The 62,481-nt window shown below is 33.5% G+C and overlaps 2 protein-coding genes across 10 annotated transcripts; one reads left to right on the top strand and one right to left on the bottom strand.

Annotated features, from left to right (window-relative positions):
* Nucleotides 1-8,070: 8,070 nt before the first annotated feature.
* LOC115714812 (probable plastid-lipid-associated protein 10, chloroplastic) lies at nucleotides 8,071-14,913 on the bottom strand. Of its 9 annotated transcripts, none has more exons than XM_030643574.2 (13): nucleotides 14,743-14,909; nucleotides 13,880-14,037; nucleotides 13,698-13,811; nucleotides 13,421-13,555; nucleotides 12,911-13,006; nucleotides 12,626-12,706; nucleotides 11,587-11,673; nucleotides 11,144-11,220; nucleotides 10,855-11,053; nucleotides 10,663-10,756; nucleotides 9,136-9,193; nucleotides 8,819-8,916; nucleotides 8,071-8,427 (listed from the first exon to the last, which is right to left on the bottom strand). In XM_030643574.2, the coding sequence occupies exons 2-9, from the start codon at nucleotides 14,033-14,035 to the stop codon at nucleotides 10,939-10,941; spliced, it is 861 nt and encodes a 286-aa protein (XP_030499434.2). In that variant the 5' UTR covers nucleotides 14,036-14,037; nucleotides 14,743-14,909; the 3' UTR covers nucleotides 8,071-8,427; nucleotides 8,819-8,916; nucleotides 9,136-9,193; nucleotides 10,663-10,756; nucleotides 10,855-10,938. The 9 variants fall into 9 exon arrangements, with proteins under 9 accessions (XP_030499434.2, XP_060969297.1, XP_060969294.1 ...); XM_061113314.1 differs by having other exon boundaries at nucleotides 8,071-8,424; XM_061113311.1 differs by having other exon boundaries at nucleotides 8,819-9,193.
* Nucleotides 14,914-32,712: 17,799 nt separating this feature from the next.
* LOC115711985 (V-type proton ATPase catalytic subunit A) lies at nucleotides 32,713-38,883 on the top strand. Its single transcript, XM_030640189.2, has 20 exons — nucleotides 32,713-33,016; nucleotides 33,379-33,505; nucleotides 33,673-33,728; nucleotides 33,818-33,874; nucleotides 34,074-34,185; nucleotides 34,294-34,331; nucleotides 34,455-34,556; nucleotides 34,810-34,866; nucleotides 34,974-35,045; nucleotides 35,134-35,235; nucleotides 35,315-35,377; nucleotides 35,464-35,596; nucleotides 36,345-36,451; nucleotides 36,654-36,848; nucleotides 37,093-37,179; nucleotides 37,310-37,414; nucleotides 37,856-37,953; nucleotides 38,038-38,116; nucleotides 38,266-38,354; nucleotides 38,443-38,883. Exons 1-20 carry the CDS (start codon nucleotides 32,939-32,941, stop codon nucleotides 38,555-38,557), a joined length of 1,872 nt encoding a protein of 623 aa, XP_030496049.2. The 5' UTR covers nucleotides 32,713-32,938; the 3' UTR covers nucleotides 38,558-38,883.
* Nucleotides 38,884-62,481: the final 23,598 nt, after the last annotated feature.

Here is a 62,481-nt window from a genome sequence, read left to right as displayed (position 1 = left end):
AAGAAGGTGCACACCACACTAGCTCAGCTCGGTTGGACAACGGTGCACATGCTGTTCAGGTTAGTCTTTGTGTGACTCCTCCATCTTCGTCCTCAGGATAAACAAGCCCAGTCAAAATAACACTATATCGGAGCTCTACTGCACGATAAAGAACCATTGAAATACCACACTCAAACAAACACTACTCCTCAGAATACATATTTGTAATATAATCGTAAAAACTGTCTCTAATTTTTCTATGAGAAGAAGATGTATTTCTCCTGTTGGTTCTGATGCATTATATAGAGAATGCACAAAAGGTGGTAACAGGAAGAAATATGTTTCTAATCATGAGAACATTAAAATGTGAGATCGTGAGAACAATACTGAAAATCAAGACAAGAAAATATCTCTGTTTACCAATTAATTAAACACTTAAAAAAAATATTTTAATTAATTAAATAAAAAATAATAATTTAATAAATAAATTTTCTCCAAAAAATAAGGTGCACACCACACCAACTCAACTCGGTCAGACAACGACGCACGTGGTGTTCAGGGGAGCCTTTGTGTGACTCTTTCCTCTTCCATATAAGTGGGTACCCCTTGGGGTCAACCTAATTGCTCATATCTACATTATATATACACTTATAAATAAGTGTTCCCAAGCAATGTGGGACTAGTCTTCTAAGAACTTCAAAATCCAACTTTTCAATTTTTTAACAATTCACATTTATGTTCCAACAATCCCCTACTTGAATTTTTTTTAAAATATTTTCAATAAGATTGAGCATAGACAAAGGTATCTTTCGATTTGAATATTTGCGTAGTGAATACATCTTAAAATGTACTAGAGTGGCTTGTAGTCTTGAACTCTACCTCTAACGATGTATCACACACAACCTTTCTAGGGTTTAGTCCAAAAGCACATGCTTTAATGGCCATGCACGTCTATCCCACTTCAACATTCACATAGGTGAGTCTATCAAAATTACTCATGTAGCTCGGTACTCCACTCCACATAGAGTATAGATCTCATTAAGAGTTTCTATTATCTCAACCTTCTATCGCTTTAGGAATTCATGCTTCACATTTCTTATAACAATAGCATGATCTCATTTTTATCACATCATAACTTGTTATTACTTATAGAACTTATTTTTTGGGATCTCCAGTCTATAGGTCAGGTTACCATTATGAGAGACTCATCATTCTAAGGGAAATAATCTCATTCCTTTTGAGGTTTTAAGGACTTTCTCTCTAGCTAGTCTTTTCATTAAAGGATCGGCTAAGTTTTCATCAATGCGTACTTGATCCACTCTTACTGCTCCAATAGAGAGGAACTGTCTAACAGTATTATATTTACGACGAATGTCGTCTCTTACCGCTATAATAATGGATTTAAACTTTTGCAATAGTCGCGGTACTATTGCAGTGGATCAACATAGTTGGTATCGGTATTTCCCATTAAGGGATCTCAGCTAGCAGACTTCTCAACCAACCTACTTCTTCACTAGCAGTAGCTAGTGCTATCATTTCAGACTCCATGGTGGACTTTGCCAAAATAGTTTGTTCCTTTGATTTTCAAGAAACAACTCCACTAGCTATACTAAAAATATAGTCAATAGTTACTTTGGAGTCATTTAATAAAGTGTTCCAGTCAGCATCGATGTTCCTTCAAGGATAGTAGGAAACTTTTGATAATGTACTCTAAGGTTCATGGTTCTCTTTACGTATCTTATGACCCTCTCAATAGCATTTCAATGCTCTATACTAGGTCTACTGGTAAACCTGCACAATAATCCTAAGACATAGGCAATGTGAGGTCTAGTATAGTTAGTAGCATATCAGAGGATATCGATTATGTTAGCATAATCTGATTGTCTTACTCCATCTCCATTGTTCTTAAATAATTTTACACTTGGGTTATATGAGGTACAAGCAGGTTTATAGTAAAAATAATTATATTTCTTTAGAATCTTCTCAATATAGTGAGATTGATCTAGAGAAATTCCCTTATCAGACCTAGTAATCTTTATTCCAAGGACTACACTCGCTTCTCTGAGGTCTTTCATATTGTCATCTATGGCCTCTTGCCAAAGGTCCGCGTCTAAAGAAAAATATGCTTCTTAGAGGTTAGCAGGATCCTCCTCTAAGGTATAAGCATAGAAATCATGACCAAAGTCTTTAGCTACCTTCGCTCTCTTACTTTTTTTAGGTTTACTTCTAAATCCTCAGTATGTTCATCACTCCTAATCATTGAAATGTTGCTAGCTCATGTGCCCCTAATATTTCTCAATTTAAATGGAAATCTATCTTTAAAAAAAATCAGTGCCGTTAGATTCCACTATAACATGCGCATTTAGATCATAGAACCTATAGGCTTTGCTATTACCAACATACCTTAAAAATATACATTCATTGGCTCTACTTCCTAGCTTAATTCTCTTAAGATCAGGAATACGAACATAAGCTAAACAATCCCATGTTCTAAAATAAGATATGTTTAGTTGTTTATTTTCAATATCTCATAAGGAGAAATTTTGCTTTTTGGGTTAGGTACCCTATTAAGCAGATAGCAAATAGTTAAGATAATTTTTTCCCACCAATAAGATGCAGCACCATAATTAAGTAAAATGACAACAATAGATTCAATAAAATTTCTATTCTTTCTTTTAACTTTTCTATTCATTTTAGGTAAATACGGTGCAGTCTTATCATGTCTAATTTCATGTGAGTTATAAAAATCAACAAAAGCAGTGGAATCATATCCACTGCGTCTATCACTACGTAGCTTCTTGATCTTCCTACTAAGTTGATTTTCAATTTCAACCACAAATAACTTAAACATATCAAGAGCTTCACTTTTATTTTTCATTAAATGCACAAAGATAAACATTTTTAGTTTCTTGTTAAAACACCATTTAATTCACAAATATCATAATAAATTAATTTTAGAGGCTAATTTTCTCTAGTTAAAAATTTATGAGGTGTTTTTGTGATCTTAGCCAGAGTCACACTTTTTGTTGGAAAATTATTTTACCAGGATCTTAGATCTACTCACAAGTATGTTGATTAACACCCTAAATATGAACTTTCTAAAACGATGAAATAAACACATATAAAGTTTAGGAAACCTTACATTGGGTGCAGCGGAATATAATGACTCCTTCCGTTCAGATATCTAGCCCTTGATTCCTTTCTGTAGCAGAGCATTATCAATATCTGAACCTGGATCTCTTTCTCTGAATCTTTGATGCTGAAACTCCTTCTTGCTGAAAGTCTTTCTTCACGATCTTCCTCACTATGGTTGAGGTATCACTTGCTGTGTATGGGCACTACTCATACACTAAGAATTTCGAAATTTTAGAGGGAAGAAAGAGAGAGGGAGGGAGTGGTCGGCCAGATAGGGAGAGAGAAGGCTCAGGTTTTTCTGAATCAGAAGTGTAATTTTCCTGAAGCCTTCACTATCTATTTATAGCATTCCACTAGGGTTAGGTTTGAATTATTTAGCATTAAAATAATGAAAATATCAATTTAAATTGCCTACAAAAGTGGTCGGCCATGTATAGTGGATTTGGGCCTCACTTTTTGCAATTTTGCAGTTTTATCTTTTCTGCATCTGATTTTCTCAAAAACACCAATTTTCTAATTCAACCATTTAAATGCCAATTCTAACTATTTAATAACTATAAATAATTATTAAATAATATTGTCATCTATCATATTTATTAATTGAACCATACAAAGTATCATAATTAACAAATATGCCCATAATAACTCTTTCTTTACAATTTCACCCTTACTTAGTGAAAAAATCACAAATAGACATAGTCTAATTTGAGAATTATAATTGATTAATCAAAACCAATTACATGAGTCTTACAAGCAATATTATCTCAACTAGTGCGGGGACCATGGGTCTATATAACCGAGCTTCCAATAAGTAGATCAAGAATTTATAACCTAAATTCACTGACTTATTAATTCTTCGTTGAATCCACGCATAGAACTTAGAATTGCACTCTCAGTATATAGAATGCTCTATATGTTCCACCATATAGACGCGTCATTAGTTATCCATTGTTATAATCCTAATGTGATCAATGATCCTCTATATGAATGATCTACACTGTAAAGGGATTAGATTACCGTTACACCCTACAATGTATTTTATCCTTAAAACACTTGACCTCGTATAAATGATATTTCAGCTTATGTGAAATGAGTACTCCATCATTTATGTTCGTTTGGTCAAGCTCGAAGGAGATCATCATTTGCTTACTATTCGCCAGATAGAAGCTATAGATTCCATGTTTATGATAGCGCTCCCACTCAATTGCACTACCGTGTTCCCAAAATGTACGTATCACCCTGACCTAAAAGTAGGCTTAACTAACAAATCAAAAAACACGAATAGCCTCTCGAGATTGAGCCTAATCATATCAGGATTAAGATCATTTGATCTAGGATCAACTAGGCGATATTGACTTGAATAGATATTATGGTAAGTTTAATAAATCTAAGTCAAAGTTCAATATCGGTCCCTTCCGATGCATACTCCATGCATCCAACCTGAGCTTTACTTTAACCAATGCTCTGGAAAGAACATAGCATTTCTCCAAATGCAAGTAAACTCTGTTGTAGATTATCATATCAGTAAAACCCTATGTCTGATAAATCTAGGAAACTTTATTCACATAGTCATGTTTACTTTCCAATGTGTTGACGGCACAATAAATATGATCAAGTATGTGAAAAGGGTTTCAGATGAATTTATACATTATGTACATATAATCATGAAATAAATCATGTGAACCATGCAACATTAAATGTTATTTCTGATCTATATTAATAAGTAAATCTGATTATATTGAAATGAGTTTTATTTAGGGCATAAAACCCAACACTTTTTAAAATCATTTTAGGTATTAAGCCTAAACTACTCATATTTTTAAGGGATATTGGCGGCTAAACCACCTAAATTTTACGGTTTGTAACACTTAACCACAAAAACTGAAATTTTGGCGGCTAAACTACCTAAACTCCCATTCCGTTTTGCTCTGTACACCTCCGTCCAAAAATCACAGTTAAGTGCCACGGTGGACTATCCACGTGTACACACTTGTACACGTGGCAAAATTTTAGTGGTCCACGTAATATAAGTTTTAAAAAATAATTATAAATATTTAAAAAAAATTAAAAAATCAGAATTTTTTTTTTCTTTTTTTACTTTTTTTAATTTTAAAAAAAATAATTTTTCTTTTACTTTTTTTTTTCTTCTTCTTTCTTCTTTCTTTTTCTTTTTCTGCAGAAACCCTCCATCCCTGACCTCACAGCCTCAACCATAAACCCCCCCGTGACCACCGGCCTTGAACCCCAACCCCAGCGACCCCCTTTCTCTCTTTCTCTCTCTCGTCTCACCACGAGAGCCTTCAAACCTAACCGGCGGATCTCTTGGTTCCTCCGGTTCCTCTGGGAATGTAGCAAATTACATGGGTCAAATGGCTATGGCCATGGGTAAGCTAGGCACCCTTGAAGGCTTTATTTGTCAGGTAATTTCTTTTCAAATTTTTCTATGGTACAGAATAAGGCTTGATGGAGGTTAATGATCTCCAAATATAGGCTAAAACGAAAGAGAGAAGCTTTTGAGAGATTTAATCACCATTAAAAAGGAAAAAAATTAATCATATATGCCTCCAAAGTAAGCAAATAGATTCCATCTTATTACTTCAAAATGATAAATTAAAGACTCTCCAACATATATATGTAAGATTGTATGACTTTTTCATTCGTGTAAAAAAAAACATGGTACAATATTCATAACACAAAAATTGGGCTCAAGTCTCTGTATGATTGTAACTTTAATTTACATGACGGGGTTAGAAAGAAAGAAATAAAAAACCTCAAAGAAAAAAAAAAAACTTTGAGTTGAATAATTACCAAACTAATTTTATCCCTAAGTTAACTTTGAGTTCTATGGAACTTCATTTTCCCCTCATCCAAGACAGGCATGCCTTTCCTCTTCTTGGTAGGATTTTGAAACCCATTCTCCTCGCTGAGGAAATGAGCCGCTGTTCGGGCTAGTAATTCTTCAAAGGTTTATGGTTGAGGCTGTGAGGTCCCAGGGATGGATGGTTTTTGCAGAAGAAGAAGAAGAAAAAGAAGAAGAAGAAGAAAAAGAAAAAAAAAATTAAAAAAAAAAACAATTTTTTAATTTTTTAAATTAAAAAAAGTAAAAAAAGAAAAAAAAAATCTAATTTTTTAATTTTTTAAAATATTTATAATTATTTTTTAAAACTAATATTACGTGGACCACTGAAAATTTGCCACGTGTACAAGTGTGTACACGTGGACAGTTCACCGTGGCACTTAACTGTGATTTTTGGACGGAGGTGTACAGAGCAAAACGGAATGGAAGTTTAGGTAGTTTAGCCGCCAAAATTTCAGTTTTTGTGGTTAAGTGTTACAAACCGTAAAGTTCAGGTGGTTTAGCCGCCAATATCCCTATTTTTAATTATGTGTTTGTTAACATAACAAAGTCTGGCATGCCAAGTATTGAAAGAGCACAATAAGTAAACAAAAATATTCACTTTATTAACTTCAACATTTAATTTAAACATCCTTTCAGTAGCACACCATTTCCCCACAAAAATCTCATTTTTAGTTAAAGTAAACAAATTTGCCCCTATAATATGTGTGAACCTCACCTTGTTGAGGAGATAGCACGAGACCAAAATTTTTTTCTCATCTTTGGAGTATGCATGACTTCTTTGAGAATCATGTGGTTTTTCCAAAGGCAAACTTTAATTCCACAACACCAGTACCAACAGCAATTGTAGTGTGAGATTCGTCTAACATCACTTTCTTATCCTCGGTTGCAGGAGTGTACGTCTTAAACATAGCACGATCATAGCAGACACGGTAAGAAGCGCTAGTGTCTACCCACCACCATCCTGATCCACCTAATAACCAATTAGGTTGATCTCTAAAATCAAAGTTTTATAAGGTAGCTCTTCAATCAGGTTAGCTTGCGAAGCAAAACTAGACATGTTCCGACACTTGCATGACATATGACCCAGTTTGTTACAAAGAAAGCACAAAAACATTGTCGGGTCATTCTTATTATTAAGGGGTTGTTGTTGTTTATTTTGGTTCCTTGGAATCAAATTTTGATTATTATTTCGAGAATAATTATTGCAGTTTGGAGCATGCTTGCGATTCTAATTCTTAAAATTTTTCCCAGTGAGTTTCAAAATCGCACTAGATTTCTTAGCGTTGTTGTTTGAAACAACAATCACTTCTTTTTTCTGGTCTTGTTTGCGAGCCTCCTCCTCAATGCGAAAGCGAGTGATTAGAATTTTTAAAAAAAGTTATTTTGTTTTGTGCCTAAGAGTATTTTTAAAATCTTTCTAATCAGGAGGTAATTTGTCAATAATAACAGTAATTTGGAATTGTTCATTTAAAGACATACCTTCAGAAATTATTTCATGAGCAATTTTTTGAAGTTCATGAGACTGAGCCTCCACTAACTTATCGTCAGTCATCTGGAATTTGAGGTAGCGACTGACTGCGTACTTCTTAGTTCCAGCCTCCTCAATGTCGTATTTCTTTTGAAACGCGTCCCAAATTTCCTTATCAATTGTAGTATTCATACAAGTCATCAAATAAACTATTGAATAAAATTTTTGCACAAAAAATTATTCTCGACCCAACTTGCTAAATCAGTAGTTTGCTTCTATCTTTCATCATCCTTAACAGTATCAGAAACAACAAGTTTATCAGTAGTCAAAATATAAGCAATATTTTTCATAGTGAGGAAAAATAACATTTTATGTCTCCATCTTTTAAAAAGATTACCACAAAATAAAAAGTTTTATTAATATCAACAACACCAAAATTATCATCGGTAGTCATGGCAAAAACACATCGTCTTAAAATTGTTAAAATAGTTGTTGCAAAAAAAAATAAAAGGAACAAATTTACCGAATAAAATCTAGGTTGAGTCGCGGATTAGGTCGCTCTCTTTAAAATGTTCACGACACTGCTCATAATTGTGCAAGCTAACTATCAGTCTCGTCGACCCCGATATAAAATAACTCAATCAAAATAACACTGTATCGGAACTCTGTTACACAATAAAGAATCGTCAAAGTACCACACCCAATAACACTACTGCTCAGAATACATGTTTGTAATATAATCAACAACACCAAAATTCTCATCGGTAGTCATAGCAGAAATGCATCATCTTAAAATTGTTGAAATAGTTGTTGTAAAAAAAATAAAAGGAACAAATTTATCGAATAAAATTTGGGTTGAGTTGCAGATTAGGTCGCTCTCTTTAAGACGTTCGCGGCATTGACCAAAATTGTGCAAGTAGACTATCAGTCTCGTCATCCATAGGATAAAACAGCCAAGTCGAAATAACATTGCAGTGGAGCTCTACTGCATGAAAGAGAACCGTCAAAATATCACACCCAATAATACTATTGTTCGGAATACATGTTTTTAATATAATCGCATAATTTGTTTATAATTTTTTATGTGAGAAGAAGATGTATTTCTGTAGTTGGTTTTGATGCATTATATAGGAAATGCACGAAAAATAGTAACAGGAAGAAAGACATTGTTGATCATAGGAACGTTAAAACGAGAGATCGTGGGAACAATATTGAAAATGTCTCTATTTCCATCTTTTAAAAAGATTTCCCTCAAAATGAAAAGTTTTATTAATATCAACAACACCAGAATTCTCATCGGTGGTCATGGCAGAAGCACATCATCTTAAAATTGTTGAAATAGTTGATGCAAAAAAAAATAAAAGAAACAAATTTACCTCGTAAAATCTGGGTGTAGTCACGAATTAGGTTATTCTCTTTAAGAAGTTCGCGGCATTGCCCAGAATTGTGCAAGCAGATTATCAACCTTGTCGTCCTTAAGATAAAACAGCTCAGTCAAAATAACACTGTATTGGAGCTCTCTACACGATAGAGAACCGTCGAAATACCACACCCAATAACACTACTACTCGAAATGCATGTTTGTAATATGATCAAAAACACCATAATTCTCATCAATAATCATGGTAGAAACACATCGCCTTAAAATTATTGAAATAGTTACGGCAAAAAAAAATAAAAAGAACAAATTTACCAAATACAATCTCGATTAAGTCGCGAATTAGGTCTCTTTCTTTAAGACGTTCGCAGCACTGCCCAGAATTGTACAAGCAGACCATCAACATCAACAGGATAAATTAGCCCAGTCAAAATAACACTATATCAGAGCTCTACTGCATGATAGTAAACAGTCGAAATACCACACCCAATAACACTGTTGTTCAGAATACATGTTTGTAATATAATCTGGGTTGAGTCGTGAATTAGGTCGCTCTCTTTAAGACGTTCGCGGCACTGCCCAGAATTGTGCAAACAGACTATCAACTTCGTCGTCCCCAAAATAAAACAACTCAGTCAAAATAATATTGTATCAGAGCTCTACTACACGATAGAGAACCATCAAAATACCACACCCAATAACACTACTACTAGAAATACATGTTTGTAATATGATCAACAATACTAGAATTATCATTGGTAGTCATGACAGAAACACATCATCTTCAAATTGTTGAAATAGTTGCTGCAAAAAAAAATAAATAAATAAAGGAAACGAACTTATCGAATAAAATCTAGGTTGAGTCACAGATTAAGTCGCTTTCTTTAAAATGTTTGCAGTATTGCCCAGAATTGTGCAAGCAAACTATCAAGCTCATCATCCACAAGATAAAACAATCCAATCAAAATAACACTGTATCAGAGCTCTACTGCATGATAGAAAACCGTCGAAATACCACACCCAATAACACTATTGTTCAGAATACATGTTTGTAATATAATCGTACAAACTGTTTATAATTTTTCTATGAAAAGAAGATGTATTTCTCTTGTTGGTTTTGATGCATTATATAGGAAATGCACAAAAAGTAGTAACGGAAAGAAAGACGTTTCTGATCATGAGAACGTTAAAACAAGAGATCGTAAGAACAACATTGAAAATCGAAACAAGAAAATGTTTTCGTTTACCAATTAATTAAACACATTTAAAAACTGTTTTAATTAATTAATTAAAAAATAATAATTTAATAAATAAATTTTTTCCAAAAAATAAAGTGCAAAGCTCAATCGAACAGTAGCATGCGCAGTGTTCAGATGAGCCTTTGTATGATTCCTTCCTTTTCCACAAAAATGAGTTTAAGCCCAAGCCAATTGCTCATATGATCATATCTATATTATATATAAACTTACAAATAAGTGTTCCCAAGAAATAGACTAGTCCTCAAAGAACTTCAAAATGCACATTTCCAATTTTTTTTTTTTTTTTTTTAACAATTCACATTTATGTTCCAACATCAACAACTACATTATCCACCATATGTATGCTTAAAAGCATATCCACCATATGTCACAGCTCACGACTCGCGAGATTGAATGAGCCCCCATGAATTTTTTTAACACATTCTATGATAATGATATATTTGTTTAAATTATACACTGAAAGTCTTTTTTTCTCTTCTTTTTTTGGTTGCATTCAATAAACATAAGAACACTATAGCAACTCCAAATTAAAATTTCCGAATTACTCCATTTGTTGGAAACTTGTACGTCAGAATCAACTTACCTTGATCAGAGCTGGAAAAGTGAAGATTAGGTAGGCTAAGTAAAAGAACAAAACCAGATAAACATGTCTTTAAGTATCTCCCTTCTCAACTTTTCTGCACACAAGAAGCACCAAGGTGAGAAAAATGTCCTACCAAATTCCAGTTCATTCTGATAAATACATCATAACTAAATTGGAGTTTTTAATGCATACTCGAAGATGGAAGTTCCATAACCGTGCCACAAAATAATCATTTAAAACCAGACACTTTTCTGGCTGGTGATAACATGCATCATTTCAGTCAAGAGGCTGAGCTTTAGTAAAGATAAATACTCCTCCTCCACCGACTGAGCGGCCCAAAAGCATGTTGGAATCCAAGTAAGAAAGGTAATATAGACCACCTACTGATCGTCTGCAATTCGGGTATGTTTTAAGTTTTAAATTTAACATGCATATCTAGGAGGGAAATGTTAAACAATGTTCATGATAACACATGTTGTACCTTCCCGGTTCTGTCGCAGAAAGAGCTCTATTTGTTACTGGAAATTGAGCTTTGAAAGAACGAAGGAACTGCAAAATCTGTAAGAGAGGATTCATAAGCTTTCATGGCCAGAGATAGCTATTTTCTTATCCTTTCAACTAATGCACTCCAATCATTAGATAAGTTCTCATTCTTGACTATAGAATAACATAATTCTGTAATTGACGTAAGCAGCAGTTGAAATTTGCTAAGATGTAATAGTGCTAAGGTTTTATTCATTCAGGAAGCATATGATGAAAGAAAAGGGGTCTGAACCTTCATGTAGAACTTTATTTGCATATTGGTAATTATGAACTAAACTTCAGTTGGCATTAGAGCTTTAAATACAATCCAGTGGATTGAAGATGTAATATCACCATATGTGAAAGGAAATGAACAGAACAATGCCGTTTAATGTTATTTACCTGCAGACTTATAAATGAACGGGGTAGTATTGCTGGGGCAATTAGAGACTGCAGTTCTTCACTGATTTTTATATTTTGAACAGTTATCTGCCATAAAAAACTTAAGGGCTTCAGATAAGGTTTAGAAGCTGAATATTCAGAACTTGTATTGGGAGAAAGAAAGAAAACAAATGAAATAAAGTAGTGATGCTCGAAAGAAAATGAGCCATTATAGCTGCCTTTTGCAACGTATATGGACCAATTTATTTACAGCTCTCGTGAAAAGGGTTTTAAGTGTCAATCAATTAGGGCGTAAAGAAAATATGTAAAGCATGGCATGTCATAGCATGGACAATACAAGACAAGCTAAATCGATGGCATCCACAATGCAGATTTCCTTTTATAATAAGAACATTGATACAGATTGACGAATCGACAGACTCGCTTATTCAGCATAATTGAGTCTACATCAAAATCATTTCACAAAGATTTGGCATTTGTGGAATTGGATGAAGTCTGAGTTTACAGCAGATTGTGAACTAAAGAAAAGATACAGGAAGTTTGCAAAAGTACTTAACAGAAAATCAAATTAAAAAAAATTGTATGAACACACTCCTCCCATCTTTCCGGCTATTAGCTAAAATAAAAAATAAATAAATAAATAAAAAGCTACCAGATAATTACATATATACATAAATATATATGTGTGTTTATACAAGGAATAAAAACTCATCTACATAGACAATGCATAATTTGGAAAGAAAAGTAGAGCATAGGGTTAGGTTAGTACTTAGTATGGACTTTGCCGCCTTCACTTGGATGTTACATGTAGGGTAGCATATCATGTAACTCCAAAAGAAAGGTAAATGAGAGAAAGCAAAATGATAAATGGGTCTGAATCAATTTGAAGTTTAAGAATAAGAAGAGAAAATATGACTCAATAGAGCAGGCCAGATTAAGTAATGGTACATCAAACAGAGAACCATGTAGAGGGAACAACCACACACATTTAAACTTGAAATTTTTGAAAGTCATGCTTCACAAAAGAAGAAAAACATACCTCTTCAAACTGAAGGTAGATATTACGGACAGAAACTACATCAAATTTTGCAGATACAAGCAAAGTCGCACCTTCTTGTTCCTTCAAGTATGAAAACAAAGAGCATTACATGTCAATGTAAAATGTGAGTTTCACAGACTGGAGTTACAATGTATTTCAAATTTCCTTTTACATTATCCACCAGATTTGCTTTAAATGTACAAATCTGAAACTTGCCCAGGTAATATATCTCTAAACCAAATATGCAGCTTTAAATCAGAATTAGCATGTTTATCACGACTATACCTCTAACAAATTTGGGATACTCCATCGGACAACATTGCGGATTATACCTCCCCTGGATTGATCCCGACATTCAAATTTTTGATAGATCTGCCCAACCTATAACCCCAATAATTGTAAACAAGACAGAGGAACAAAAAAAAAAGCCCATGTCAAAGAACGTCACTAACATAATGTAAAGAAAACTGTACAGTTTATGGTTAGAATACAAGACCGAACAAGAGAAAGAAAAATAAAAGATTGCAGTTCTGATCTGAACTATTGAAGTATGATTCATAATGTATTGCATAACTCTTCTTCACTATATAAGAGTTTGGTTTCTTATTTTATTTCTCTATGTTTCCTTTTTGATGAATCATTATCAAAAGCTTCAACAAAAAAAAAATTAATAATTGCAAAACAAGAGCTCCCACAGTCTAGGAAATGTAAACTTATACTTCATATATTAAAAGGCTAAACCTCTGAATAAAGATGAACGGGCATCTTAAATAAACATAGACTAACGGTGTAAACCTGGAAGAAAGGAAGTCTAGCAGCAGCCTCCAGAAGAATGAGAACATCAGAGGCAGAGGTATACTGCAATCGCCACGTTCCATCCAATTTCACCAAGTCAATTGGGGTACCCCTGTTGTACCCTTCCACACTCACCTGCCAGTTTCTTTTATCACTTTATTATAGAAAAACTTCAATCTATTACTAACCTGTGGCAACAATCACACTTTAATTTCCATGATTATACACAAGTGATCCTAAATAAGATAACTAACACTATTTAAAAAAGGAAACAAACCAAGGCCTCCTCTATCAAAGAGCGCTGATCAGCCGTTGTTATGAGGCCCCGTTGGGTGTCCTGAACAGCTCTCAACAGATCATGTTTTTTGTTCTCTACCTCAAATTCCACTGCCTGGAACCAAAACAGTCAGCACATGTGTAGGTAAAATAATTTAACAGGCAATTAAAAGTAAGAGAAACCTGAGTTGGTTGGGAAGATAAAGTTGCCAAACATGTTGATAATCGCCGAGGAAAAGACTTTTGGCTTGCAGAAAGCATGGGGTTATGAGGCTTAACCTTTCCCAGAGTTCTCTTCCCAGTAGAAAGGTACATGGGGGGAGCAAAAGCCAGCTCCATTTCTTAACAAAATGCCACATATTAGTGTTGGAATACAACAAAAGTTCAAATGAAATTTGATAACAACCAAAACAGGAAAAAATAAGTATTTGTTAACCTTCAAATTAATAAGATAGCTAATTTAGTAACTCAATTGAAAAGAGCCTCTTTTCTTACCCCAAAAGCTAAAGTAGGACAAGTATCCATTCATATGCAAGAAAGCAAAAGCCATTATAAGTTTATTCTTTTTCAAAATCTCAGAAACAGGATTCTCCAATTACACTCTACATTCGTTTGTGAGAAATGCAACTTAAGCATATTCCCAAGTTACCTGTTGTTTCATGGCTAGTAAGCCAAACCCATTATATGACCATTTACAAGCATCATTCTTACAGGTTACAACACACGATTTGAACAAACAATAGAGAAAAAAGAGGGACAAAAACTCAACGCGGTAAACGGTAAACCACACGATTTCAGTTCCCAGATTATAACTTTCATTGAAACTGAAAATGTATAGCAACCCCATTTCTTAATGCTATAAGAAAACACCCAAAAAAAAATGTATAATCTTTTGGTTTAAATTCGTAAAACCATGTGAGAATATGATTCTTCGACACCCGTTGCAGAACAACTTTTGCTATTAACTTCTTCTTCTTTTTTCCCTTTTGGTACCCATTATAGAGGAAAAAGAGAAGGGTTATGTAAAATTCTGATGATAAAAATACCTGTTTTTATTAATCAGATTGGTGTTGATACTGAGAATCTTGTGATCCTGAGCTCTATCAGCTGTTGCAGCTGTGTGGTTCGTCTTCTACCGCCCACGTTGGCTTGGTTTCCCCCAGTTAAGTTAACAATGGGATACTCTATACTTGGGCAAACGATCACCTCACTAATAATAAAACTAAAATGGAAGTTTCAGTTTGATCCCTATTTATAAATATTTTTCATTTTGGTCCTTAAATTGATAAATTAAAATGGTTCGTGAATGTTAATAAAAGATAATATATTCTGTAATTACCCTAGATAATTAAAATTTCTACTTCATTATGTATAGAGGTAGTTACACTAAATAGCTACTATTTCGACTGCTATCCTTTGTAATGACCACGAGGTCTAACTCTTTTTATTTATTTATAAACGCTTTTATTCAAAAAAAAAAAAAAAAGAGGTAGTTACACTTAATATATATTAAAAGTTTTTTACATTTTCTTACAAAAAAAAAAAATATGGTATATTTAACTTTGCCTATTAATATACAATTTTTACTGCAAACGTACAGTGTTGTTATAACAAAATTTTAATACTAAAAAGGTTGTCGAACCAAGGGGGTTTATTATTAAATTTTACTAATTATTATACTTTTTAATTTTATACTTGAAATAGATAATACAAAGTAAATTATAATTAAAAATTAAATAATAAAATAAATGAAAAAATAATCAGACAAACAACGATTTTAAATCAGAAAGTAAAAACTTAGAGCATTGATTTCTCTATTTCAAACTAAATCTCAATTTATCTTATAATTTGTAGTTTCAAGAATCCTAATGTAATCTATTAACCTCTTTCGAGTGATGATAGATTTAACTTTAATTAACTAATAAGATATCTCTATTCAATGTTAATCAATTAAGCACTCATAAAGCAATATGATCCTCTTTAATTGAAACTCAAAGAATTAGTGGAATCTCTCCATCTCACACTTTTTTTATGTCATGTAATTCTAAGTTCGACTTTAGATTACCTCTCTCAAGTGTAAAACTTAGAATATCTATACTAATTAATGGTAATCAAGCATTAAAAAGATAATATTAACACAAAATTACATAAATAAATAGCAAGAATAAATATGAGAATAATCTAAAAATTTAAATTCATAATCTAAAATAGTTACATCAACACTCTAGAATGAGTGTTTAGTTCATAATAACCACAATAATCATGTTCATAATTAAATAACTAAACAAAAGAATAAAAAAAAAAGAAGAAAAAAAGAACTCTAATGATGATAGATGATGATGATTGCTTTGAATCTCTTCTCTCTCGCTCTTCAATGTGTTTTCCAATCTCAAAGTTGATTGTTTCTATCTCTTCAGTCGTTCCTAAATTCGATTTACATTCTTGTTTATATAGGCCAAAAAAGATAGATGAATCCCCCTCAGATTAGGATTTTTTATAAAAAGATAAGTACAACGCTATAGCACCTAAGGCCTGACACTATAGCGCCAAGAGATATATCTTGAAATAATTACGTGCTGAAATTATCTTTATTTTCCTTGGCATTATCTTTTTTTTTTCTAAATCTACACTATAGCACCATAAACACAGCGCTATAGCGCCAAGCACCAATTCTACGTACTTTTGCTTGTTTCTTAACTCGATTGCTCCTTGATTTCAGCACTTCGCTCAAACATGTACGGTTCACTTCTAATTTGTCATAATTCCATCACTTTATGCTTAATACTGCACACTATAGAAAACACATCAAATGTACACAAAACTTAAGAAATAAATACTAATTTAACTAATAATTGACTAGGAATGAGTGTATAAATGTCCACTCATCACATCCCCAAACTTAAAATATTGCTTGTCCTCAAGCAATGAAAAAGAACAAAACTAAACTAGAAACTAAAAAAATAAAAACTAACAAGTTAATTATTGGATGGCAAATCAAAAAATTTAGACCAAAGATAATTTATCTCAAAATATCAAATTCTCTTTCAGTTATTCAATATGTACTTCAAACAAAGGACTAGAATTTCAACCTATTTAATCTAACTTTCAATATTGTATTTTTATTAAGAATGTGTGTATGTCAATTCTACTAGCTCTATATACATGTAATCCATGTGCATAAATACTTTCCTTACCACTAAACATTCAAGATAACCATAGACTTGTATAACCAATTTATCTCCACTAATGTAACCCAAAGTCGTGTAGATCAAAAGGACTTTGTAGGCATGTAACGTTAGGCTTAGGTAAATAGTGGATAAGAATGTCATTTTGGTTAGTTTCACACCATAAACTTACAAGTCTAATCAAAAATACAAAACCTTCATCATAAATTTCCTTTTCTCGCGATAATATTTTTTTCATTTGATACCTATTTGTTCACACAATTAGAGTTATAATCCTATCAAATGTATCTCTTGCTATTATTTTTTTTCCACATTATGAATTTTTTTTCTTTTACTCTTCAAAGCTGTTTTTTTTTTAATAACAAGAGACATTTTCAATGTAATATACTTAGATTATAACTCTCTATGTACATACATCCTCTCTAAACATAATTCTAAAAGAAATTGTCTCATCCCACTTACATCATATTTTCATTTAGTACACAACAACCTATGTTTATGGTGCAAAGTAGGGTAAGAATAATTTATTTAAGTTCATGGCTCATAATCAAGGATAAATATGCATTTTAAGAATAAAAATTGGAAAAATTAAGCTTAAAATAGGACAACGGAGAATAATGTATTAAGATTAGCTTTTTGGCTCAAATGATTCAAAAAAATTGCCTTAATCATCTCTACACAACAAAGATTTAAGATTTCGCCTCAATAAATTAATCACACAAGTTCTAGTTATCTTAATATCAACCAAATCTACATATACACATTAAATCACATATTATATAAAATAAGTAGAACAACACATAATTCATATCCCAATCATTTGAACCACCACCATGACCTCTATTTCAAATTAGTAATAATAATAGTTTTTTTTTTTAAAAAAAAAAAAAAAGAACACTACTTCAGATTTGAAATAAAAACACAAAACATACAAATTTTCCATTACTAGATTTGAATTTCCTAAAAAAAAAATCTTTTATTATATATTTAAAATCCCTAGCACCAAACAAAACTGAAACCAATGATCAAGTACCAATTAATTTTCTTTTCTTTTTTCTCTATGCAACTTTCAGATTCTCTCTCCTCCATGCTCTCTCTCTTTTTCTTTGGTTCACCGCACGAATAGCTTCTCGGACCGAGAGGACAGGGCCGACCCTGAAAATATATGGGTCCAAGACGAATTAAATTTTGGAACCCTCAAAAATATATAAAAAATATCAAAAGAAGAGTGTTATAGGATTTGAACCATGACCTTGGACATTATGTCATCCGCCTAACCAACTAAGCTATAAATACTTGTTGCTTATAATACACTTAAATTTTACTTAAATAAAAGCCTAATAAATTTTTTTATTTTGGGCCCCCGGAAAGCGTGGGCCCTAGGCACGGGCCTAGCCCGCCTATGCCTAGGGCCGGCCCTGCGAGAGGACCTCTTCTGCCCGTTGAACACGACTATGATCGATGATGGAGATCGCCTGCACCCCAAACCCTAAAACTCATTCTATTGAAGCCAGTGGTCTTCGACCTTCTTCACCGAATACTCGAGCATTAAAGAAGGCAACACACAAAGGGCAATGAATGAGAGTGAGCCAAAAAGAGGAGTTTTAGAATTTTTTATTTTATTGTGTTTTTAGGAAGAAAAGAGAGAAAGAGAGTCATGGATGGGAAAGAGTGGAAGCTCTTAGTTTTGGGAAGGAAAGAGAGAGTAAAATAGAAGGAAAGAGAGTGGGAGGAGAGAGAGTCGCGAAGAAAAAAGAAGAATTTTTTTTTATTTTATTAATTTTATAACTAACTTTTTAAAAAATTTAAAATTATTTTTTTATATTTTTTAAATAATTATATTTTTTTTGAAACACTTAGATAATTATATTAAGTGTACCAATATATATGTGCTACGTGTATAAGAGTATACATATAAGTAATTTGAGTTGGCACTTAACTATAGTAAATAGATGATACTTTAAATTTACTAACAGTTTAGTAGTTTAGTAGATTTTATTACTAAAATTTAAGATTAAATAATTAAGTACAAGTAAAATAATAATTGTGAAGATTTAAATTTGTGCTGTCAATATCCCAATTATATGTTAAAAAAAATTGATAGAACTGAAGTGGCGTTTGGTTGGAAGGAATAAAAACATAAGAATAGAAATGGAAATGAGAATAGGAATAGGAATTGAATGGAATAAAATTTAAAATACATAAAAAAAATTTGATGAAAAAATTATAAAAAATTTTCTATCAAGCATTTGAATGGTCTTTCCTTCTATTTTAAAATGGAATAATCATTCACTAAAATAGTGTAAAGTTTATTCTAATAAAATTATATTCCAATACTTTAATATGTAACCAAACAAAAAAATAAAATGAAAATTATTTCCAATTTTCCATTCTACTCTATTTTATTACCTCCAACAAAAATACAAAAATTATCAGAGTTCCCTTGCTAATATTGATACAAATCTACAACAAAAGAAGGTGCTTCTGGTTTATTAGCCAAGGAGAGAATAGCTGTGAGGGCCACCACCAGGCCTCATATCACCCTTATCCTCTCTCTCTAATTAATTAAGAGAGTAACAACAAAATTCCCCAAACTACTCTTTGTGCCATTTCACGTGTTCCTTTGTCATTTTCTTTCTATCAGTATCTATAAAATATTTACAAGAAAAGAGCATTATAAATAAATAAATAAATAAATAATGGATCTAACATCACGTGCAAGTTGCAACATTTCTTTTAGAAAATAAGAACAATTTGATTGTGAATTGATTAAACTTCAAATATTGATGGTAAAATAATATTGAAAAATTTTATATTACACCCTTCAAAAAGAATTTACTGATATATTTTTATTTGTTTCGATATTTAAAATAATTTTTTAGTTAAAAGTTTTTTTTATAGTCAAGTACATTTTGGTTATTTAAGATATTATACAAAATTTTAAGAAATTTAGAAAAATTTAACACGCTTAAAATAGGGTTTAAACAGTGTGTCGTACGTGTGACTATTTTATTTTATACACGTATAAAATAAACTATTTGAACCTTACTTTCTATATTATAATTATTCAGAATTTCTTATTAAAATTTTATAAAATGTTTTAAATAATTATAATGTACACGAATATAAAAAAAATTAGACTAAATTTCTTTTGAATGTCGAAACAAGTAAATGGTGTATCAGTACATTATTTTTAAGAGGTGCATTGTAGAAGCACCCAATAATATATATATGGAAAATTTTACAATGTACCCCCTTAAAAGGGATGCACCAATGCATCCCTATCTGTTTTGGTATCTGGAATAATTTTTAGTCAAATTTTTTCTCAGTCATGTCTGTTATAGTCATTAAGGACACTCAAAATTTTAAAAAATTTAGAAAAATTTAACACGCCGAAAATACGGTTCAAACATTGTGTTATACGAGTGACTATTTTATTTATACTCGTATAAAATAGACTGTTTGAACACTGCAATCTATATTATAAATTATTCTAAATTTCCCAAAAAAAAATTATGATATTTTAAATAACTATAACGTACATAAATATAAAAAAAAAAAATTAAACTAAAAAATTCTTTTGAACACCAAAACAAATAGAGGGTGCATCAATGCATTCTTTATAAGAGGGTGCATCAATACATCTATTTTAAAAAAGTACATCAATGCACCCCTTTAAAAAGGGTACATTGTAGAAGTACCATATATATATATGATGTATTTTTAATGGTGCTAATTTGACAAAATAATAACTATATTTTTTTTTCTTTAACGTGGTTTTAATATATATTTTAATTTATAATATTATCATTATTTAAAAAATATGCTCACTTTATTAATAAATAATATATTTTTTTTTATTTTTGTAAATTTTCATTTTAATTTATTATTATATAGTGATGCAAAATTATAAAAAATTGTACTGAATACAACCACCAGAAGTGTCGTTATGTCAACCTGAGCACCCAGTGACTTGGGTGTTGTCACCCTAGGCGTCCAGCTTTTCATCTACGCTCCAGTGGCTTCGTTTGTTTCTTGAAAGCACTCATATCTTCCTCATGCATAAAAATAAGAGAAATTCCCATAAAACTTCCTTCGAAAGAAGTCCATGAGTGCCCCAGGTTGAGATACGTCAACCTGCTTGCCTAAGATGGTCTGGGGGCCTGCACTAGGCACCCAGGTGAGGGTGAACATCTTTGAAATCGGTCTCATTGATGTTCAATCTTCTTTTTGGTGAAAAGTACTCCACGAATTTCAGTTTCGTCGAATTTGCATGGGCGTCACCCAGTGAAAGGAAATTGGTGCCCAGGTTGGAATGTCAAACTAGGCACCCATAGTTGTGATTGGGCTCCTTTGGGATGTCGTTGATGACATATCATGTCCTGGCGTCGTTCCTTGATTTATTTGAGAAATCAAGGTCCAAGAATGTTCCCAGAAACCTAAACCCTGGCCATGGTGCACCCAGATCGACTAGATGACAACTTGGGCGCCCATTAGGGCTTCATGGTGCCTAGGTGTCGTTACTTGTAGACTTATCTCCAAAGTCTAAAACTTGGTTGGGGCATGTCTCTCATGTATCTTAGGAAAGTGGCTAAGCAAATTGCCATAAGAAGTTGATGGAAACCAAAACTAATGCGAGACAGCATAGAGGATGTCAACCTGGGCGCCTAGCACTGATGTTGGACCCAGGTTGAGCCCTGGGATGTCCATGTGACATCCTCAACTTTATGGTTCATTATTTTAGGATCACTAGGACATGTTTGTGTGACCTTTGTCGAAGGATGGCACCCAGAAACGTCTTCGCTGGATCTCGGTGCCTACCTGGTCACCCATTATTATCAACTAGGGCACCGACACAGTTTCCAATGCCCAAGTTGACCATTGTCTTGGTGGTTGGGCCCCAGGGTTGTTTCCTTCTTTCCACAAATCAAAAGTGTTGCCCATGTCGCCGGGTCAAATTTCTGGGTAAACACACATTAACCTATAAAATAAGACAATTTTCTTAATTATCATTAAGGAGTATATCGTCTCCCCAAAACAAATAGTTATTTTCTAAATTTTTCTAATGTCATTTAATTTGGAAAATACAAATTTAACTTCAAACCTGATATAATTCAAATTAAAATTTAGAAAACTTTATTAACTTTTATTTTAATTATAAACAAGTACTTTTAAAAATAAAAATTTCCTACAATAATATCAATCATACCACAAAATTATCCTAAATAATTCACAGCAATCCATAATTATTGATGCAAAAGTTTTTGAAGGCATCAAAGTCATCAAACTATGGCGCATAAATCATCCCAATACATAAGACTTCTCATCATGTATTTAATATCCATTAAAAATAAACAATATATTATTTCAAAAATATCAATTATAATAAATATGAATGTAATTAATTTTAAGAATAATTAGAATTTTTATCCCTTGAACGTTCGACAATACTTATTCTGCCCCCTAAAATATACGACTTATTAAGAATTCTCCTTGAACTTTTACATTTATAGAAATTTAGTCCTTGTGTTAGGTTACATCCCATTATTCCGTTTAAATGCTCACATATCTTTGTAAATTAGCAGTTTTGTCCCCTAAACTTTGACAACTATTAAATCGTACTCTCTCAAAATAAAAATGAGAAAAATTCAATATTTTTTTAGTAAATCTTAAAAAAAATCATTTTGAATGATTAAGAAAATTAGAAAACAAATTAAAATTTTAAAATTAATAAAGCGATTTAAAAAATTATTTATTTATTTTATTAAAAATATATTTTGATATAAAAAATATATTAAAAATTAAATTTTTGCAAAAACTAAATTTTACGGGAACAAGTTTGAGTCTATTTTTTCCTCAAAAAATTAGATTTGTTTAAGTAAACATAACCATTTTTTAGTTTAATTTCTAACTTTTTTTTTCAAAATAATTTTTTATATTAATTAAATTTTTAATTATTTTTCTTTATTTTTGAAGATATGAGTTTATAAATATAAATAAGTTTAATTTTTTCATTAAAAAAAATCTTAGTTTGTTTAAATTATTTATTGGATTTTTAATAATTTTGGTGTTAGTTTTTAAGATACATGTTTATAGATAAAATAAAATTTGAAAATATTTTCTTAGAAATAATTTAGATTTTTTAAGTAAACTTAATATTTTTTAATTCATTTAATATTTTTATCAGGTTTTTTAGTAATTTTTTTATTAACTTTTTTCAGAATTAATAGAATATTATAATTTTTAATTTTTTTTTTCATAAAAGGGGAAATTTTTTTGTATTGATCAACGTTTAGGGAATAAAAATACTAATTTTTAATGGTAAAAGAAACAAAACCTAATAGAAGGGGCATAATTATGTAACTATTGTGTTTTAGGGAGAATTTTAGACAACCTAAGCAAGAGGAGCAAAAATATTAATTATTCTAACTTTAATAAAGCAAAACTATTAAAAGATAATTGACTAAACAACGTGCTAAATTAAAAATATATTAAAGATAATAAAAATGAAAAGATTTAATTTATGAAAAATATTATAATTAAATTCAAATAATATCTATTTATTCTATATAAAGTGTGCCTATATAACAGAATTCTTGGTTTATGAGAAATTCATGGGTGACTTTTTATTTATATTAAAAATAAAATGGTTTATGAGAAATTCATGGGTCACTTTTTATTTATATATAATAAAATAAAAATAAAATAAATCCCATTAAATCCAAAAAAAAAAAAAAGTTATAGATTTTCTTTAATTATAGTATTTCTAACCCTATTTGATTTAATCAAATAGGGTTCATATATTGAATTATTTTTTATTAATGGAATTAATCAATATATGAACAATAATTTGAATTAATCTTATAATCTTAACTTTTTAATTCAATTAATAATTATTTGTCATGTAATTATTAAGTATTTTCCCTTTAATTTTTCTTTTGTTGATGATGCTAATTTATTCATATTTTCGTGTAGGTTCGGCCTCAATAGGAAAATAAAACGGAGCACCTAACAACGTATCTTCACAGACCAAGAACTACGAGATCACCCCTTTCATTCTGGGGTGACGGAGGGATCGTACCATTCAAGTCTTTATTTTCATGCTTTCCCGAAGGTCTGGAGAAAGTTGCAATCAATAGGAAATTTGTTCTATTTCTTATATTAACTGAAATTTTGCTATTTTTTTTTTAATTTACAACTTTATTATTTATATCTTATTAGGGACATTCATGGAAATTTGGGTTTCTTTGAAATATACAATTAATGAGCATTACTTTTTGATCATAGTGTGTTTTCCATGGCTGAAAACCTCAATAATCTCTATCATTTGATATCAAATAAAATAAAATTATCATGATGTATACATTATGGTTATTTAATGAGTAATTAGTGTATTGAAATTGTCAAGCTGATATTTAGAATTGTTTACAATTGAATTGTTTCTTTGTCAAAATTAATATTAGATATATTTATATGTTTATAGGTTTATCTATTTTCTCTTAGATCAATCATGCTCATATAGCAAACAAATCATACTCATATAGACATGTTATTTTCATTTTATAATTTAGATCTTCTTAGTCATTATTTAGTTCACTTAAACCTTTTTCGATTATGGTAACTGAAGTTTTGTTTCTTTTAGGTACTCTATTACAAAGATCTGTATTACATGTATTATTTATTTTTGACTATGAGGAGGTGATTTCTTTATTAAGAAACATATAGTGTGATAAATTATTATTCATATATTGAATAATTATTTTTGATTAATGAGATTCATATATATATATATAATTGTGTATATTGAATTCTTTATTCAAATAATTATTTTTGATTTTTACGTGATTATTTATTATTCATATGTTTAGAACTCTATTTGATTAAAGTTAAGATTATAAAATTAATTAATTTGTAATTTCTTCCTATACACATAATAATAATCTCACCTAATAACTAATAATATATATATTTTTAATTTTTGATTGTATCACTTTCAAATAACATAGAAAAAAATTAGCATAAAATTTAGTATACGTGCCTCACACGTCGCTTTTTGCTAGTATATAAATAAATATATATATAGTAGGAATAATTAAGATATCAAATTAAAAGAATAATTGAGATAACAACTAATAAAAATGTATAGTAATTCTTTAAAATAGTTAAGTCTCAAAATAATAGCTAAAGGAGTGCACTCTCATCACCTTTTTTACTTTATTCTTCAAAATGCTTCACTAAAATTCCATTTTTTTTTTAAATTTATCTCACACTATACATAACTTCTCTATTTTTTTTATAATATATTTCATTTATATAAACAAAAGGTTAAAAAAATTAAATAAAAAAGAAATAGAATGATGAGAGAAAAAAATATTAAAATATTATTATTTATTAAAATAACATGGAGAAGTAATATTCATAATGTAAAATTTTAAGCTCATTTAATGAAATTCTTTTTTAACAACATTTCTTCATATTTTACCTTTTGTTATAAAATAATATAAAGTAGATGAGAAGAAAGAAGAAGAAGATGAAGAGAGAAAGAGAAAGTGAATGAGAATTTCTGAGTTGTTTATTCTAATGGGGTGAACCCCTATTTATACAAATACAAGAGTGAGATATTAAGAAACTAAGAAAAAGGGAAACTAAGGAAAAGAGGAATGTTGATTACAATTCATGGTAATAAATAAAAGATTTGGACATCCACATAATTATTAATATTTATAACACTCCCCCTTGGATGTCCATAATAGCTGCCTTATTAAAAATCTTGCTGAAAACTTGGTCAAAGGAAAAAGAGTATAGTGTAAACTAACTCCCTCCCCCTCATTTAGGCATTTGTGGAGATCTTCTAATCGACGAATTTCGATCTTGTCTGCCGTCTTCTCAAATGTTGATGTTGATAATAACTTTGTGAATAAGTTTGTAAGATTGACACTTGATTGAATATGTTGAACACCAATATGCATTTTCTTGAAGTGTATAAAGAAGAATTTCGTGAAATGTGTTATAACTCTATCTCCTTCAATGTACCTCCTTTTAGTTGAACGATGCAAGCAGTATTATCCATAGAGAATTGCTTGGGTTGATACTTCTTTATTGAGTGCAATCCATATGTTTCCCGAATATGCTATGCCAATGATCTCACTCACACACATTCTCTACTTGCTTCATAAAATGCAAGTATGTTAACATGATTTATAGTTGTCTCGTTAAAAATCTTGCCAGAAAAACCCAGTGGGAAAAAATCTGAGTTAGGGAAAAGAGTACAATATATATTTCATATTCATAATTATTTGCAAGTTGTCTCGTTAAAAACCTTGTCAGGAAAACCCATTAGGACAAAACCTGAACTAAGGGAAAAAGAGTGCAACATGAATATGTCTCCCCCTCATGCACATATGATCCATAATTCTTTTGGTGATAATATATCTCATAAGATTATTGTTATCACTTTTAAAATATCACCATATATAATCTTTGATCATATATTTTCTTTAACTCTTCCAGAGTATGTATGGACTTCTAAATTATAGATGAGGGGTTCGTGGAACATTAGTCTTTATCCAACTAATTGTATCATTCATGTGTGTACACAACTTTGTTCATACGAAAATTTAAAATTTCAAGTAGATATGATCATAACACATTAATGGTACTATAAATTTTCATTTGTGACAATGATGGTACTCCAAGACCATATATTTATTCCATCTTGTTTTATGATCTTAATTTCCATATCAAATGATCATATATCTATAATTCTTGATACACATGAAGTACTTCAGGACTTCAATACTAATGAACAAACTTTATACATTAATATTTCTCGAAATACAAAAGAAATAAAAGTTTGTTCTTCAATTAATCAAAAACTCTTCAAGAGTCTATCACAACGTATAATTTACGTATTTATATTGCATAGACAACCATAGGTATTTTTCAAATAATAATTTACTTACATGTCTATATTTCATACAAAGATCTTTGTCATATAGTGCGCGCGACTTTGAATTTATATCACTTAAGACATGTATTAAATTCTTCTAGAATTTTTAGATAAGGCTTATTTCAAATTCTCACTATATTAGGAGCTCCAAATAAATAACCTTTTGTTGCAACATTTATGTGACGCTTATAAATCCTCATAATATATATTCTAGGCTATAATCAAATCATGATTATATTTTCTCAATATTTAAGCCTTACTTCAATCAATCTCATGTCTATGCAAACTTTGTACAACAATTCATTATGTACAAATACATATATGCAAATTTCTCATTAGAAATATTTATTTGCACACCCTACAGGTCTTACTTCACTTTATGTGAGTAAATTTGCCTGGACTGCGTCATAATATTTTGGCCAAAAATCAAAATGTATGTCGATAATTCTCGACAAATCTAATACCATGATCCTTGCTATCTCATGTTAGTTTATTGCATATGCAAACATTTAATATTTATTGTCGACAAAAATTTCAATAAATGATAATTTCCTCCCATATTGACATAACTTATAGAGATCTCTTTAAATTACATATTTTTCAAATATGTTTATCATTTATAGGTAACTATATAGAATCACTTCAGGGATTCAATTATGATCAAATGTGTTATGTCTAACTTCTCTTGGGAGTCTCTTCTAGAGTACCGTTTTCATCACGGTTATCATTTTTAAATCATCAATACTTTATAACTTTAAGGTATCTTCATGAGTACCTCTAGATTTAACAATTTCAGGGCAAATCAAATGAACATTTACTAATAATTTCTATATTGTTCATTTACGCTTCAGGCGTTTTCAACTCATTCTATCTCAACTTTGAATAATATTGATTTGCAGTTGGTATATATCATTTTGAACTATATTGTTCTTATATACTTTGTGAAAGGATCATTTTCAAAAATTATTATCGATCCCAACTGCTTCTCTCCCCCTGATCGAGAGAATTTTTAAAAATTGTGATATCTAATAATATTAATATACCTGTAGGGATTTCAGTATATCACAATGAATCAATATTTATTTAAACTCATATATACTATATGACATTGAACTTCAGGTTCAATAAACTTTAGTTTCAAGTTCAATCCTTATGAACTTAATTCATTTCTAAGAATGAGTCATACGTGTATAATTAGAAATACATAAATTTACACATTTTGTAAATGCATGATTATATAATCTTATCACATCGATAAGAAACTATGCAATAAAAATCTAATAATGGCTAAAGACTGTTAAAGAAATATAATTTAAATATTTTCTATGTGCAAATATATGCACATTCTTCTTTTGAGCCTTATAAATTAACAATGAGAAGAATCTTCTGGTTCTTCAACAAAATTTAGTCAAATTCTTTGACAATTTATTGCATATGATTGATCATGTCAAAAAAATTCAATTCATGAACTTCAGGTTCACTATAATTTGTATTTCAATGAAACTTTCAAAAGGTAATGTAAATTCATTACAACATAATCATTACAAGTTTCATTTTTATATACACGAATAATATAATTATATTATTCTCCAAAACATATACACTCTTCAGGAGTCACTATTATGTTTATCAAACTTTATATTTCTTCAGGAATCACTATCATCAATTCAATGATGTGTATAATATAAAATGTACATGACAACTTCATCATGTTGTTATAATGGTCAAATAGATATAACCATAATATATCATTCATGTTTCCTGGTATCTTTTTAACAAGTCGTCTAATTTAGTAATAGACTATTCATCAGTCTAATTATCATGACTTGATATATTATATATTTAAATGTACAATAAGTACATATAATAAGTTATTTCTTATTACTTTCATAACTAGATAAAAGTTATACATCAGGTACATACAAATATATTTTACTACTCCAAGTAGCAATTGTATGTAAGACTTCTTCAGGAAGCTTTTCAAATAATCATTTTGTGATTCTTTATCACTTTGATTATATTAAATCACTAACGAATATTAGTAAATTATATATCCACTTTTGGGAATATGCAAACTGAATTAAATAGTAACTATATATACATATTCTGTACCAACAATAGTTTGAAACTATTGATTTTAAGAAATAATAAAATATGTATATATTAATTTGCTTCTGGCATTACCAATATATGTGAAATCTATATTCTTTGAAATAGAATTTCATGCCTATTCATTCTCTTTAGGTAATGATATTTAAATATTCTAAATGTACAATAAGTTTTTACAATTCACATTCTATTAAATAATCAAGTATACTTTTATCTTGATTATAAGTGTGTCCGTACTACAGGTACGCGACTACTATTATTCAATTCCACACATGATATATAGATTTTATGCACTTTGATTGTGTGTGGTAGTTCATCTTTTGGTTGTTTCCAATTTCTTCTGGAAATATTTGAGTAGCAAACAATGCCATTGATTATTTAAAATCATTACATTCACTTCGGGGAATGACGTTGAACAAGTAGAACATTATTATAAATTTCTTAAAAATTTATTACTTGTTCATATATAAAAAGAAATTACTCAGCAAGTTCTTTAACAATATTTCAAAGAATTTATGAATGCAATTTTTGCATAGTCTCCAAGATGTATGCAAAATTTAATCTTTAATATATGTCAGATTCAATAATTTCCAACATTGCAAGTAATAACAATGTATAATAACATGACTAATACGAGTAACTTTTAAAAGTAATTGAATTCAATTCGTATCATTCTCTGCAGGGAATGATGAACAATAAATACATGTCTCATGTATTTAAATAACATTAGTCATGCTCATTGTTATTCTTATACTTTGATGTTTCAATGCAATTTTCTTAACATTCTTTTTAGGTATTCAAAACCCACTATAAAATTGCATCAATAATAATCATTTTTAATGATTCTTTAGTTGTATTTACATAAATACAATAATTTTTTTTTGACAAATATAAAACATTTACTTCAGGAAATGTTTGTCAAAATCTATATCGATATTAGATTACTTTTCATTGTCCTCAAAGAATACAAGAACATATATATAAATATGTATTCATCTCTTTCATTATATATCCATCAACTATATAATGAATATTACGTTTGCATAATCTTCAGGATACATGCAAGATTTTATTGAGGACGCATAATCATCAAGATATATGCAAGATTTTATTGAGGACGCATAATCATCAAGATATATGCAATATTTTATCGAGGATGCATAATCTTCTAGATATATACAATTTTTTATCGATGATGCATAATCTTCAAGATACATGCAATATTTTATCGATGATGCATAATCTTCAGGATATATGCAATATTTTATCGATGATGCATAATCTTTAGGATATATGCAATATTTTATCGATAATACATAATCTTTTGGATATATGTATAATTTATATAGATTTTCTCTATCATATCATAGGCACACATATATTGTAAATATTATGAATGATAAGAACATAATATATATATGAAATTAATAATAAATATATAAAAACATACACATACATATATAATATATAGATATATAGATAAAAAGAAAAAGGAAACCAAATGATTCTTGAAATTGTTTCAGTCAAATGAGTATATATATATAAATATATATTTAGTGTATCGTGACTTTGAAACAATTCAAGAACTTTAACAAAATACTTACATTGGGTCTTAGGCAGAGATTCATGCTTGAAGTTTGGGCAGAGACTCGTGCTGATAACGTGTTATAAAATAATATAAAGTTGATGAGAAGAAAGAAAAAGAATATGAAGAGAGAAAGAGAAAGTGAATGAGAATTTCTGAGTTGTTTATTCTAATGGGGTGAACCCCTATTTATACAAATACAAGAGTGAGATATTAAGAAACTAAGAAAAAGGGAAACTAAGGAAAAGAGGAATGTTGATTACAATTCATGGTAATAAATAAAAAATTTGGACATCCACATAATTATTAATATTTATAACACCTTTTGAGTTATAGTTTTTTTTGCTAAAGAAAAAAACTTCAATTAAAGAGGAGCCAAAAGTTATAGTTGGTTTGTGTGCATGTGCTCACCTTTTGAGTTATAGTTGGTTTGTGTGCTCTATCTGCAGCTCCACAAATACTTTATATAGAGCATATTCACATTAAATCTCCACATCATATAGAAGACTAGCCTTTTCAAATATTTTTAACTGATATTTTATTGTTTTGACTTTTTTTTTAAAGACTATTTAAATAATATATTAATATTTAGATGAATAAATAATATTAAAATGAATTAACAAAAGATATAAATAAATCGATATAAAAAAGGTGTGGTAAAATAAATAAATTGAGATTAGTATTGATTTTTGTAGCTGAAAATAATATATGGTTATTTCGTTTTATTTAAAATAATTATTTTTGTATATTTAAATTAAAATTATTTTGCAAGCAATTCAATCAAATTTTATAATATTCTTTAGGAAATTTATCTCATGTATTTTTTTTTTAAATTTTTATTTTTAAAATTTACGGTTTGAGTTGCTCCAATGATTTTTCTGGTGATTTTACTATACAGATTTTGATTGCGATTTAGGTTGTTCTGTTAGATACTATAAAGGTTTTTGTATGGAATTTCGTAAAAATACAAAAAAAAAAAATTCTTTGAAGTGTAAAAATATAAAACTCATTTTCTTTAATATTTCAAAAATAAAAAAAAAGTTAATAAATATAGTATAAAATTAAAATAAGTAATAGAGAAATCACTCCATACATTATTTTTTTATTTTTTTTTCTTTCTATTTTTTACGATTTTAGTTTTGTTTTGTTTTGTTTTTTTAAATTTTTACAATTTGAATTACTTTGTTAGTTGCGATCTGAATTACTGCGTGAATTACAATGTAAATTACGATTTAAATTGCTTCGTGATTACATTGTATATTCCGTATGAATACAATTTTTTTTTTAAAAATTTATAAATAAAAAAACTCCTAAATAATATAATTTAATTAGATTCATATGTTAATTTTAATTTGCCAATATTGTTTACTGTCGGTATAAAATATAAAATGGGACATGTCGGTCTAAATTTCTTAATAATATTTTAAAATTAAATAATTTTCTTATTATCTTTTTATTTTAAATTTTAAAACAAGTCCAATAAAATAAATTGTGGTCATTGTTATCCATTAAAAATTTAATTTTGTTAGTGCAATATGGATTTTTCGTATTCAAAATGTACAGATTGAAATTTTGTGGTCATTGAAGATATCCAATATCTTTTATGATTTCAATTATTATTTTTATTATTATTTAATTTTGTGTTTCAGTTTCAAGTTTAAATATTTAAGTTTCTATATTTAAGTTTCTATATTTAAGTTTCTATAGAAATAGACAAGTAATCTTTTCAATCATTATTTTTTCTAAACCTTTTCTAATTTCAATCAATTTTTTTAGACTATGGTATAAATAGAGGGCTACTCTAATTTAATTCTCAAACTACTCTAATTTCATTCTCAAACTAAACTTTCTCCGTAGAAGTACTAATTGCTCTCGCTAAACGTTTTTTTTTCTATTTTTTTTTCGGGATTTGTTAAAAAACAAGAAAAAGACAAGGAAGAGAGACGTGGAGAGTGGAGACCTACTGTTTTTGGACAGTTACCTGAAAGGTGCTCTTTCCAGGAAATATCACAAATCAACAACGTGGTCGTCGACAAGTGGCTTCTTTACCAATCTGAACAAAGTTGCGAAGCAGCGAATCATACACACCATTACCTCCTGCCACGTCAGCATCGAGCCCCTCTTTCTGGGGTCCCACCGTAGCCCATACCATTCAATAAGAAGGACCCACGTTAACGAGTAATATAGACTCGGGAGTACCCAATCATTATCTCTCCTTCACAGTTTGCATAAACTGTAGCCCGTCCTCCATAATCACCGAAACGCAATCTCTCTCCTCTTCTCACTCTCTCGTTCTTTCTCTCTTAATTTATCCCTCTGAATCTCAGTTATTCGATCGGAACCCTAGGGTTTTGGTCGATCTGAACTCCTCAGATCTAGGAATTTGAACTCCGATTCACCATCCGCAAATAACAATGCCGTCAGTGTATGGAGCCCGTTTAACCACGTTCGAGGACTCGGAGAAGGAGAGCGAGTATGGTTACGTTCGCAAGGTTCGTCTTTGAAATTTCCATTATATTCGTTCTTATATGACTTATTTTGATTTGATTGTATTTCATTTCTTCGATGCTTGTTCCGAAGCTATTGGATCTGTGATCATTCCACTCATTGTGTTTTTCTGAAAGTGGAACGATCGCTACTTTGATTTTGATCCCATTTTTTTTTTGTGTTTTCGTCAAGTAAATTTGAGTGTTAAAGTAAAGGGGGATTGAATTCTGTTGGCTTTTTTTCTTGATCCAATTGGTGATCTGCGTATGAGCTTGGACTGGTTTTTATTGCTTTTGTGAAATCTGCATCGGACAGCGGGTTGAAAATTTTTAACTTCGAATTTGGACTGATTCGTGTGATTTGGCAGGTCTCAGGACCGGTCGTCGTTGCTGATGGCATGGCCGGGGCTGCTATGTACGAGCTTGTTCGTGTTGGACATGACAACCTGATTGGTGAGATCATTCGATTGGAAGGAGATTCTGCCACAATCCAAGGTTTCTTACTTTGTTTTGTTTGTTTGGTTTCTGTATTTAATTGTCCATTGTTTCAATTATTTCTGTTCGATTTCATTTATTTTTTGTAAGAATATAAACTTTCTTCGATTAGGTTTTAGTTTCTTAGTGAGGCAATGGAGTTGAATTATTATTTTTTTTTTTTTCAGTTTATGAGGAAACAGCTGGGTTGATGGTGAATGATCCTGTTCTCCGTACACACAAAGTGAGTTTTCCAATTATTTTGTTTTCCTCTATGGTCTTTGTTTCTGGTTAGATAACTAGTAACTTACGTTTTTTTCTTTTTGCTCTCAGCCCTTATCAGTGGAGTTAGGACCTGGAATTCTTGGAAACATTTTCGATGGAATTCAGGTTTGGCTGCATTTTTAATTATTTGCAGATAATCTCAATTATCTACATCTTATTAGCTATCTTGTCTATGTTTTTAATCATGCCCTAGTTTTATTAATTACACACTTCTGTTAGAGTTACACCCTTTGAGAATTCAAAGCTGCAATTATTGAGCAATATCTGATACATGCTGTACTTTTTATTCACCTTAAAATTACAGAGACCTTTGAAAACTATTGCAAGAATATCTGGTGATGTCTACATTCCTCGTGGTGTGGCTGTTCCAGCTCTTGACAAAGACATACTCTGGGAATTTCAGCCTAAAAAAATTGGTAATTTATGAGTTTGTTTGATGATAGCTGTTTTGAATCAATTGATATGTACATTGCACTCGTTCTTTTGTTGATTTTCCTGTAATCATTATGTGTTTATATTTTCAGGTGAAGGAGACCTTCTTACTGGAGGAGACTTGTATGCTGTAAGTTTCTAACGTGGAATTATACTTTGTACAGAAGTTTTAATATTTTATTCTAGGACTTGGTTTCTTCTATTTTCTTGTCTTTAAATTGTTTGTAAATCCTTTGGCTATATCCTTGTGCAGACTGTATTTGAGAACAGTCTCATGGAGCATCGTGTTGCTTTGCCTCCAGATGCTATGGGAAAGATTACTTACATTGCACCAGCGGGTCAATATTCTCTGCAGGTTTGTTTCTTATTATTTTTAAAATTCCATGTCATATTAAATTTAGTTCCTTAGTATTCTTCTTATTGTATTAGTCACAGGGTGATAATTTGTTTCAAACATCAAGTAATAAATGTAATAGAACTTTCATTTTTAAAATTATTGAATTGTTTTACACGTGCATGAAACAAAACAAACATTTCTGCTGATATACTAAAGTAGTGAGCAATCAATAAAGATTGGTTGTGTTAATCTGTTTCATTCATATCTGCAGGATACAGTGTTAGAGCTGGAGTTCCAAGGAGTTACAAAGAAAATTACCATGCTTCAGGTTTCTTAACTTTCCTGCTATGATATTCCATTTGGTAATTTTCTTCTTTCCTAGTTAACTCATAACATTTCTTTTTTAACTTTGGGTTTATGCACTTTATCCTGCAGACTTGGCCTGTACGTACACCGAGACCTGTTGCATCGAAGCTTGCTGCTGATACCCCTCTACTTACAGGGCAGGTAATGAATGTATTATTTTTTTTTAAATTATTGTGACTTTCTTACTCAGAGAATTATGATTCTATAATTGTTCTATTTTTGTTGGCAGCGTGTGCTTGATGCACTTTTCCCCTCAGTTCTTGGTGGGACATGTGCCATTCCTGGGGCATTTGGTTGTGGAAAGACTGTCATTAGTCAAGCACTTTCAAAGGTGAACATTATTTTTATATTTGGATGTCTAATGTATTTTCAGAAACTCTTGGTTTTTATTGAATCATTTTTTGTTGCAGTACTCTAACTCGGATACAGTTGTTTATGTTGGTTGTGGAGAGCGAGGAAATGAAATGGCAGAGGTACGTGCTCACATCTTTCGTGTTTTTAATTTTCTTTGTATTTTGTTGTGGAAGGTGCTGAGTTGTTCAAGCTAACCAATTATTAGGTCCTCATGGATTTCCCACAATTGACAATGACATTGCCTGATGGTCGTGAGGAATCTGTCATGAAGCGTACAACACTTGTAGCCAACACTTCTAATATGCCTGTGGCTGCTCGTGAGGCTTCTATTTATACAGGTAAGAAATAAGAACATAGCAGCAGGGTGTATACCCAACACTTAAGATTTTGTGATCTAGATATATGTACATATATTTTATGCTCGAATAAAAGTATTTCCATTCACGATGTTTGCAATTTACGCACTTCTGAACATGTGAATTTCAGTAATACTTAAGTTGTTTAACAAGATTAATGATAAAAGAAAATCTTTTGTTCTATGAGATGACATCTCTAAGTGGTTCTTTTTTTCCGGGTGAACCTTAAAATGCTTAGAATTAAATATTAATAGGCTGAAATTTATAGGAAAGCACTTGTACTTAAATCAATGTATACCAAAAAACTGTGTTACTAATCTGTTTTGGACGCTATAATATTTGTGGCTTCTTAATAAAGGTATACTATAAAACTATTAGTAACATAAGACTGTTTTTGGACATTGTGCGTGTGCTTTAAAACATAAAATAAAAATATTGGGAAAAACTAAAAGGTACTGTAGCATAAGCAATGTATTAAAGGGTTGAAGTATACTAGTATAACATAATTTTTAAGTACTTTTAAGTCTAAAAACAAGATTTGGTCTGAATGCATGATTGATGACCATTTTTTTTTACAAACTGGTAGATATATTCATACGGTCATATTACCACTTAGCTATATATTATATGCTTATGTGTAGTAAGGTTTCTGCTGTTTCTTAGAAAGGACCAATCATGTCATGCTTGTTTAGAAGTTGATGTTCTGTCTTGTGTGGATTTGAATTTTCAGGAATCACTATTGCTGAATACTTTAGAGATATGGGATACAATGTTAGTATGATGGCTGATTCAACGTCTAGATGGGCAGAGGCATTGCGTGAAATTTCAGGACGTTTGGTAATATTCTTTCCTTACATTTTATGAGTTTTAAGATTTAACCTTTAACCACGAAGCCAATATTGCACATAGATGTGTTTTTTCACTTTGCTGTATAACATGATTTGGTTATGAAAATGCTAGTTTTTGAATTCAGTTGGCATAACTTTTAATGTCTGTTGTTTTTTATTTCTGATCGGATATTATTTTACTTCTTGTGCAGGCCGAAATGCCTGCAGATAGTGGTTATCCAGCTTATCTGGCTGCACGTTTGGCCTCATTTTATGAACGTGCTGGTAAAGTTAAATGCCTTGGTGGGCCAGAACGTACTGGTAGTGTGACAATTGTTGGTGCTGTTTCCCCCCCAGGAGGAGATTTCTCTGATCCTGTCACATCTGCAACCCTCAGTATTGTCCAGGTTTGTTCATTTTGATATATCATACATGCCCTCTATCTCTTTCCTTCTTACAAAGATATAGCACTATCACAGTAAGTTTTCCTTTTGCTACATAGCAAAATAGCCTTTTATGTGCAACATCTACTTTTATATTTTGTAGTACCCCATTGCCAAGTATTTTGGACTATTTGGTAATTTACCTCAGGTGGTTTGTGTTATTATTTTTTTTAAGGAATTATTTCATTGCCCCTTTCTCTTCTATCAGGTCTTTTGGGGTCTGGATAAGAAGCTTGCACAGAGGAAGCATTTCCCTTCTGTGAACTGGCTTATTTCCTACTCAAAATACTCCACGGTATGTTCATGATCTTTTCAGTCTGGTGATGTATAAAGATACTAGTTCACTGCTGTTTTCTTGTTTGCTATCTTTTGCTCGAGCTCTACTGATGTTTTTTTTTGGCATCTCTGTGTGTGTTGGCATTCAGGCATTGGAGTCTTTCTATGAGAAGTTTGATCCAGACTTTATTAATATTAGGACCAAGGCACGAGAAGTGCTTCAGAGAGAAGATGATTTGAATGAAATTGTTCAAGTAAGATTTATTGCTATGCTGATTTTGTTTTCCTGGGTTGATTACATTGGATTCTTCATTAAAGCTTTTTCAGGAAATATTATCATTACACTATGAAAACAATGAAAATTATATGACTCTAAGTTAGCTGATCCTTATCTCCATAACAAAATCCTTATGACTAGTCTTAATAAAAGTGAACTACAACTTAATGGTGAGATGTTAACTAGTCTGAATAAGTTCTTACTTTGAAAGAAAGAGTTATTGCTGAAGGTTAATTTGGTATGAAGCCTTTCAGAGTACAGGCATCTCAATCTGATATAATAAATAAACAGAGTTCAGCAAAAATCAAGTCTAAAAATATCCGTTATTCTATTGTCCTGATTTAGAGAGCAGACTTGGGTTTGTTTATTTTCATTTACCAATGGTTGAGCATAACATGGATTTTTGGGTTACCTGCAGCTTGTAGGAAAGGATGCTTTAGCTGAAGGAGATAAGATCACCCTAGAGACAGCTAAACTTCTGAGGGAAGACTACCTTGCACAGAATGCATTTACCCCGTGAGTCATCCTTACCATATTTTCTAGTTCTGTTTTTTTATTGGGTCCATTCCTAATGTTTCTAAATGTACATTGTTGATACAGGTATGACAAATTTTGCCCATTCTACAAGTCTGTTTGGATGATGCGCAACATTATTCATTTCTACAATTTGGCCAACCAGGTTAGTTCTTTGATATTATTTGTGTGATCTATTTGGTTTTTGTGCAAGTTCTACTGCCGTTATTTGGTTTCTTACTTCAAGAAAATGTCTTACATGATCTGAGAAATTGCCTTGTCATCTAACCTTCATCTGTTTTGTGTGATGAACAGGCAGTAGAAAAGGGAGCTGGTATGGATGGTACAAAGATTACTTACACCCTTATCAAACATAGGATGGGAGATCTCTTCTACCGTTTAGTGTAAGTGACATAATTGTTTTAAGGACAATGTTTTCTTTTTTCACTACCGAGGATTTAGATCTTTACGCTCTGGTCATCAACATTACAGGTCTCAAAAGTTTGAGGATCCGGCAGAAGGAGAGGCAGTTCTCGTGGAGAAATTCCAAAAGCTTTATGATGATTTGACAAGTGGTTTCCGTGCTCTCGAGGACGAAACTCGGTGATTGTAGTTCACAGAGAGAGAGAGAGAATATTTCACATAGATCGGATTGGTGGGTGAGAAGAGAGTTGGTGTTATTTATATTCTTTTTGTTGTGGATCAAAGAAAGTCCTAAACAGAAGCTCTTTAGGTTTTTGTGACAGCCAGTTTGCGATGCTCTTGTGGCAGTTGGTCCTAGTTGGGTTGTGTAGTGCAAATTATTATTTTGTATCTCAAGCTTTCCCTTTTCCGAGAATAAGAACCCGATTCCTTATTTATGTATTTATGCAATAAGGCATGTATAAGTTGCTATTTAAGTGATTTAAATATTATTACATGTTTGTTATTATATCTCTATTCGTCTTTAAACAAATAACTTTATATTAATTGCTTTATTTATTATTTATTACTTTAATAAAAGTGGCAATACCTTTGGTCTTTAACCAATTAAATCACCAAAAATTCCTTTTTTTCTCTTCAAGTATTGACGCATTGGGTTGTTCTATATTATGCAAATCAAATTATTATTATTATTATTATTATTATTATTATTATTATTTGTTTTTAAAGTTTACAACATTATATATCATAAAGATTAGAAAGTTGTGTTTTTGATAATAATTTTGTGGTTCTTTAAAAAAAAAAAGTTGCGGCGGTCTATAATTATAATAATTTAATTTCTAAATTTTACATGTTGTGTAAATATAGTAGACATCTATATCTATAATCTATTAAAAGTGGCAATTCTTTTAGTCTTTAACCAATTAAATTACCAAAAACTTCTTTTATTCTCATATGTATTGACACGCGTTGAGTTGTTCTATATTATGCAAATCATTATCATATTATTATTATTATTATTATTATTATTATTATTATTATTATTATTATTATTATTATTATTATTATTAATATTATTAATATTAGTATTATTTGTATTTAAAGTTCACAACGTTATATATCATATAGATTAGAAAATTGTGTTTTTGATAATAATTTTGTGGTTCTTTAAAAAAAAAAAAATTGTGGCAGTCAATAATTACAATAACATAATTTCTAAATTTTATATGTTGTGTAAATATAGTACACATCTAATAATTTTCTTAATAATTTACATTTTTAAAAATAATATTCAAACTGTTAAATATACATTTAATTTTTTTTTATTATTATTCGTGACAAAACAACCAAATCGTTAATATACATTGAAAATTAATATAATAAAAATATTAAATATATATTTATATAAATTTTCTTTTAAATGAGAATTATATTATATTATTCAAATTGTTATAAATATTAATAATTATGTGGATATCCAAATCTTTTATATATTACCATTAATTGTAATTAATATTCATTTTTTCTTAGTTCCCATTTTTCTTAGTTTCTTAATATTTGTATAAATAGGGGTTCACCCCATTAGAATAAACAACTAAAAAATTCTCATTCAGTTTCTTTTTCTCTCTTCATCTTCTTCTTCTTTTCTTCTTACTTATTTTATATTATTCTATCTTATTTTATAATACGTTATTAGCACGAGTCTCTGCCCAAACTTCAAGCATGAGTCTCTACCCAGCCCTAATGTAAGTATTTTGTTAAAGTTCTTGAATTGTTTTAAAGTCACGATACATTAAATATATATTTATATATATACTCATCTGACTGAAACAATTTCAAGAATCATTTGTTTTTCTTTTTCTTTTTATTTATATATCTATATATTATATATGTATGTATATATTTTTATATATTTATTATTGATTTTATATATATATATTATGTTTATCATTTATAATATTTACAATATATATGTCTATGATATAGTAGAGAAAATCTATATAAATTATACATATATCCTGAAGATTATGTATCATCGATAAAATATTGCATATATCCTGAAGATTATGCGTCCTTAATAAAATCTTGCATATATCCTCAAGATTATGCAAACGTAATATTCATCATGTAATTGACGGATATATAATGAAAGAGATGTATACATATTCATATATATGTTCTTGTATTCTTTGAGGACAATGAAAAGTAATCTAATATCGATATAGATTTTGACAAACATTTCTTGAAGTAAATATTTTATATTTGTAAAAAAAAGTTATTGTATTTATGTGAATACAACAAAAGGATCATTAAAAATTAGGGGTGTTCACGGATTGGTTTGGTCCGAATTTTCATAGTTTTTGAACCAAACAAGTATAATGGTTGTTTGAATATTAGAAACCAAACCAAACCAAAAAATTTCTCAAACCAATCCATTAAAAACGGTTTGGTTTGGTTCGAAACCACGGTTTAAGTGGAATTTATAATTATTCATATTTTTTAAGTAATTATACTATTTTTACTAAGTTTTTAATTTTATTTTTTAGAATATATATTTAACATGATAAGTAATAGATCTATAATATATAAATAATGATACAAAAACATTCTCAAAAGTCAAACATAATATAAAATTTAAAATTCATGCAATAAAAAACTTGACACACAAAAAAATTCTAAATTATACATATAGTCATATATAAAATATATATAAATTAATTATTTATTATAAACGGTCTGGTCAGGTTTAACCGTTAATTATTTATTTCAAACCGCAACCGAACCATTACGCCGTAAACGGTCTGGATTGACCAAACCACCAAAAATGGTTTCCCCGGTTACGATTTACAATGGTTCGGATTGTAGTGGTCCGGATTTAAACCGCAGTTTTTAGGTTTATATGAACAACCCTATTAAAAATGATTATTATTGATGTAATTTTATAAAGGGTTTTGAATACCAAAAAAAAAAAAATGTTAAGAAAATTGCATTGAAACATCAAAATATAAGAATAACAATGAACATGACTAATATTATTTAAATACATGAGACATGTATTTATTGTTCATCATTCTCTGCAGAGAATGATACGAATTGAATTCAACTACTTTTAAAGATTGTTCGTATTAGTCGTGTTATTATACATTGTTATTACTTGCAATGTTGAAAATTATTGCATGTGACATATATTAAAGATCAAATTTTGCATACATCTTGGAGACTATGCAAAAACTGTATTCATATATTCTTTGAAATATCGTAAAAGAAATTGCTGAATATTTTCTTATATTTTTATGGATGAACAAGTAATAAATTTTTAAGAAATTTATAATAATGTTTTACTTGTTCAACGTCATTCCCTGAAGTGAATGCAATAATTTTAAATAATCGATGACATTATTTACTACTCAAATATTTTCAGAAGAAAGTGGAAACAACCAAAAGATGAGATACCACACACAATCAAAGTGCATGAAATCTATATATCATGTGTGGAATTGAATAATAGTAGTCGCGTACCTGTATTACGGACACACTTATAATCAAGATTAGGGCTGTTCATAAAGTATCCAATCCGATCCAATCCGCACGATCCAATCCAATCCAATCCGCAAAATGCGGATATCCGCACTTGCGCGGATTGGATTGGATTAAAAAATCTGAAATCCGCACAAGTGCGGATTGGATGTTGTTTGACCTCAAAAAGTAACCGATCCAATTCAATTCGCACTTAATTATATATATTTAATATATATAATATAATATTATATCAGTTTTTAGTAATATTAGAAGAAAAAGAAAAAAAACACCTAAATTCTAATTTCTAAACCTAATTGTCTCTCTTCTCCTACACTACAGCTGTCAAGACAAGAGTGAAGACTAAAAACTAAACCTAAAAACTTTTCTCCTCATCTCTTTAGTTCATCTCAGTCAATCTATGCTGCTCTTCCACGACACCGGCCGACTAATCCATCTCTCCAGTCGACGACTGACTACCACTCGCTGCCCTCGCTGATAAGTTCGGATCTTCAGTCGACGCTAACTTTCTATTTGACTCACCTCTTTAGTCGACGGGACCCTATTTTACTCCTACTCAGCCATTGACACAAGGTATAATGTGGGAAATCAATTATGAAAATACATATCATCTACTTTTTCAAAGCCAATAAAATGTCTTTTGGCTTTAGGCCTCGATTTTTTCAGACCCAATTAGGTGGATGTAGGTGATTTCAATATCTTTTTTTCTGGATGTAGATAATCATGTTTAAAATTTTTAATCTTTTTTAGTTTCTAAAAACTTAATCAGTATGTATGGGAATAGATTAGGAGAAAAGAGACGTGCTTTAAATTTGATCTTATTGTTTTCTTCTTCTTTATCATTAAATAGTTTTTTTTTTTATTGTTTTATACATTGTTTTGGACCGAACAACAAAATTAGGTAAATTTTTTTGTATGTAACCATTAATAAATTCTAAAGTTTAATTTTTGTTTTGTGGGTTGTAATAATATTAATTGGATATTTGTGGCAGATCAAATAGAAAAATGATGAGGTTGCAATCGTATATATGCAAGGTTTAGTTTTTTGCTGTAACGACTGTTTCATTTTTTCTCGAGATGTGTATATATATAGTATATAGTTACATATATTTGGTTTGTTGTGTATGTAGATGGAGATAATAAAGAGAGATGAATGTGCAAAAGTATCTAAACAGATGGAACATTTTCTTTTTTTACTGTTAATTTATGGGAGTGTAACAGGTTGTTAGAGATTAAGAAAGAATTGTTTGTTTGTTAAATTTTAGTTATGTTACTGCTGGTTTTTTTTTTTTCATTTTAATGAAATATTAAAATACAATCCGCACTAAAACATCCGATCCAATCCGCACCATTGCAGATTGGATTGGACTGGATTTAAACTGTTATGCGGATTGGATTGGATCCAAAATATGAAATCCGCACTTAGTGCAGATTGGATGTTGTTTGACCAAAAAAATACAGATTGGATCGGATGAACAACCCTAATCAAGATAAAAGTATATTTGATTATTGAATAGAATGTGAATTGTACAAATTTATTGTACATTTAGAATATTTAAATATCATTCCCTGAAGAGAATGAATAGACATGAAATTCTATTTCAAAGAATATAGATTTCACATGTATTGGTAATGCCAAAAGTAAATTAATCCAGGAGAAGAACATTGGAAGACAATCAAGTAAATCTTAAGATTAAGAAGAGGAACTATATGTTAGTCGATAAGGGTTTGTTTGAAACTCTTAGACTACACCACATCAGATTTCGAGACTTGCTTGTGTACTAGAAAGTCTGCTGATGAGATGGTGATTACTTTGGGGGTGGAGTAGTGATTTTGGAGAAGTATATATTTTATTATTTCTTAAAATCAATAGTTTCAAATTATTGTTTAATTCAGTGTGCATATTTCCAAAAGTGAATATATAATTTACTAATATTTGTTAGTGATCCAATATAATCAAAGTGATAAAGAATCACAAAATGATTATTTGAAAAGCTTCCTGAAGAAGTCTTACATACAATTGCTACTTGGAGTAGTAAAATATCTTTGTATGTACCTAGATGTATAACTTTTATCTAGTTATGAAAGTGATAAGAAATAACTTATTATATGTACTGGTTGTACATTTAAATATATAATATATCAAGTCATGATAATTAAATTGATGAATAGTCTATTAATAAATTAGATGACTTGTTAGAAAGATACAAGAAAAAAATGAATGATATATTATGGTTATATCTATTTGACCATTACAATGGCATGATGAAGTTGTCATGTAAATTATACATATCATTGAATTGATGATAGTAATTTTTGAAGAAATATAAAGTTTGATAAACATAATAGAGACTCTTAAAGAGGGTATATGTTTTGGAGAATAATATAATTATATTATTCGTGTATATAAAAATAAAACTTGTAATGATTATGTTGTAGTGATTTTACATTGCCTTATTAAAGTTTCATTGAAATACAAATTATAGTGAACCTGAAGTTCATGAATTGAGTTATTTTGACATAATCAATCATATGCAATAAATTGTCAAAGGATTTGACTAAATTTTGTTGAAGAATTCTTCTCATTGTTAATTGATAAGGCTCAAAGGAAGAATGTGCATATATTTAAACATACAAAATATTTAAATTATATTTCTTTAACAATCTTGAGCCATTATTAGATTTTGCATAGTTTCTTATCGATGTGATAAGATTATATGATCATGCATTTACAAAATTTGTAAATTTATGTATTTCTAATTATACACGTATGATTCATTCTTAGAAATGAATTAAGTTCATAAGTATTGAACTTGAACCTGAAGTTCAAGTCATATAGTATATATGAGTTTAAATAAATATTGATTCATTGTGATATATTAAAATCCCCACAGGTGTATTAATATTATTAGATATCACAATTTTTAAAAATTCTCTCGATCAGGAGGAAAGAAGCAGTTGGGATCGATGATAATTTTTGAAAAATGATCCTTGCACAAAGTATATAAGAACGACATAGTTCAAAATGATATATACCAACTGCAAATCAATATTATTCAAAGTTGAGTTAAAATGAGTTGAAAACGCTTGAAGCGTAAATGAAAAATGTAGAAATTATTGATAATTTATTCATTTGATATATCCTGAAGTTTTTAAATCTAGAGGTACTCATGGAGATACCTTAATGTTATAAAATATTGATGATTTAAAAATGATAACCGTGATGAAAACAGTACTCTAGAAGAGACTCCCAAAAGAAGTTAGACATAACATATTTGATTATAATTGAATTCCTGAAGTGGTTCTATATAGGTACCTATAAATGATAAACATATTTGAAAAATATGTAATTTAAAGAAATCTCTATAAGTTATTGTTGGGTTTTATGCCCTAAATAAAACTCTTTACAATCTGATTAGTTATCAACACAAGAAATTTGAAGTGATTGATGTTTGCATGAATTCTACATGCTAATAGTTTAATATGTTCATTACATTCACACACACAAAATCAGTTAAATCCAGATCATATGTTTATTCACAATCACAGTATCGTCAACACAGTGGAATGTGATTGTGATCATATGAATCAAAAGACTTGGTCCCTGTTTCATCAGTGTTATTGGATTTACACTAATGTGATAATCAGCGATGATGTGTACTTACACTTGGAGTAAGTGTTATGTTCTTTCCAGGACATTAGTAAAGTATACTAGTTTCGAATGTATGGAGTATACATTGGACTGGACCGATATTGCAACTAAGTTAAGATATTACAAACTTACCGTTATACATATCTTTCCAAGTCAATATCAGTAGTTGATCTTAAGATTAAAAGAATCTAAATCCTTATATGCTTAGGCTCAACTCAGGAGTGCTATTCATGTTCTTTGATTTATTAGTTAAGCCTACTTTTAGGTCAGGGTGATACGTATATTTTGGGAACATGATAGTATGATTGAGTGGGAGTGCTAAACATAAATATGGAATCTATAGCTTCTACTGGTGTATAGAAGTCAAGTGATGATTCCCTTCGAGCTTAGCAAATAGAAGTAAATGGATGAGCTCTTGTTTAACTGACTAATTATTAGATCACTAAATACCATTTACAGGTAGCTAAGTGTTTTAAGGGGCAAAATACATTGAGGGGTGAGAACGGTAAAAAAATCCCATCTTGATGTAAATCATCTATATAGAGGATCTTTAAATCACAATAAGATTATAACAATGGTTAAATGAGATAGCATATTGATATCGTGAAACATACAATATGCTCTATATAAGTCTGAGAGTGCAATTCTAAGTTCTAAGAGTGGATTCAACGAAGAATTAATAAGTAGGAATTTACTTGGTAAATTTGGTTCACTTATTGGAAGCTCAGCATATAGATCCATGGTCCCCATTCTAGTTGAGAACATTCTGCTTGTAAGACTCATTAATTGATTCGTGATTGATCAATTATAATTCTAAAGTTAGACTATGTCTAATTTTATGAATTTTCACTAAGCAGGGGTGAAATTGTAAAGAAAAGAGATTTTAGGTTTATTTATTTATTAATGGACTTTATATGTCTAGTTAATAATTAAATTAAATGACAATTTTATTTAATAATCTATTTTAGTTATTAAATAATTAGTTTTGGCATTTAAAAAGGTTAGAATTGGAAAATTGGCGTTTTTGAGAAAATAGAAATAAAATTTGATAAAACTGCAAAATCAAGTGGGGCCCACTACAACACCATGGCCGACCACTAATTGAGGTTTTTTCAAATTGATTTTTTCATTATTTTAATGCCAAATAATTCCTAACCTAAACCTAGTAGTTGCCTATAAATAGAAAGTGATGGCTCAGTCAAATCACAAGTTTTCAATAACCTTTTTCTGACAGAAATTTCTCTCTTCAGAAAAACTGAGCCTTCCCCAACTTCTATACCTGGCCGAACTCCCTCTTCTCTTTTCTTCCTCATAAATTTCGAACCCTAGTGAAAGAGTAAGTGCCCACACACAACAAGCAGTAACTCAATCATAGATTGGAAGACTGTGAAGGATCAAACTTGAAGAAGAAGGACATTCGGGCTCAGATCTTGATTATACTCTGCTACAGAAAGGATACGAGGGTTAGAGATCTGAGCGGAAGGAGACATTAATTCCGCTGCATCAATGTAAGGTTTTCTTAACTTTATATGTGTTTAATTTATCGTTTTAGAAAGTTCATATTTAGGGTGTTTAAACAACATACTTGTGAGTAGATCTAAGATTCTGGTAAAATAAATTCCAACAGTTATGTCAATATGGGAGGAAATTATCATATATTTAATTTTTGTCGACAATAGATATTGAATGTTTGCATATGCAATTGTTGACCGAGGTTTTCGGAAACCAATAAAATAATAATAATTTAGAGAGCTGCAAGAAATTAAGAAGGAGATTTTTTACGTGGTGTTGGGTTTTATGCCCTAAATAAAACTTATTTCAATATAATCAGATTTACATATTAATATAGATCAGAAATAACATTTAATGTTGCATGGTTCACATGATTTATTTCATGATTATATGTACATAATGTATGAATTCGTCTGAAACCCTTTTCACATACATGATCATGTTTATTGTGCTGTCAACACATTAGAAAGTAAACATGACTATGTGAATAAAGTTTCCTAGATTTATCAGACACAGGGTTTTACTGATATGATAATCTACAACAAGAGTTTACTTGCATTTGGAGAAATACTATGTTCTTTCCAGAGCATTGGTTAAAGTAAAGCTCAGGTTGGATGCATGGAGTATTCATCGGAAGGGACCGATATTGAACTTTGACTTAGATTTATTAAACTTACCGTAATATCTATTCAAGTCAATATCGCCTAGTTGATCCTAGATCAAATGATCTTAATCCTGTTATGATTAGGCTCGATCTCGAGAGGCTATTCGTGTTCTTTGATTTGTTAGTTAAGCCTACTTTTGGGTCAGGGTGATACGCACATTTTGGGAACACGGTAGTGCAATTGAGTGGGAGCGCTAACATAAACATGGAATCTATAGCTTCTATCTGGCGAATAGTAAGTAAAGGATGATCTCCTTCGAGCTTGACCAAACAAAAATAAATGGTGGAGATCTCATTTCTCATAAGCTGAAATATCATTTATACGGGGTTAAGTGTTTTAAGGATTAAATACATTGTAGGGTGTAACGGTAATCTAATTCCTTTACAGTGTAGATCATTCATATAGAGGATCATTGATCAAATTAGGATTATAACAATGGATAACTAATGATGTGTCTATATGGTGGAACATATAGAGCATTCTATATACTGAGAGTGCAATTCTAAGTTCTATGCGTGGATTCAACGAAGAATTAATAAGTCAGTGAATTTAGGTTATAAATTCTTGATCTGCTTATTGGAAGCTCGGTTATATAGACTCATGGTCCCCCCACTAGTTGAGATAATATTGCTTGTAAGACTCATATAATTGGTTTTGATTAATCAATTATAATTCTCAAATTAGACTATGTCTATTTGTGAATTTTTCACTAAGTAAGGGCGAAATTGTAAAGAAAGAGTTTTAGGGGCATATTTGTTAATTATGATACTTTGTATGGTTCAATTAATAAATATGATAAATGACAATATTATTTAATAATTATTTATATTTATTAAATAGTTAGAATTGGCATTTAAATGGTTGAATTAGAAAATTGGCGTTTTTGAGAAAATCAGATGCAGAAAAGATAAAACTGCAAAATTGTAAAAAGTGAGGCCCAAATCCACTTTGTATGGCTGGCCACTTTTATAGGAATTATCCTATGATATTTTCGTTATTTTAATGCCAAATAATTCAAACCTAACCCTAGTGGAATGCTATAGATAGATAGTGAAGGCTTCAGGAAATTCACACAAAATTAACACACTTTTCTTCTGATTTTTCATTCAGAAAAAACTGAGCCTCTCTCTCTCCCTATCTTTGGTCGACCCCATTCTCTCTCTCTTCTTCCTCGAATTTTGAAATACTTAGTGTTAGAGTAGTGCCCACACACAGCAAGTGATACCTCAACCATAGTGAGGAAAATCGTGAAGAAAGACTTTCAGCAAGAAGGAGTTTCAGCACTAAAGAATGAGAGAAAGAGATCCAGGTTCAGATATTGATAATGCTCTGCTACAGAAATGAATCAAGGGCTAGATATCTGAACGGAAGGAGTCATTATATTCCGCTGCACCCAATGTAAGGTTTACTAAACTTTATATATGTTTATTTCATCGTTTTAGAAAGTTCATATTTAGGATGTTAATCAACATACTTGTGAGTAGATCTAAGATCCTGGTAAAATAATTTCCAACACGTGGTTGGGCGTTAATGAGCCTTAGTCCACGAGTCTGTGTATTTACGATAGTATTTAATACAGAGAATGTTCTTGGTGAGTTTTTACTCTTCTAGCACTTGTGCAACCCAGAATTCTCGACCCCTCTTTAATGAGCTTTGGGGGGGTATATATAGTGTTTTTGTGGGGTGATCCCTAGAATTAAGGTACATACATTTATGTAACTATCAGTAAAGTCACACATTACCAATGAATTTATCATAGGTAATGCATGGTCTAATCCCTAGGTGCTGTAGGGATTTTATGAGGGCAGTCCTTAATCCCTTTTGACTGATGTGATTCCTCACAGAATAGCCGTCACTAGACTTTATTGGTCATAGCCTAGTAGGTACAGATCGAGGGTTGTGTCGTCAGACTTTATTGCGTGTGGCAGTTCCAATATGCCTCCTTCCATGCGGTATTAAATGCGAGATGACTGTTCAGATGGAATCTGACACCACCCGGAGGTGCTTTGTGGCCATCTTGCTCTTCGGGAGCACATGAGACTTACATGCCTTCTCCGGGAGGCATGTCTGAGATAATCCTTTGCTTTCAAGAAGACTTAGCTGTTTTATTTAATTGCTAAACCCTTTCCATCCACGTGTCATCATCCGGTTGGTCCACGTATTTTGGGCAAAATCAGGGGCAACATTTACCCCCAAGCCTTGTTTAATTGTGAAGTGAACAAGGCTTGCTTAGATGCCTCCGGTTGCCTCCTCGGTTTCCTGGCACATGCTCTGGGCGCGTGATGGTGTATTTAATGACCATCATTACTGCAGGGATTCACTTTTTGCAGGCGTCGATTCACTTCTTGTCCATTTATTGTTACGATGCATTAATGGGTGTCAGACGGATACTCAAAGCGTTTCCACCGCCTCAATGAAGATTCAATCCAACCCTTGGATCTACAGAATTCGAATCGATTGCTTTCTCAGTCGTCCGATGGTAGCTGATCACAGCTGTTTCACATATGCTTTGGCCTATAAAAGTGTTTAACGCCCAAATGTGACTTCCACTAGCGGTGGTTGTAGTATAGATCGGGCGGTCGATTCCACAGGAAGGTGATTATGGACAAAAGCGTTAGTAGAAAAATAAAAACAAAAGGTTAATAATAAGTGATAATAGTAACTAATGATTTTGTGATTTTTAATTTGATAATAAATATTAAAAGAAAGCAAATAGGTGTGTAATCAATAGTAAAAGAGAGAAAGGCTTCAAGAATCATCCATATGCTTGTTTAGCTATTTTGTACCTTTGATTCACTAAGTTGACACAAATGATGTAACATTAAAGTTCATTATATTTTGAGTATACAAGTTCTTAAAAATAAAAGAAATAATTTAATCTTATGTAGAACCTAGAAATGACATTATACATCAAGCAATAATGCAATAAAAGATTAAATATAAAACTAAACATCAATATTATTTTTACTAAATAGTAACACATAGAAAGAGCATGACTAATCCTATATATTTTTAGTAAAAATAATGACAAAGAGATAGAGATGGAGATGGAGGTGATAGTGAAGGAAATGAACATTAATATTACTTTTATTAATTTTTAGACACATAGGGAGAGCATGACTAAACCTATATGTCATTTAACAAAAAGTAAATAAAAATGAACATAAAAGATAGAAATGAGCAATACTACCATTACTATAATCACTAAATAAAAATATATAGAAAGAGCATGACTAAGTCTATATATATATTTGGTATAATAGCATAGATAGTATAGATGGAAGAAGAACATAAAAATAAAAGTGGAATATGAACTTGCATTACTCAAATAAACATTACAACAAAAAGTGAATCAAAGATACAAAATAACCTCACTTTGCATATGGAATCATCCCTAACCTTCCAAGGAAGATTAGGCCATTATGCTAATCATTCTCATAAAATTTCTAAAGAGAAAATATGAGAAGAAAAGATGAGAGAATTTTGCTATAGTTTTTCTACACTAAAAATTACACACTAAAAATTACTAAAATGAGCTCCTATTTATAGAGCCATAAAAGGACTAAAAATAAATAAATAAAAATTTGGGATTATAAAATAAATATTAAGATTAAATTTGACATTTCAAATCAAAAATAAAATTAATATTATTTTTGTTATCATTGTGATTTTGACTTCTACTCTTTGGATGAAGGTTGAGTGTGGAAGAGGAAAATAGGGTTGATGATGACCTAGACTTATCATCATTGCATCACATGCTTTGGAAGAGACAAAATTGATGATGAGCTTCATGGGCTAGGCTTAACCTTTTTGGGTTGGGTTGCTTTGGACTTCAACAAAAATGCCATTTTTTTCTTCATTTCTTTTCAACTTTGCTCCTTCCTCTTTCTTTCAATAAAAATACACTTTAATTCCTACAAGAAAGACATAAATTGAATCAAAATTAAATATTTTCATTTATAAAATGTATTACAATAATTTCATGGAAATATTAATTAAAACTCAATTTATTTTATCATTTAAAATAAATAAAAGTGTATTTTTAACCACTAATCAAAAAGCCACCCTTTTCACTTCATTTGGTTACTCTCAGCCTTTCACCAAATTTTCTCGAGTTTTCCAGAGAGAAAAGAAACCCTCAAACACCATAGATTTCTTACTTGTCTTCCTTCGTTGTTGCCAATCAACTTTCCACCAGCGATCAACACCAACACCCAGTTCTCAAGCTTTACGTAAGTTCTTCGCATCTTGTACTCTATTTTATTTGTTGTTTACATAGCATGTTTTACTGTTCATCTGCTTTTTCTGGGTTTAATGTTGAGTTTCTGGGAATTTCTGTTTTGAGTTTCTGTGTAACACGTTAGATTCCTCCTTTGTGGAGTTTGAGTTACTTCTTTTCATCGTATTTTTTGTCGAGGACCCATCTTTTTCTCACATAATGACATTCAAGGGTTTAGAGTAGACTTCGTCTTCTCAATTTTTATCCTTTTTTTTTCTTTTTCCTTTGCCTGTTCGTAATGTCACCATCTGTGGGAATCTTGCACCCGACTCTTGTCAAGGAAAACATTCTGAGGCTTTCTTTTTGATAAGTGTCTGGAGGGGGCCTCTTTCCAGCGGTTAGGGACCCCCATTCCCTTTTTTGAATTAGGGTTTGGTTCGGGGCCTGACTGCTGGATTTTTTCAATCTTTTTCAGAACCAAAATGTCTGCACCCAGTTCCAAATCTTCAAAGAAAGGGGGGAAGCGCCTGGCTACCCTGGAGGAAGTTATGAAGGTTCCGATGGCCCAAGAAGGGCACAAGTCCCGTGCCAACGGGTGGGAAGCGGCTGAGCTTCACTCTACCTTGACTTGCCCTCACCAGCTGGAACATATCGTGGTGGTGGTAGGTATCAAGCCTGCGACCTCCGGGACCTACCACCGGCCGCCCCGGGATGCGGAGACTCCCAACCATAACTGCGGGGGCTTCGGAACTTGGAGCCAGACGCACTTGATGGCCGGGGCCATGCTTCCCCTTCAGGATTACTTTATTAATTTTCTTGTATTTGTCGGCCTAGCGCCATACCAACTCATTCCTCAAGCTTACCGCCTGCTTTCAAGCTTATTTATTTTTTACTCTGCCCGGAGCTGGGGCTCTCCCAGTCCGACAGAGATTTTGTATTTTTACGAACTCGTTTCCATCCCTAAAAAGGGGGATTAGTTTAAGGACAGTTTTTACGGTCTCCGGGCCCATCCTTTGAATGAGGGCCCGATCCCTTTTAATCATCAGAAGCATGTGAAGGAATACTGTCACCGCTTCTTCTTCTCCTCCGGGTTCCAGGCTGTGGAGCATCCGGAGCTTCTCACGGAGTGGGTTAGGATCCCTCCTTATATGCGGATCAAGCCGATTCAACTTTTCCTCCAACGAGCCAAGATCTTCATCACGTATGACAAGGAGGACCTTGATGTCAGGGAGTTTGTCACGACGGAGCATTGTCGGAAGGCCAAGCTGATTTTGGGGCATCAGTCGGTGGATGACTCCAACCTTTCCAAGGTCGCCTGCCCAAATGTGAGGGCTCCGGCCGCAGAGAAGGTATTCCGGGACGATATCATCGCCACGGCGGAGGATAAGTACCAGAAGTACCTCTTCAAGAAGGAACAGGAGCGGGCTTATAATAAGACCCAGGTGACCGCCGAAAGAGCCCTTCGCATTGGGGCTCTGGTGGAGCGGAGGACCTCCAGACCAAATCCTGCGACCCCAGTACCGAATACGGGGGCTCCCAATGCTAGCACTTCGGGTTCTGGTAAGTCCCCTTTAATGATACATTATGTCCCTTCTGTCTATGAGTATGCTAGCCTTAGGCCTATAGGGTTCGATGAACGTCTCCATAGGTTTAGGATGCCTTCCACTCGGTGGGGGAATCATGCCAAGGAGTATTATTTCTCCCACTTAGGCGATTATTTAGGTCGGTCCCGGATGGGTTTTGGACCTCCGGTGCCCATTCCCTTGGACTCTTCGGCCTATTTATCTTCTAGCTGGTTCCGTCCCTCGGACAACTATCTCAGGGATGATGCAACCAGTGTTAAGATTCAGGACTTTGCTAGGGCCGAATTAGAAAGTTAGGGTAGGACTAGCTTAATTGCTTTTTGTCAAGTGTACATTGCTTTCACAGATGTTCTAACACTTAACCTTTTCCCTTGTTGCAGCGGCCGTACCCATGTACGAAATCTTGGCTACTCTTGCTGGAGCCCATAGTCCTGATGCTTCCCCTCCTCCTACTTCTTCTCAGTTGGTCACTCCCGGGAGGGCTTCCTCCAGCGCCCCTTTGGGCACTATTGTCTTAGTGGACGAGGAGGAGGTACTTCTTGAGGAAGCTGAAGAAGGTGAAGAAGAGCAAGAGGTCGCCCTCGTGCGCAAGCGCAAGGGCAAGATGGGGGAAGAGGAGCCTTCTAAGTGCCCCCGGAGGGTGGACACTCCGGCCCCGAGTCATGACTCTGGGATTCCATCTGAGGCGGAGCAATACACAGTGCCTCATGGCATTGTGTTGACTCCGATCCCCGGGGATGAGGAGAGGCAGAATCTTCGGATAGCCAAGCACAACTATGCCCTTGACGAGTACACCCGGGGGCATGCTGAAGTGGAGGCCTTGAAGAGGGTCTTACGAGAGGAGCAGGAAAACGTCCTCAACGTGGAGGACTTCCAGAATCCGTGGGACCTAAACATGGACCCGCTGACGGACTGGTTCAACCGCTTCCATGGGCCCACCTTGGCCCCTTTTGCCTCGGAGATGACCAGCGAGTATGTCTCTCACCTGACTCAATTCCTGCCCAAACGGTACGCTGCTTGTGCATCCTTGAACTCCGTCTACCAGGTTCAAGACATCAGCAACGCCATGGCTGCGGTAAGTACTTGTGATTTATTTCTTTCCTCGATATTTTGTCTAAGGCTTTTATTCTCACTCTTATCTCCTTTTCCAGATTACTGCGGAGACCAGCCGCCTTTCCAAGACCATAGTCAATCATGGCTTTGTCATGTTCGAATTTGGGGGCATTGACGAGGCCGTGAGGATCCTGCGGGACTTGTCTGCTGAAAGGCGGGCGATCCAGGAGGAGGCCGAGCGAAGGGAGGCCCTTGATATGGTGAAGCTCGAGGAGGAGGCCAAACAAAGGGAAGCCCAGGCGGAGGCGAGGCTCCGAGAGGAAGTTCAACGGAGGGAGGCTGAGCTGGAGGCGAGGCATCGGGAGGCGCTGAAGGCGGAAGGTGAGGCCGTCGCTAGGGCCAGGCGCGAGCTTCGGGAGGCTAAGGAGGCCATGGACGAAATGGCCGCCAAGGTGAGGTCCTTAGAGGAGTTGCACCAGGCCGACTTGCAGTCCAAGGCTAACTTGGCCGTAGAGATGAAGGAGCTAAAGGACTTCAAAGACCAGGCCTTGAAGAAGGCTAAAAGAGATGAGCTCCTGTCCCCTGTCTCCTGCAAGCGCTTCGTCAAGCGTTTCGATGACGGCGTCTACATGGCCTGGTCGACAAATGGCCAAAGTATCAAGCTCGACTTCTATCCCAAGCCTAAGGAGGTTATTACTAAATTTCGGGAGAAGAAGAAGAAACTTGATGCCATGCTTGAGGCGCGTATTGGTCCTCACCTTCCTCCTCGCATTGACTAGGCCGATTGAATCCAGCCCACTTTACCAAGCTTTTTCTTCTTCTTTTTTTTTTTTAATTATTTACAACTATTTTTCTTTTATTTAGGACAATCTTTAACTAAGTAGCTGTTTATTTTCTAAGGGGAGACAATTATTAAGGCGTGCCCCGGGCCCTTTGTATATATTTTTTTTTGACCTGCCCTTAGGGCCAGGATATTTTATATATATGATCCTTTTGATGCATATTTGCTCTTTTGGACCTGCCCTTTGGATCAGGATATTTTGTTTTTACTTTTGGCCTGTTTTACATCTGTCCGTGTGGTATGCCTTAGTACCCCCCTGAGTGGCATGAAAACTTTATTTTCAAGGCACTCAGTTTTATTTAAAATTTAGAGGTTGCATACACTTAGACGGTACAAATTCTTTAAATAAAGCCTAAGTTAACATATTTGGACTATTGGTAATAATTCTAGAGATGATCAGCGTTCCAGGCCCTTGGCACAATGGTTCCATCCATCCTTTTTAGCTTATAGGTTCCGGAGCCAATTTCATCCTCGATTTCATATGGCGCTTCCCAATTTGGCCCAAGTACCCCCACTCCGGGTTCTTGAGTGCATGGGAAGACTCTTCTTAAGACCATATCCCCAATAGTGAATTTTCTATTTTTAACTTTGGAGTTAAAATATTTAGTCACCTTCTTTTGATAAGCTGCCATTCGTATTTGAGACTTATCCCAGAGCTCTTCAATTTGATGCAGCGCTTCTTGTAATAAAGCTTGGTTTGTAGCTGGAGCATAAGTCGTTCTCCTGTGGGATGGGAATAACGTTTCTACCGGGACCATTGCTTCGCAACCATACGCCATTGAGAAAGGCGAGTGGCCGGTCGTGGTTCTTGGGGTTGTCCGGTAGGCCCATAACACTCTTGGAAACTCTTCGGGCCAGTTGTTTTTGCAGGCCAGCAGCTTTTTCTTCAGGATGACCTTTAGAATTTTGTTGACTGCTTCTGCTTGTCCGTTTGTTTGCGGTCTTGCCACCGCGGAGAAGATTTTAACGACTCCGTGTTGGTTGCAGAAGTCAGTGAACTCTTCGCAATCAAATTGCTTTCCATTGTCAGAGACTATTTTGTGAGGCAAGCCATATCGACACACTATGTTTTTAATAAAAAAAGTCTAGTGCTTTTTTAGCAGTTATAGTCTTCATTCGCTCAGCCTTTGTCCATTTGGTGAAGTAGTCTACTGCTACTATTGCATACTTTACTCCTCCCTTTCCTGTTGGCAGGGACCCAATAAGATCTATTCCCCAGACCGCGAAGGGCCAGGGACTAGTCATCAGGGTAATCTCATTGGGAGGAGCTCTCGGTATGTTCGCGAACCTTTGGCACTAATCACATTTTTGGACGTAGTCTATGCAATCTTTTTTCATTGCTGGTCAGAAGTACCCTTGTCGCAATATTTTCTTTGAGAGACTTGGTCCTCCTGTATGGTCTCCACAAAATCCTTCATGGACCTCTAGCATAATTTGCCTAGCTTTAGGGTCCGATACACACCTTAAATAAGGCATGCTGAGTCCTCTTCGGTAGAAAATTTTATCCATCATTACATAACGGTGAGCCTGATACTGAATCTTTCTGGACAGTGCCCTTTCTTGGGGCAACTCACCTTTTGTTATGTATTCTATGATGGGGACCATCCAGCTGTGTTCTTGCCCAACCGTTGTTATGGCCTCTTTTATTTTGATGCTTGGCTCTGCCATGCGTTCCACGGGTACTACCCCCAGTTTCTCGATCTCACTGTCTGAGGCTAATTTAGCCAGGCAGTCAGCGTGAGCGTTCTTTTCTCTGGGGATTCTCTCTACTTTATAGTCCGTGAACTCGTGGAGCAGTTCCCGGACTATTGCTACATACGCGGCCATTCTTTCTCCGTGCCTCTGATATTCTCTCGACACCTGGTTTACTACTAGTTGGGAGTCATTGTAGACTTCTACCCTCTTAGCCCCTACGGTCTTTGCTAATCTCAGCCCTGCTATCAAGGCTTCGTATTCGACCTCATTGTTTGAAGCTGAGAAGTCGAACCGTAAGGCTGCTTGGAGCCGAAGTCCACTTGGGGATATCATTGCAACCCCCACTCCGAATCCATTCTCGTTGGAGGCTCCGTCTACAAATACTTTCCACGCCGAGACCGATGGCGTCGGTATGTTCGCGGTTTCTTCGGCTTCATTACATTCGCTGATGAAGTCTGCTAGCGCTTGTCCCTTTATGGAAATACGGGGAACATAGTGCAAGTAAAATTGACTTAACTCCATTGCCCATTTGAGGAGCCTTCCGGACTCCTCTGGCTTTTGTAGGACTTGCCGGAGTGGGTGATTGGTCAACACCTTGATTGGGTGAGCTTGGAAGTAGGGTCTCAACTTCCTCGAGGCCATTAAGAGGCAGAAAACTAGTTTTTCAATGACAGGGTATCGCGTCTCCGCCCCTATCATGCGCTTGCTGACGTAGTACACGGGATGCTGAGCTTTCTCCTCTTCCCGGACTAAGGCTGCGCTGACCGCGTGCTCGGAGACGGCCAAGTATAGAAATAAGTCCTCTCCGAGAACGGGCTTTGACAGGATTGGAGGCTTGGCCATGTGCTCCTTTAGTTTTTTGAATGCCTCCTCGCACTCGTCAGACCATTCAAACTTCTGACACTTCTTTAAGATATTGAAGAAGGGGATGCAGTTATCTGTGGACCGGGAGATGAATCGGCTCAGAGCAGCAACCTTTCCAGTTAGGCTCTGCACGTCTTTGTGTTTCTTTGGGGATGGCATGTTCAGGAGGGCTTGAATTTTTTCTGGATTTGCCTCAATCCCTCTCTGACTGACAATGAAGCCCAAAAACTTCCTTGACTTAACCCCGAAAGTGCATTTCTTTGGGTTGAGCTTCATTCCGTATCTGAGAACCACTTCGAAACATTCTTCTAAGTCGTCCGCGTGGCTATTGCACACCTTTGACTTGACCAGCATATCGTCCACGTATACCTCCATATTTCGCCCCAGGAGGCCTTTGAACATCCGGTTAACCATTCTTTGATAAGTTGCGCCAGCGTTTTTCAGTCCAAAAGGCATGACTAGGTAGCAGTATACCCCCTTATCGGTCCTGAAGCTAGTGCACTCTTGATCTGCTATGTGCATTTTTATTTGGTTATAACCGACACATGCGTCCATGAAGGACACTTAGGACAGTAGTTTGAATCCGGAGGTGGCGTCTACCATCTGGTCGATTCTGGGCAGAGTGAAACAGTCCTTTGGGCAAGCTTTGTTTAGATCGGTGAAGTCTATACAAACTCGCCAGGTCCTATTAGGCTTCGGCACCAGGACCGGATTGGCTTCGGCACCAGGCCGCTTGTTAATAGTTTGTCCACCTCTTTCTCTAAGGCTTCGGCCTTCACTGAGTCGAGGGGATGTCGTTTCTGCTGGACCGGCGGCATGTCCGAGTTGACATTGAGGACATGGGTGATGACTTGGGGACTTATGCCAGTCATGTCTTCTTGGCACCATGCGAAAACGTCAATGGCACCCTTCAGTGTCTTTATTATCTTTTCTTTTTCCTCCGGGTCTAGGCTCTTTCCTAGCCGGAGTACTTTGGTGGAGTCGAGGTCGCACACTGATACTTCCTCGACGTCCTCCATTGGTTCTACGATTTTTTCGAATCCCACACGGGGATCCAACTCGTCTTCTTCAGCCATTTCTGGCTCAGTAGTTTCTCGGACCATCAGTATGGGCAGATGGGCAACAACGTTATAGCATTGCCTCGCCTCTCCTTGATTTCCTCTCACCGTCCCTATCCCAGCCTCCTGGATTGGGAATTTCAGGCACAAGTGCCGTATTGACGTGACTGCACCAAAGTCCACCAAGGCCGGTCGGCCGAGGATTGCGTTGTATGCTGTCGGGCAGTCCACCACCACGAACGTGCAATACTTGAAAATGCTCTGGGGTGTGTCTGGGCACAAGGTGACGGGAAGCCTCACTTTTCCCATTGGGATAAGTGCTGTAACATTGAACCCTGTGAGTTGGGAACCACTTGGTGAGAGGTCTCGGTCCGTTAGGCCTATTGCAGTGAAGGCCTTTTTGAACAGCAAATTCACAGAACTCCCGTTGTCAATTAGGACTCTGGCCACCACTTTATTGGCGATGGGGGTCTCTATGACCAACGAGTCATGGTGGGGAAAACGCACTGTTTTGCATCGTCTTCCGTGACTGTAATGGGTTGATCCATTAGCCGGGGCCTTTGAGCTGGGAGTTGAGTAACTTTCCACACCTCATTGTGTTTCACGGCCCCTGCGTACTGTTTCAGCTCCTTACGGGTGGCTCCTCCGATGTGGGGTCCTCCCGAGATCATAGCCACTCTCCCGTTAGGTCTAGGTGGCAGGCCGGGAACATGCTGAGCATCTCTGGGGGGAACAACTGGAGCCAATACCCCTGCTGCACCCCTTGGTGCTACTTGTGGCAAAGTTCCAGCCGTCTGACCTGGGTTGAGGTGAGGCAACCGATTCTTGATCCACTAGTATACCCCATTTTTTGTCGCTTTTCCTCCGTCTGGGTGCTGCCTTTGGAGGACCTTTTACTCCTCGAGCCCTGGGAAGGACCGACTAGACTGGCTGTCGGAGCGGAGTGCGAGGGGGCTTGTCCATTTATCCCCGAGGGATTTCCAAAATGGGACGATGCGGGGGCCAGGGCCTGGCCCTCGCTATATCCGGGAGTGGCAAAAAACTGTATGCCACTCATTGGTGGAGCTGCTGCCGGCACAGTGCCGAGAGCTGGGCTCCAGGCACATATCCTGCTACCCCGGTGGGATAATATCCTCCATAGGCCACTATTTGGGCCTCTTCGAGGTTAATGTATTTTTGGACTCTCTTCTGGAAGTCCTGAAGGTTTGAAGCTCCTTCTTGTTGTAGTTCGTTCCAGAATGGAGTCCCTGTACGGATGCCTGCTTTGAGAAGGGCAAGCTGTTGTCCGTCATCTACTTACTTGGCTTTTGAGGCTTCCTCCCGGAACCTCTTTATGTAATTCTTTAGTGTCTCCGTAGGCAGTTGCTTGATGTTAGTCAAAGCGCTGACCTCCAGGTTGACTTTCCTTGCGGCGACAAATTGTCTCCGAAAGCTGGTTTGTAACTTATTCCAGCAGCCCACGGATCCTGGTTCCAATTTCTTGAACCACTCTTCCGCGGACCCGCTTAGAGTAAGCGGGAAGCACAAACACTTAGCGTCATTGCTGACTCTCATGACCGTCATGACTCGGTTGAACCGTGACAGGTGATCACTTGGATCAGAGTTCCCGGTATAGGCTGCCATTTTGGGCATCTTAAAGTTTTTGGGGAGCTCTGCTTCCAGGATGTGCTAGGCACATGGTTCCCGGTCCTCACATTCGGAGTCGGTATCGTCGCCTTTCTGTCTCCGGGAGACTCGGGCGATGTCTTTTCGAAGTATGGTGAGTTCCGCCATGATTCCTTCGTTTAACGTTCCTGTGGAGACCGCGGGTCCGTATTTCTTTTGGTCAAGGTGATCCCGGAGGTCACCTTGGTTCCCGTTAATCTGATTCCTCAGATCAATGGGAGGACATTTCTGTCCCCTTCTTCCTCTCCCTCCAGGCTCTTGGTGCACGACAACGCTTTTTCAGTCCTCTCGATCCTGAGGGCCAAGACTCCCTTTTTGGAGTTTGCCCCTTTGCGGACCTTTCCCTTTCGGGAAATCTGAGCGGACCTTTCGCGGATCCTGCACCTTTTTTTTTTCTCGGGGGGTAGAAGTAGGGTTTTTCTTTTGGTTCCCTTCAGCGAGATACCTTATAGGGCTTGGTTCTCTAGATTTCTGCGTTTGGGTACTTGGTGAGGATTCTTCTGGTTCCTTTCCAAGCCCAGCAGAGATGGCTTTAGGATGCACGTGGATTCCTGCTGCCTCCATGGCTTTTTGCATGGCCAGCATCACCTCTTGCATCTTTTGGTTTTGCGCTTTCTGGGCTGCAATTTTAGCTTCATGATTGACAGCCTTTTGCCTTAAGAGTACCAATTCTGAGTAGCTGCCTTCGTCGTAGGCCTACTCATCAAGGTTTCCCTCGTAGGCATCATCAGGGATTCCTTCTTCTTCTTCTTCGGAACCCACGGTTGCTCTTGAGGCCACGTCCTCGTCATTTGGATCTTGAGCATCTTGAAGAGGGCGAGGTTGACGTGTGCTTCGAGTCTCCACCATTGTTGTGTTGTTGTAACGCAGTGTTTACTTACAGACGCTTTCTTCAGCTCTCAATGAAAGCACCAAAATGTTGACCGAGGTTTTTGGCAACCAATAAAATAATAATAATTTAGAGAGCTGCAAGAAATTAAGCAGGAGACTTTTTTCGTGGTTGGGGCGTTAATGAGCCTTAGTCCACGAGTCTGTGTATTTATGATAGTATTTAATACAGAGAATGTTCTTGGTGAGTTTTTACTCTTCAAGCACTTGTGCAACCCAGAATTCTCGACCCCTTTTTAATGAGCTTTGGGGGGTATTTATAGTGTTTTTGTGGGGTGATCCCTAGAATTAAGGTACATGCATTTCTGTAACTATCAATAAAATCACACATTACCAATGAATTTATCATAGGTAATGCATGGTCTAATCCCTAGGTGCTGTAGGGATTTTATGAGGGCAGTCTTTAATCCCTTTTGACTGATGTGATTCCTCACAGAATAGCCGTCACTAGACTTTATTGGTCATAGCCTAGTAGGTACAGATCGGGGGTTGTGTCGTCAGACTTTATTGCGTGTGGCAGTTCCAATACGCCTCCTCTCATGCGGTATTAAATGCGAGATGACTATTCAGATGGAATCTGACACCACCCGGAGGTGCTTTGTGGCCATCTTGCTCTCCGGGAGCACATGAGACTTACATGCCTTCTCCGGGAGGCATGTCTGAGATAATCTTTTGCTTTCAAGAAGACTTAGCTGTTTTATTTAATTGCTAAACCCTTCCCATCCACGTGTCATCATTCGGTTGGTCCACGTATTTTGGGCAAAATTAGGGGCAACAACAATAAACTAACATGAGATAGCAATGATCATGGTATTAGATTTGTCGAGAATCATCGACATACATTTTGTTTTTGGCCAAAATGTTATGACGCTGTCC

Source organism: Cannabis sativa, chromosome 4, assembly GCF_029168945.1.
Source record: "Cannabis sativa cultivar Pink pepper isolate KNU-18-1 chromosome 4, ASM2916894v1, whole genome shotgun sequence".
NCBI classification, from domain to species: domain Eukaryota; kingdom Viridiplantae; phylum Streptophyta; class Magnoliopsida; order Rosales; family Cannabaceae; genus Cannabis; species Cannabis sativa.
The sequence above is the reverse complement of the archived record's forward strand: the minus strand, read 5'-3'. Positions and strand labels throughout refer to the sequence as shown.

Coding starts and splice junctions, on each gene's coding strand:
- LOC115714812 (XM_030643571.2), bottom strand. CDS start 14,035: ATGGAGCTGGCTTTTGCTCCCCCCATGTACCTTTCTACTGGGAAGAGA. Junction 13,556..13,697: donor CTTTGATAGAGGAGGCCTTG/GTTTGTTTCCTT, acceptor AGAAACTGGCAG/GTGAGTGTGGAAGGGTACAA. Junction 12,707..12,910: donor GTATCCCAAATTTGTTAGAG/GTATAGTCGTGA, acceptor TCATACTTGAAG/GAACAAGAAGGTGCGACTTT.
- LOC115711985 (XM_030640189.2), top strand. CDS start 32,939: ATGCCGTCAGTGTATGGAGCCCGTTTAACCACGTTCGAGGACTCGGAG. Junction 34,557..34,809: donor CGGGTCAATATTCTCTGCAG/GTTTGTTTCTTA, acceptor TCATATCTGCAG/GATACAGTGTTAGAGCTGGA. Junction 37,954..38,037: donor GCACAGAATGCATTTACCCC/GTGAGTCATCCT, acceptor TTGTTGATACAG/GTATGACAAATTTTGCCCAT.